This window comes from Euleptes europaea, chromosome 7, assembly GCF_029931775.1.
Source record: "Euleptes europaea isolate rEulEur1 chromosome 7, rEulEur1.hap1, whole genome shotgun sequence".
Taxonomy (NCBI): Eukaryota; Metazoa; Chordata; class Lepidosauria; order Squamata; family Sphaerodactylidae; genus Euleptes; species Euleptes europaea.
This window is the reverse complement of record NC_079318.1, coordinates 79,556,575-79,623,178: the sequence shown is the minus strand read 5'-3', so window position 1 is coordinate 79,623,178 and position 66,604 is coordinate 79,556,575. Positions and strand designations below refer to the sequence as shown.

General features: G+C 45.5%; 2 protein-coding genes across 2 annotated transcripts; both read left to right on the top strand.

The window, feature by feature from the left end:
• The first annotated feature begins 5,579 nt into the window (after positions 1–5,579).
• On the top strand, positions 5,580–17,080 carry LOC130480325 (solute carrier family 22 member 20-like). The gene is made up of 9 exons (XM_056852804.1): positions 5,580–5,978; positions 7,408–7,511; positions 9,308–9,462; positions 9,767–9,935; positions 11,203–11,326; positions 12,162–12,277; positions 12,807–13,021; positions 16,163–16,271; positions 16,873–17,080. Exons 1-9 carry the CDS (start codon positions 5,580–5,582, stop codon positions 17,078–17,080), a joined length of 1,599 nt encoding a protein of 532 aa, XP_056708782.1.
• A 3,853-nt stretch (positions 17,081–20,933) lies between these two features.
• POLA2 (DNA polymerase alpha 2, accessory subunit) lies at positions 20,934–65,182 on the top strand. The gene is made up of 18 exons (XM_056852859.1): positions 20,934–21,018; positions 24,234–24,358; positions 25,467–25,552; positions 26,736–26,793; positions 27,953–28,059; positions 30,008–30,201; positions 31,024–31,112; positions 31,920–32,075; positions 34,584–34,646; positions 35,113–35,155; positions 35,787–35,911; positions 36,364–36,402; positions 37,194–37,267; positions 40,403–40,511; positions 50,037–50,143; positions 60,485–60,544; positions 62,744–62,870; positions 65,021–65,182. Exons 1-18 carry the CDS (start codon positions 20,934–20,936, stop codon positions 65,165–65,167), a joined length of 1,794 nt encoding a protein of 597 aa, XP_056708837.1. The 3' UTR covers positions 65,168–65,182.
• The last annotated feature ends 1,422 nt before the right edge of the window (positions 65,183–66,604 follow it).

Below are 66,604 nucleotides of genomic sequence, written 5' to 3'. Positions count from 1 at the left end.
GAAAGGGTCAGATCATAGCCAAAGAAGTTTTATTTTTTAAATGTCCAATATGTTGGACCCTCAGACACATGTCTTAAAACCTGCCTCTGCCAAACTAGGCCACTAAAATACACCTCTCTTTGTCATTATAAAGATCGGTGCCAAATCTTCCACCGTGTTCCTAGATGCTTCCCTATACTTCCAGTTGGCAACCACAGCAATTTGTCTCATGCCAACCCTATAATTACAGCCATGCATGCTGGGAACGCTCTGCCCTCCATGGCTTTTTGCCATTCTTCTAGTATCTATCTTTATCCCACCCTCCTTTTGAAGAATTCAGGGCATTAGACAGGGTATTCCCTTCCCATTTTGCCATTACAACTACCATGTGAGGTAGAGTTAGGCTGAAAGAAAGGGACAGGCCTAAAGTCACCCGGGTCCTCGACATTATTCCACACTGGCTCCTCTTGCCTCTTAGGCTTCTGTACTGATTATTTTACTGTTTGCCAATGAAATGCCCACTACATTTTGAACCCTCACATCAGTGCCAAGGACTGTCTTCTTCCAGTGCCAGAGTCACTTTCTTTTCATCGTACACATTTAGTATATTCTAGTATATTGCCTGTTGACAAACACAGATTGTGGCCATTGGAGCCCTGGGGTCTGGCAAGGGAATCTTTTCTTAGGAACAGCCCTTCTGCAAGTGAGCCAGTCTTCTGTTCACGTGAGAAAGTCTGAGCCATGGTGTGTGCAGTGTGTTCTCTGCCACAATCCATTTTGGGGTCCTTTGGCACCCTTGATAATCTGCTCGTCACTCAAATGCCTCTGCAGATTCACTGAAGAGATAATCTGAAAGACTGGCTAAATCTTGACTAGACCTGTCTGTACCTCTCAAAGTTTGGCTTCTCATCACTGGCAAAAGAGTACTTTTTATATGTTCTTCCCCCACCCTCTCCCAGAGAGACCTATGTAGAATCCAATTTAGTCTTACAAGCAGTTCAAAGCACTTGTGGCCAGAGTGTTGTGGGATCACAGTTGGCAACAAGACCATAACTAGATCTTGCTGGATCACCACCAGTGGTCCATCTGTCCAGTTTCCTGTTTTACACACTGGCCAACCAGTTGCCCTGTAGGGTCAAACAAACAGGGAACTGAGGCCAAGGCCCTTCCCTGCTGCTCCCACCTAACCCTGGTATTCAGAAGATTGCTGCCTCTGTATATGGAGGCTCCCTTCAGTCACCAGGGCTAGTAGCCATAGTTCCTCCTCTCCTGGTTGTAGCAGCAAAGCGGGTTTTTGACTAGGTAGTATCCTTTACTTTTTCTTTCTTATTTTTGGCTGATGGGCCCAAGGAAGAGGCCACCAAAATTAATAGGTCAGGTGTAAAATGATCAGTGATCTAATTTTAACCCCTAGGAAAAAGCGAAAGACCACCTGTGGAACTTGGTTAGTCTTTAAGGTGCCACAAAGCTGTTTAGTCTTATGTCACTTCCTGTTTACCTTTCTGAAAGCTTCCGCAGGCATCCCAGCCCTTGATCATCCCTCGCTTGAGGCCCACCTTGGTGTCTTTGGCACCCTTTGGCAATTGCAGCTGAGCCCTCCTTGCCTGTTCCCGCACTTACTCTCAGATAGCTTCGAGGGGGCCTGGAAGCCCCTCTTTCCCCCTCTGAGGCTTGTTTCTGTCTTTCCGCAGTGTGCTGCAAAGGGGGATGCTGGTGGTGGGCTTGCTTCAGTAATGTTGCCAGGAGGGTTCCTATCAGGGATTGTGTTTTACGCATTTGTGATGTAACTGGGTACTACTGGTTTTGTTTTTTGTTTTTCCTTTTTATTTGTATTGTAGAAACCGATTGCCAAAATAATAAAAATGCTGTTATTAAAGTTTAGAGGTGTGGGTCCCTCTTGATTTTGGACATTCAGTCTTTCATCAAGCTTTGAGCTGGGGTCACCGGAATGCACAGCAACCCAAATGTGGAGGGGCCGTGACTCAGTGGTAGAGCCTCTGCTTAGCACACAGAAGGTCCCAGGTTCAATCCCTGGCAACTCCAGTTAAAGGGACTAGGCAGGTAGGTGATGTGAAATCGCCAGTTCTGTGTCAGTTTCCCATACCTCAGAAGCATCTGTGCCTCTGTAACACAGTCTCTGTACAACTGGAGATTTATGACTAGACAGGTTGTGAAGCATCAGATCTCCTCACTGGGCATCCATCAATTTATTTAATCTGTTGCACTTCTGCAAGGTAGACAACTTCTTGCAACCCTCAGAGGCCTGGTTGGTTACCCCTTGAGGTGGAATACTGGATTACGTGTTTCGTGTCACTGAACAATTATGGAAGGGCAGTCAGAAGGTATGAGATTAGTGGGAACAAATCTGAACACCAGTGATAGGGTATTGGACTAGTGCTTGGAAGAATGAGGTTCAGAGCATGACATTTGCTGGGTAACCTTGAAACAGTCACTATCTCAGCCTAAGGTAATTCACAGTGGGTATCCATGTTAGTCTGTCTGCAGTAGTAGAAAAGAGCAAGAGTCCAGTAGCACCTTAAAGACTAACAAAAATATTTTCTGGCAGGGTATGAGCTTTCGTGAGCCACAGCTCACAGCTGAAGAAGTGAGCTGTGGCTCACGAAAACTCATACCCTGCCAGAAAATATTTTTGTTAGTCTTTAAGGTGCTACTGGACTCAGCCCAAGGTGTAGCTCCAAAGTTAAAATTAAGGAGGAGGAGAATTATGTACACCACTCTGAGCTCCTTGGAGGAAGGGCAATGGAAAAATTGTGATTGATAAAGAAAGCAGGATTTGAGGTTACCAAACTTGAGCCATATGTAGAGGAGACACAACAGTGGAACAGATCTTAAGTTCAAGTATGGAACTATTTGGTACTGTTTTGGCGCACAGTCTCTGCTCTGAACCTGTCCTTTGAAGCCATGGTCCAGAGGCTGAGGGAATTTGTATCTGAATCCATACAAGATGGAAGTAATGCTATTTGGAAAAGTTAATGCTTTGGAAGGAGTGGATTCACTTGTCTCGGGTTGGTTCCCCCCCCCCCCAACAGCTGAGCCATAGCTCACGGGGGAACTGCTGCTCAGTTGTCAAAAGGGGAGGGGGAAAGCAAAAGGACCAGGAGGGCTGAGATTTCACACAGAGATTCAGCTTGCATCCAGTATGTTGTTTCCCCCTTTCTCAGTCTGAAAAGAGATAGCCCCAGAAGCCCCACGAGTCATGCTCAGAAAGAGCATGATGTCATGTGCGAGCTCCTCAGTAAAGTGGGAATGTGCTGTGTTCCACCTTATAACAATCGCCATGTAGATGGAATTGGCAAGGGTCCGATCTAAGAGTGGGTGATCAAAAGCAGATCTGGGGTTCACAGGAGGGTTCAGCCAAGGAGAGTGTGTGTGTGTGGGGGGGTGGTCCAGAAAGTGAACCACCTATAAGTGTGGGGAATTAGGCTTGGATCCAGAAAGCAAGCTATGAGATGCAAGGGATGCGGTCCAAAGTGGGAAGATTCAGCAATTTCAGCAAGTAGACCGACCATGAGGAAACCAGCTACAACATCGGAGGGAATAGAGTGCCTTTTATTGATTACACACCTCCAAACATATGTTCCTGGTGGTTAATCTTGGTGCTCATTGGAACATTTTTAATTTAGGGGAGTAACAGGTTAAAAAACAACAACTGGGAAATTCAACCTAGGGCAGAGGGATTAGGTTACCTGCCCAGAGTACCAGCTTCGCCTGATTTAAGGAAGGATTGAGCAGACACTTGATAGTTCCCTGGGGCTCTTGACTGAGTTGATTGTTGGGGAGTGGCAGACATATGGCCAAGCTGGGAGGCTTGCTTATTGCCCTGCACACCTGGGTCTTGGGGAGAGCTCCAGAGTCTGAATAGGGCTTTGATTAAAGTTTTTGTGGCGGTTTCAGTCAGGTAGACCTCTCCCAGCTGGGAGTGCCCTGGGGTAACCTCTGCCTAGATCCAGGAAAATCAGTTTGATATTAAACAGAATTTCTAATCCAAGCTTCTGTGAGCCATGTCAGGCTTCTGGGAAGGGCAAATATAGGGCCCCCTGCGGGGGAATCTGTTTGTTGGGTATGAACTGCAAGCAAAGTTCAAAAAGTGTGGAGATAGAAGCACCTTAGAAGCCAGTGTGGGTGTAGTGGTTAAGAGCGGTGGTTTGGAGCGGTAGACTCTAATCTGGAGAACCGGGTTTGATTTCCCCACTCCTACACATGAGCGATGGACGCTAATCTGGTGAACCGGTTGGTTTCCCCACTCCTACACATGAAGCCAGCTGGGTGACCTTGGGCTAGTCAAAGCTCTCTTCGAGCTCTCAGCCCCACCTCCCTCATAGGGTGTCTGTTGAGGGAAGGGGAAGGGAAGGTGATTGCAAACCAGTTTGAGTCTTCCTTAAGTGGCAGAGAAAGTTGGCATATAAAAACCAACTCTTTTTCTTCTTAATGCTGAACTAAGTGTTGGAGTAAAAGGCTGTTGTTTGAAGATGTAGTAACAGAATTGGTCCCTGCAGCATTGATAGGAAATAACTAAATCCTAATGGCCCAAATGGAGCAAACTCCTAAAGAACTGTAAAGATTCCCCCCATCCCATACACAAACAGTAATTCTAGCGAGCCTTCTTTAAAATCTTTCTCCGTGACCATAAACCGTTCTTATTCTATGCAAAATGCCTGAACCCTTTTAATTAATGGTTTCTATTCCAATAACAAGCAATCAAATAAAGGTTTCCCACGGTTAGTGAGCACCTGCCTCTTATGTAATTCCCTATAGTTCCTTTGGATAGCCTATGAAAAGACCGGAGAGCCAGCAGAAATTCGAGTACAGGGGTACAGAGAAACAGAGTCATCTGGACCCATGTGCACAGAACTCAGAGAGACAATCCAATGAGAAGGTTGTTCCGTAATCACAAGATTTCCAGGCCCTTGTCTGGGCCTGTCTGTCTTCTTTTTTGCTGGTTTATCACAATTTTGGCATTTTTTTCTGATTGCTCTGTTCTGTGCTTTTGAATATATTATCTTTTGTATTTTAAGACTTTGCAAGTGGATTTCTGTACTCAAGAAAACCTGTTCCATTCCAGTAACTTTTGTTCCTAATTGCATGGTTCAAGGTTTGCTTTTTTATAAACCCATACTATTAGATCGGGTCCTTCCTACCCTTCTTTCTTTTGCCCAGAAGTGCAACTGAGGACTTCTAGAAAGAAAGGGGTGTCTACAGTATAGATTTCAGGAAATTGCTATTTAGTAGTATTGTCTTCAAAATTAGGTTTTTATAGTTCTGGCTGAGATGTGAAAGCATTATCAGTATTTTTAATACTGAGGATTTTTTAAATTATTCTGATCGAATTAGATGCCATTTTTTATTATTCTGATCGAATTAGATGTCATTTTAAACAAAAATAGAAGCTTCGTTGATAGATCATTGAATCAGTAAATTGTTGTTTCTAAGCAGCTAGCAAAGGTTCTTGGATTTGGCTGGGTTTCAGTACTGAAGGTCTTTCAACTGAATGGGTCCAATGGAGGTAGAGGCTCAGAAGAGTGGGTGAGTTGGTCTACTATTTTCAGCTGAGCATTGTTCAGGAGTCCTTCTCTTCCAGGATGGCATTCAATGATGTCTTGGAGTCCATTGGGGGAGTCGGCCGTTTCCAAATCTCACAAGTCATCTTCCTGGTGATTCCAGTCTGCCTTATCGCTTGCCACAACTTCCTCCAGAACTTCTCTGCTGCCATTCCAGACCATCACTGCAAACCTTCGATTCGGGGCAACCAGACCTTTCTCTCTAACATTACTGCCAAAGAGGGAATCCTACTGAAGGCATTCATCCCCATGGGCCGAAATCAAAAGCCAGAGAAGTGTCTCCAGTTTGCCACAGCTCAGTGGCACCTTTTAAATCCAAATGCCACCGTCGCTGAGAATGTCACGGAGATGCATACCCAGCTCTGTACTGGTGGGTGGGTATACGATACTAGTATTTTTGAGTCGACCATTGTCTCGGAGGTAAGCTTTTCAGTTTTCAACGATAAATGAAAAGATGTATAACTGTGGGAACAACCTTAAGCAGGTCTATGCAGAAGTAAGCCCCATGTTATTCAATAGGGCTTTATTCTCAGGAAAGTGTATTTAGGATTGCAACCATTGTGTATTGGTTTTACCTTGTTGCTGGATTCCTATGACTTTTGATGTTTTATTAGCTGCCTTGAGTCTGCGGAGACAAGGCAAGGTACAAATATTAAAGCAAATAGATAAATGTGAAGACAATTTTAGATACTGAAAGGTGTAAAATTATTTGTGCTAATGAAAGAACTCCCCTTCAAAGCTCCCCTTTAAACCAGATTTCACTCAGTTTTCCTTGCAGATGGGAAGCCACTAGAAAGGCAAGTCAGGGCAAATAAACTTCACGTGATGTTCAGTCTTGTGTGCTTTTACTGTCCGATGTTTTCCTCTTTTGTGCTTTCCAAAAATGCAGTAATGGAGGTTGCAATCTGCAGCAGACAGCCCCATGCTGTCCATGTTTGTGCTTAACCCATTCCCTTATGTATTTTCTTTCTTCAAAAAAAATCCCCCTTGTGCTTTCCTTTCCCATGGGGCATATAACTGAATGCCGTGTGTAATTTGCTCCATTAGATATTCATGATGAAAAATCAATCTGTATAAAATCTATTTGAGGAAGAAAACTATCTTCTTTAGTTCGCTCCCCATGTCCCCCGCTAAATAATTTATTGTTTTGTACCTCCCCTTTCCTAAGTAGTAGGAAGTTTGGGAAACACCTTTTAGAAGATCAGCTCCACTGTAAAGAAAGAGTACGGAAGACAAATGATGGATTTGTAATACTGGTTTGTTTCCCAGTTCAGTAGTGAAGGGGGAGGGCAAGCAAGCATCCAGAAAGGCAATGCCAGCCTTTAAAATGAAGCCCCCCAATCAAACATCATATTGTTGGAAGTCCCCCCCCATCGCAGTTTCCTTCTGTTTTATGTGCCACACGTCCCTACTAAATATTGACTTTCTTTTAAGCACCCAACAGACATAACTGCATAGCATAAGTAACATGTTACAAAGATGATGGGAGCCCAGTAATTCAATCAATCAGTCAATCGACCTTTAGTGGCATATAGCCAGAAACATAGCATAAGCAGTGCACAAAATTCTCTGTCCCTGTATGGACAGTAATTCAAAGGACACATGGTTCCTTGTTAAAGGGGAGGCTGTACTCCCATTCCATTCTCATTGTTACTGCTCTCTCTGTAGAAAGCGTTGGCACCAGTACTGGACTGCTAAAACACATTTGATGAACGCTGTCTCCATCTTTAATGCCTCCTCAGTTGCCTTAGAGAAGGTGGTTTTGCCCAGCCTATATTGGGGGGAAGGGTTGCTGTGGAGATAAAATGCTCTAATTTTTTGACTCTTGTCTTTCACCTCTCCCTTCTAGTGGGATTTGGTGTGTGACCTGCAGACACTGAGAGATGTGGCTCAGTCCATCTATATGGCTGGAGTGCTAGCTGGAGCTATTGTGTTTGGAGCCTTAGCAGACAGGTAGGCTACAGACAGATGCTGTGAGGCAAGCGCCTGGTATTTTTCATTGTAGGCTTTGCGTGACAAGAGGTAGAGAGTCTGGCTCACATAGTTTTGCTGTTTCTTTTTGCCCCCTTATCGTGAGTGAAGGGGTATAATCTTTTCCAAGCTCTGCCCATCAACCATTTCTCCGAGAGCCATGGAAATCTACAAACCTCACCCACCACCCTTCGATTTTAGCCCCTTCCAGAGTTCCTCATAAACTGCACCCCTGGATTGGTTCCTGCTGGGGTGCTGTGCACATTGTTAATCCAGTATAAACATATTATGGACAACATTAGGAAGGCATTTGCCTGTTGCAATAACCCTCTTTCTCTTTGTTCTTACTATGCTTGTAAGAGGATAAAGAGCAAAATATCTTACAGTGCGGGGTTCACCCAGCAGAAACTCTACCAGGAGATAGCTGTGGGTCTGCATGGAAGAGCTGGATTCAAGTCCAGTAGCACCTTAGAGACTAACAAGTTTTTTGGGCACAAACCTTTGAGACTCAAAGCTCAGATAAGGGAGCTTTGAGTCTTGAAAGCTTATACCCCAAAAATTGTGTTGGTCTTAGGGCTGCCAGGTCCCTCTTCGCCACCAGCAGGAGGTTTTTGGGGTGGAGCCTGAGGAAGGTGGGGTTTGGAGAGGGGAGGGACTTCAATGCCATAGAGTCCAATTGCCAAAGCAGCTGTTTTCTCCAGGGGAACTGATTTCTGTTGCATGGAGATCAGTTGTAATAGCAGGAGATCTCCAGCCACCACCTGGAGGATGGCAACCCTATCTCTAAGATGCTACTGGACTCGAATCTAGCAGTCCCCCAGGAGAGGAGATACAGACTGCACAGGACAGCAGCAATGCCCAGTGGATTATCTCCATCCCAATCCAAGCTCCCCTTGGCACTGATTTCTCTCCATACTGATCTCTGCAGCAGTCTCCACACTATGGCAAAATAACACTTTTTACCTCCTATTGGGCATTAATTCATAGGGTGGCCATAAGTCAGAAGTGACTTGACAGCACATAACACACACCTATTGGGGGAAGGCCTTGTCCTCTAATCACTAAGTGAAGTCCCATTTTAACAATATCTCGCTCCAGTTGTAGGATCCCAAAATGAACAAAACTTTGTAGGTGACTGTGCAGGCCCACAGAAAAATTCCAGAAATAAAGGTTCTGTAATAATACCTTTTTTATTAGCATCAACCTAAATACCACAAAACGGTGTGCAAGATTCTTAAACTATCTTCTTCATCGGGTCAGATGTTTGGTATAAAAAATAAAACATGATTTGTAAACCACTTTGGGAACTGTTGATTGAGATTTGGGGTGAAAATGGTTTAAATAAAATCTTTGTCACTATGTTGGGGGCAAGGACATTGGGGATATTAGGTTTAATTCTGGATACCTCCACTTAAATCCTGACCTGGATGGCCCAGGCTATACCAATCTCATCGGATTTGGAAGCCAAGTAGGGTTGGCCCTGGTTAGTACTTGGATGGGAGGCCACCAAGGAAGTCCAGGGTCACTATGCAGAGGAAGGCAATGGCAAACCACCTCTCTTTGTCTCTTGCCTTGAAAACCTTCAGGGTCACCCTACGTCAGCTGCCACTTGACGGCACTTTCCACCACCACCTCTTCGTAAAGGATTTCAAGCAGCAGGCATTGGATCTGCGGATATTCAGAGTAGACAAGACCAAGCTAGAGGGACCAATGATCTGACTCACTATAAGGCAGTTTCATAGGTTTAACCCTCCCACTCCTCTTTCTTTGGGGCTCAGGTTTGGACGCCGCATCCCCTTGATCTCATCGTACCTGCAAATTGCCATTGCTGGCACCAGCACAGCATTCTTGCCCTCCTTCAGCAGCTACTGTGTGTTCCGCTTCATGGCTGGCATGACATTTTCAGGAATTGTACTAAATTCCTTCTCTTTGAGTGAGTATAAATTGGTCTGAGGCATCATTATGACCTACATAGCAATGCTCACGTTGATTGGCTGCAAGTTGTAATGGATTGATCAGCCTGTTGCGGGTTCCCTACTGGTGCATACATGGTGCAGTAGACTATGTGCATACTCATTGCGTGCTAACGGTGACAACACGTACCCTGCATGTGGTTCCCTGCCTGGATGCGTCCTTCTTGCAGGAAATTGCAGCTTGCAGAGTATGTCCCCCCCCGCCCCCCAGTCTGGTTTTGCTGCAAATATCTTTAACAGTTCTTTCTGTTGTTTCTCCCCTAGTCCTGGAATGGATGCCCACCAAAGGCCGGACAGTGGCAGGTGGCTGCTTGGGGTATTTCGTCACTTTCGGACAGATCATCCTGGCAGGGGTTGCGTACAAGACCAGGAACTGGCGCTGGCTTCAAATTGTTGTCTCAGTTCCCTTCTTCATTATCTTTTTATGTTCATGGTAAGTGAGAATAATCCTCAACAAATGCTACAGCAGAGCTATGTGGCCTGGTTTTGAGTATACACTGCTTTTCTCCCCAGTGAGGACCTAAGCTGCTTATAACATCATTCTCCCTTCTTCCATTTTATCCTCACAACAATCCTATGACTAGGCAGGATAGAAGAAGAGTTGGTTTTTATATGCTGACTTTCTCTACCCATCCTCGACCCATTTTCAATGCCCTGGCTGAGGGAAGGAGGTGCTCACCCAAGATTTGACGATACATGTTCCCGTCCAGTTAACCAGATTAGCCTCCGCCGCTCACGTGGAGGAGTGGGGAATCAAACCCCGTTCTCCAGATCAAAGCCCACCACTCCAAACCACTGCTCGTATTCACTACACCACGCTGGCTCTCTGATAGGCTGAGTATGTGTGACTGGCGGAAGATCACCCCGCTAGCTTCCCGGGCAGAGCAGGAATTCAAACCTGGGCCTTCAAGATTATGGCTTGGCACTAGGTTTACCAGCCTCCAGGTAGTAGCTGGAGATCTCCTGCTATTACAACTAATCTCCAGCCAATAGAAATCAGTTCACCTGGAGAAAATGGCAGCTTTGGCAATTGGACTCTATGGCACTGAAGTCCCTCCCCTCCCCAAACCCCGCCCTCCTCAGGCCCCACCCCAAAAACCTCCCACCGGTGGTGAAGATGGACCTGGCAACCCTACTTGGCACTCCAATCTAGGGCTTCCCAACCTTTTTGAGCCTGTGGGTACCACTGGAATTCTGACACAGGGTGGTGGGCGCAACCACAAAATGACCACTGTGTGAGGTGGAGCCAAACCCAAAATGGCTACTGCAGGAGGCACACACAAACACAGAGGAAGCCCAAAGGAAGCCCAACTGCAATGGATAAAAGGGGTAATATTAAAAATGCACTTGGAAAGAGGCGTGAAAAAGAGAATAAAACCACCAACCTGCACAACCAATCAGATCTCCGGTGGCCAATTACAAAACTTGCTTGGCAAGAGCTCCATCTGGCCCCGCCCACTTTCTAAAAACACTTGGTGGGTGCCAGGAAAGTTGTTGGCAGGCGCCATGGCGCCCATAGGCACCACATTGGGGACCCCCCTTGCTGTAACCACTACACTATGCTGGCTCTGTAGGTACAGACAGACTCACATGCAAATGATTGAGCCTTACTCACTATCACTCATAGTGATATCAGAATAGCCCAGGTAATTCCACAACAGATAAATAACCCTATACTCTCCTTTTTTCTTTTCTGTCAGGAAACTCCCAGAATCGCCACGCTGGCTCCTCCTTCACAACAAGTCTCACTTGGCTGTCAGGAACCTGAGGAAAGTAGCTGCGATAAATGGCAAAAAGAAGGAAGGTGAAAAAATCACCCAAGAGGTGTGCTTTGTTCCCCCCCCCCCACCGCTGTTTGAAAGAGGTTTAAATAACCATCCCTAGAGTATTAATGAGAGCCAGCGTGGTGTAGCGGTTAAGGTGTTGAATTAGGACCTGGGAAACCCAGGTTCACATCCCCACTCCCGCCATGGAAGCTTGCTGAGTGACCTTGGGCCAGTCTCACATTCTCAGCCCTGACCATGGCTAGTTTTTGGATGGGAGACCTCCAAGGAATACCAGGGTCCTGATGTGGAGGCAGTCGATGGCAAACCACCTACGAACGTCTCTTGCCTTGAAAACCCTATCGGGTCGCCATAAGTCAGCTGTGACTTGACGGCAACAACAAAAAAAGTTATGAAAGTGCTTTTAAATAGAGCCTAGTCCAAACCCTTTCCGCCTCCTCGTCATGCAATGATATCCATTCAGCAATTGTGAAAAAAGAACACGTCACTGAATTCCGGCCAGGCATTGACCCTGTATCCAGTAATTAGGTGAGATGACAAAAGCAATTTATTTTGTTCTCAATTTAGCCAGAGAACCCAAAGCCAGGTTTTCACTGCCCCAAGCTCACAGCAATCAATGTGCATCCGGCAGGGCATTCGTAGAGCTCTTCTCAATCTCCTAACAATAGTCACAGTGACAACCACTCACACCCTGTGTCAAATTTTAGACTGTAAACACCTCAAGGCATGGGCCCATCTTCTGTAAAACAATTCCATGCCCATTTGATGGTGATGTGTAAATCAAGCATAAACTGCCCCCAGCCACGAATCCTTCCTAGACCTGCTCTACATCCGTCGCGGACTTAACACTAATGTTTCCCTCCCTCTTTGGTCAGGTGTTGAAATCCCACATGCAACCGGAAACAACCAAGTTAAAATCCAGCCACACCGTCTTTGACCTCTTCCGCACCCCAGCCTTGCGGAGAGTCACTTGCTGCCTCATGGTCATCTGGTAAGGGCATCAATTCCTCCCTCACCCAAGTTCCCCTGATGATCTTAATTTGTCCACTTCCATCATAGACCTCTGGCTCCCAGAAGGGAATTCAGGGACTGCCAAGCAGTGCTTGAGGTCTTTGAAAAAGCAGTGAACTGTTACAACATTTGTCCCTGGCAGCATGCTCAGTTCAGGATGGTCAGACAATGGGCGCACCAAGCAAGAGAAGTGTGGAGAATGAGGACCAATGCAGTCTTTCAGCTTTGCTGCCTTTTATGTAAGGCGCTCTCTCTAGGAGACTTCAGTGACATCTTCTCCCTCCCGCTCCTCTTTTCTTTCAAAGCTCTCAAGTCTCTCATTTAATGAGATCTTTGCTTAGATCTGTAATCCCCAATCACAAGGGGCAGACTAGGAAGTTAAAATGGCAGCCCTAGAGCAAGCCAAGCTGAGTGGCCCTGTGGTGCTACGTCCATTGACTGAACAGTAATATTGGTGATAATAATGTATTCATGCACTTACATTCATATTTACTGCCTGCCTTTCCCAGGTTTGCCAGTTCCTTTTCCTATTATGGATTAGCAATGGATGTGCAAAAATTTGGCCTAAACATCTACGTTGTGCAGGTGATGTTTGGAGCCCTCGACCTTCCTGCTGTGCTGATCTCCACCTTCACCATGATCTTCATTGGCCGCCGCGTCACCATAGCCGGCTCCTTTACCATTGGCGGGATTATGGTGCTTGTCAACATGTTTGTGCCAGAAGGCGAGTCATTTTGGGAACCTGAGAGATGTGCCGTTGTGGTTGCTGCTGCTGGGCGAGGCACTTCAGTGGGTTTCTGCATGAATCTCATGCTCAGACAAACCCTGTCAGCTACAACACATCTGCGCTTTAAGGGTGAAAGTTTCTTGCTGCTCTAGGCAAATGGCAATTGATCTTCCATCTCCCCCATCTGTCATGTCTTGCTGCTGAGCAGCATACAATAGCCCATTACATTTTCAAGAGTTGACTACGGTAATAGGTTTCTCATGCTGACTTTTCCTATTATGGAGAGCCAGTGTGGTGTAGTGGTTAAGAGCAGTGGTTTGGAGTGGTGGATTCAGATCTGGAGAACCGGGTTTGGTTCCCAGCTTCTCCACATGAGCGGCGGAGGCTAATCTGGTGAACTGGATTTGTTGCCCCACTTCTACACACAAAGCCAGCTGGGTGACCTTGGGCTAGTCACACTCTCTCAGCCCAACCTACATCACAGGGTGTCTGTTGTAGGGAGGGGAAGGGAAGGTGATTGTGAGCCGGTTTGAGTCTCCCTTAAGTGGTAGAGAAAGTTGGCATATAAAAATCAACTCTTCTTCCTTTAATTTTCAGCGATGTTGTGCTTTTAAAATTCTATTTCCCAGGTTCCTGTGGTCACCATTGCTAACAAAGGCCTTAGAATCCCTACTTTGCCTGTAAGCATATGTTGAAGAAGTGCACTAAAGCACACAGAACAGCAGTCTTGAATTGGGCTCAAACAGACATGACAGGAACAAAGCTCAGTGTGTTTCTTTTGCTTGAAATGTCAAGTGCACCGGGGCTTGATTTTGATTAGGACTGTGGTACAAGGAGAGGGAAGGTTTAAGCTATACCACATACTGTTTTCCTGATTTCATACAGCCCTGAGAAGCTGTTATTTGTCCCACTGAAGAGACATATAGGTCATGTTTGAGCATGTGCCAAGCTGTTAGGATTCAGAGGTAGACTGCAGATGGGAGGTTGTAATTTTGTAAAAACTTTATTGCTGGATCAGATTCAGGGCCCATTTATACAGTGAGGGGGGGAAAGTATTTGATCCCCTGCTGAATTTGCCTGTTTGCCCTCTGACGAAGAAATGACCAGTCCATCATTTTAATGGTAGGTTTATTGTAGCTGTGAGAGACAGAATAACAACAGGAAAACCCCCAGAAACCCAGAAGACAAAAGTCAGAAGATTGATGTGCATTATAATGAGTGAAATAAGTATTTGATCCCTTTGCAAAAGATGACTTAGTACTTGGTGGCAAAACCCTTGTTGGCCATTACAGAGGTCAGACATTTCTTGTAGGTGGCCACCAGGTTTGCACACATCTCAGGAGGTATTTTGTCCCACTCCTTTTTGCAGATCCTCTCCAAGTCAGTAAGATTTTGAGGCTGATGTGAAGCTACTCAAACCTTCAGCTCCCTCCACAGATTTTCGATGGGATTAAGGTCTGGAGACTGGCTAGGCCTCTCCAGGACCTTAATGTGCTTCTTGAGCCACTCCTTTGTTGCCTTGGCCGTGTGTTTTGGGTCATTGTCATGCTAGAATACCCATCCTCGACCCATTTTCAATGCCCTGGCTGAGGGAAGGAGGTGCTCACCCAAGATTTGACGATACATGGTCCCGTCCATTGTTCCTTCGATGCGGTGAAGGTGTCCTGTCCCCTTAGCAGAAAGCATAATATGTCCCCCTCCATGTTTGACGGTGGGGATGGTGTTCTTGGGGTCGTAGGCAGCATTCCTCCTCCTCCAAACATGGCGAGTTGAGTTGATGCCAAAGAGCTCGATTTTGGTCTCATCTGACCACAACACTTTCACCCAGTTCTCCTCTGGGTCATTCAGATGTGCATTGACAAACTGCAGACGGGCCTGTACATGTGCTGTCTTGAGCAAGGGGACCTTGCGGCCTCTGCAAGATCTCAGTCCTTCACGGCGTAGTGTGTTACCAACTGTTTTCATGGTGACTATGGTACCAGCTGCCCTGAGATCATTGACATGTTCCCCCCGTGTAGTTCTGGGCTGCTTCATCACCATTCTCATGATCATTGCAACTCCACGAGATGAGATCTTGCATGGAGCCCCAGACTGAGGGAGGTTGACGGTTAGGGTTAGGGTTGTCACCTTCTCACCAAGCTGCTTGGCAATAGTCTTGTAGCCCAGTCCAGCCTTGTGCAGGTCTACAATCTTGTCCCTGACATCCTTGGACAGCTCTTTGGTCTTGGTCATGGTGGCTAGTTTGGAATCTGATGGATTGATTGCTTCTGTCGACAGCAGAACCCTAACCCTAACCCTAATCTGGTTGGTTGATAGGGGATCAAATACTTATTTCACTCATTATAATGCACATCAATCTCTGACTTTTGTCTTCTGGGTTTCCGGGGTTTTTCCTGTTGTTATTCTGTCTCTCACAGCTACAATAAACCTACCATTAAAATTATGGACTGGTCATTTCTCCGTCAGAGGGCAAACGGGCAAATTTAGCAGGGGATCAAATACTTTCCCCCCTCACTGTATTTATACTTATTTTTATTTACGTTAGTTATAGTCCACCTTTCTCACTTGGACCCAAGGCAGATTACACAGAGTGAGTCAATACAATCAACAGGATGAGATATTGAATAAACAGCACAATAGGATTAGAGTTATAGAATCAATCAGAAATCTAAAAACAAAACTGAAGCAAAGCATAAGTATTAACATGACACATTAAATTAAACAAAAATTACACAGCAGGATCCTAGTTTCAGCAAGTGAAACACTGTAGCAAAGACCATGATCCCTAGTGATTTATCCAAGAAACTTTGGGAATCATTTAGTACAGTGCAACTCTGTTGCCCATGTAGAAAAGTCCTCTTGAGGTATTCAATTTTGCATTTAGACCAGCACCCAGTTTCCATCAGTGGCCAGCTCTGAAGAAGCCCACAACTAAGGCATGAAGGGAATCACTATCTCCTGGTATTTGTCCTGAGTATCTGGCCCTGCCTACTGTAGACTACCTCTGAATATTCAGGTTCCATTCAGTTATCATAGGTAACATAGGCAAGTGGGGATTTGAATCTGGGCCTCCAAAGCAGCAACTATACTGCACAACTATTGGGTTTTAGACTATTTTTTTCTCTCTCCTTCTTCTAGAACTGCAAACCCTGCGGACAGCACAGGCGGCACTTGGGAAAGGGTGCCTGGCCAGTTCTTTTATTGGTGCATATCAGTACTCTGGAGAACTCTATCCTACAGAAATTAGGTAGGGAGCACTTAGTTCCTTGGTCTTCTGAAATTCTTACAATACAGGACCCAGCTGTGCATACAGGCAGGCAGGAGTCTGTCACTAAAAGGAGCCTTATTTTGTATATAAAATAAGATTAGAACATCCTGCAGGCTTACATGTAGTTTCCTTGATGTCATGGGATGTTCATAAACATTCTACCCGATGAAGAGTAAACTCAGCAATAGAATGTTTGCCAACCTGGCACCTTCATCAAGGGAAATTAAAATCCTGTTTACACAGACAGGGCCTATGTATAGGAATCCTATACATGGATAGGGCCTATGCCCTATCAATCAGCAAAAGGGTCTTCTTCTTCAAAGGACCTATTTAGAGGGGAGCGGCAACAATAACCAGAAAAAAATACTGAGGGTAAAGCCAGTACATTTATGGCAGTTAAATTGGTTAAAAAAATCACAAAATAAATCCCCCTGAAGACTGTGAAATTTATTGAAATTTTTAAAAATAATATTACTGAGGCATATCTGTTATGTCCTCAGTCTCCCTTCCACACTTTCTTATAGCATAATGTCTCTGAGATTCCATGACCCCCCCAAGCTTCAATATTTCTTCTCGGCAGGCAAACAGGCATGGGTTTTGTTTCAATGCAAGCCCGTATCGGTGCCATGGTAGCACCCATCGTCTACGTGCTTAGGGACTCCTTTCCCATCCTGCCATCGCTGATATTTGGAGCAACTCCCCTCCTCGCAGGAGTCGCCACCTGCTTCCTAACAGAAACGAGACACTCACCCCTCCTGGAAACCATTGCTGAGATGGAACACCGGTAGGTGCCTAACGAACCTTTTATCTTTCCAATGCACAACGGTGAGTACGCCATGCCAGCCCGAGAGTGGTTCTGAAGGCACATGGCATGCAGTTAGACTTCTGAAGCTAAGCTGGCCTACATCAGAATGGAAGATAAGCCAGAAGTCCTGGTTCTTCCATTCGGAGCTCCTTGAAGGGACAGGGTACAAATGGTGATAAACCAATTAATTGGGGCTTTAATTAATATCTTTAATGTATACATTGGACAACTTATGTATAAGCATCCCAGCAAAAACAAGCAGGAGTTTTGCGGCACCTTCCTTTAAAGGTCCCAGGGTATGTCCTAGGCCCAGTAGAATTGTGAAGGTTTTCTAGTAGGTCTCCAGAATGCCTGCATCTAGTATGGGTCTAGGACAGGGGTCAGCAAACTCATTAGTCAAAAGAGCCAAATATCAACAGTACAACGATTGAGATTTCTTTTGAGAGCCAAATTTCTTAAACTTAAACTATATAGGTAGGTACACTGTTTATTAACTTAATAAACTTTAATTAAAGTTTTAAGTCTTAATTAAACTATAGGTACACTGAATAAAACTTGATATCATACTTAATAGTGATCTTATTTATTGATAAAAATTAAATTGTAAGTCCCTGCCATTTCCCCGTCTGGAGTCCTCGTCTGGAGGCCTGGTCTACCGCCATAAAAGCCTTTTGGTAGACCTGGCCTCCGGCTGAGTCCCATTAGGAGGCCAGGTCTACCCATTGGCTTTCTTGGCAGTAGACCTGGCCTCCGGAGGCCCATAGAAGCCAATTGGTAGACCTGGCCTCTGAAGGGGGACTTTTTCCCCTCCTCGGAGTCCAGATCTACCACCAAGAAAGCCAATGGGTAGACATGGCCTCCCAATAGGACTCAGCCGGAAGCCAGGTCTACCAAAGGAAGCCCGCCCCGCCCAACAGCTGATAGGCGGGGGGGGGGTGCAGGAACCGCCGAGCCGCCCGCCCAGCAATCGCACGGCTAGAGGGGAGGGGAGGCTTTAGCCTCCCAACCATTGAGGGCAAGGGAAAGGGGGACCCGGCCATTCTCCACGGCGGGGGGGGGGGGAAGGGGAGAGACAGCATGCCCGCTCTCAGGCGCGCTGGCTCCGCAGCCCGGCTGCCGGCGCGAGCGGGTGCAAGAGCAGGGGCTCCGAACCAAGTTTGGAGAGCAGCACTCAACACTCCAAAGAGCCGCATGCGGCTCTGGAGCCGCAGTTTTGAGACCCCTGGTCTAGGAGTGTAGCATGACAACCCTGATCTCACAAGTGGAATATCTGGGAGTGCCTGCCACATATTGTACTGGTTATGAAGCTCTGTCATGGCCCCTTTCTCTTACAAATGTCTTTCAATAGAAAGCCTGTGATCTGGTGCTGGACATGGAGACAGAATACCTGAGTTCAAGTCCTATCTCCAGGGGCATAAGATAGCCTTGAAAGACTCAGCCACTCGGTCTCAGTTCACCATCTGTAAAATGGGTATTACATTGACCTTAATTATCATAGAGTACTAAATCAAGGGAAGATATGCCACTTATTTTTGTATGTGTGCTTTTCTATTTAGTGCAAGAAAAGTACAACCGGTGAAAGAAGAAGAAATTACTCTCCAGCAGCAAGCAACAGCTCATTCGAAAGAGTCTGTTTAGTTTTATCTGTACTGCTTCTTAGCTAAGGGTGAAATTATTCTGTTTACGTTAGAGAAAAAGGGTGTATGTCCTACCAACCCCTCTCCCCCTTGCCCCTTTACATGTGTGTAATCAGTATGCACTAATCCAGGGGTCCCCAACCCTTTTCAGCCTGCAGGCACCTTTGGGATTCTGATATTAGCTGTAGGCGCAGCCACAAAATGGCTACCGCAGGAGGCAGAGCCAGCCAGCCACTGGCTGCCATAGCTTACCTTCACTCACACAGTGAAGATTTTTGAGCTGTGGTGGCAGCTGAAGCCAAACCAACATTTTAAAAAATCTGCACAGCCAAGCAAATGCCCCATCAGAAGCCATGCTGGGCAAAAGCCCCACCTGGCTCCACTCACTTTATAAAAACACTTGGTGCCAGGAAAGGTATCCGCGGGCACCATGGCACCCAAGCGCACCACATTGGAGACCCCTGCGCTAATCTTTGCAGTTGGACAGCAAGATTTTGCCTGATAAGTCTTTAATTCCATCTGTTTGTCTTTAAAAAGTGAGATTTCAGAAGCAACCTGCACCTTTCTTGTCTTTCCCCCAGCTGTTGGAAACCCCAGCAATTTGTGCTTCAATTACAGGAAAGGTTGCAATTACAGCAAAAGATGCTGAGAGGTGTCTCAAGCGACATGAGCAGCTACCCAGTTATTATGATCCATTCATACCAAGTGGATGGAGCATCGCTGAAGTTTCCCCATGATCCACTGCCTCATGCACCTTTCTGGTTTTAAGAAGCAAGACCTAAAAAGCTCAGAATTGTATCTTTATACTGCCTCTCATCTATTTTAATTATTGCTTTGTTTTGCTTACTGCTTTCACAGTGAAGGAAATGTGCTGGAGAACAGGCACCTTATAGCCCTTCCCTACATTTTAATTTCCTCCAATAAAATTTGCTGCTGCTTTTTTGGGTTTTCGTGCTTGGAATTGTGATTTTGGGCTGTATCAACAGAAGCATAGTGTCCAGATCACGCGAAGTGATGGTATCGCTTTACTCCGCTCTGGTGAGATCTCACCTGAGTACTGTGTTCAGTTATGGGCACCGCAATTTAAGGATGTAGACAAGCTGGAACATGTCCAGAGGAGGGCAACAAAGATGGTCTGGAGACCAAGTCCTATGAGGAAAGGTTGAAGGAGCTCGGTATGTTTACCCTGGAGAGATGACTGAGAGGTGATATGATAACCAAGTACTTGGAGGACCGTCAAATAGAGGATGGTGTGGAGTTGTTTTGTTGCCGCAGAAGATTGGACTAGAACCAATGGGTTGAAATTAAATCAAAAGAGTTTTCAGCTAAACATTAGGAAAAACTTCCTGACAGTGGAACAGTTTTCCTTGGGAGGTGGTGGGCTCTCCTTCTTTGGAGCTTTTAAAGCAGAGGCTTGAGGGCCACCTAACAGCAATGCTGATTCTGTGAATTTAGGCAGGTGGTGAGAGAGAGGGCAGGAAGGGTTGCGTCAGCGCTTGGCTCTTGTGGCCCTCTCTTACATGCCCAGAGAAATGCTGATTGCCACTTTGGTCAGGAATCGTGGAGGGCTTTATTTATTTATTTTTTTATTTTTGCCATCCTCTGGGCATGGAGTAGGAGTCTCTGGGGTTTTGGAGGGGGGGTAGTTGTGAATTTCCTGCATTGTGCAGGGGGTTGGACTAGATGACCCTGGAGGTCCCATCCAACTCTGCGATCCCATGACGTTCTAGCTGAGCTCCCACCTAAACACCACCCTCCGCGCACCGGCTTCAAACGTCAGGCATTCCCCCAAGTCAAGGTTGGCAATTCTACCCAGAAATGAGACGAACCATTGTTAACGCCAGGAGGCCGAGGGCAAAGTTATGCGGAGGACCCTCCGCAAAAGCAAAACGACACGTAGCAGGATTCGAACCGGCCGCCCCTTCCCGTGGGCGGAGACAGAGGACGCGCGGGAGAGGCGCTCCGGCAGCCTTCCTGGCCACGCCCCTTCCCACTTCCCGCCTCACCCATTGGCCTAGGACCTAGAGCGCGGCGCCACGCCACGCCTTCCCCTGTCTTCCCGCTCGGAGGTGCGGCTGTCCTTCGGCGACCGTTCATTGGTCCCTGTAAGGCCCGCCCTCACTGCGCTGCGGGCGGAGGAGGAAGGCGGCTGCGCGCGCGTTTTGTATTTTGCGCTAGTTGCGGGCAGCGAGGCCGGCGATGGCGGACGAAGCGGTGTTGGAGGAGGTGAAGGTCTTCGGGTTGGCGCCGCAAGAAGACGAGGCGGCAGCTGTGGCCGAGAAAGGTGAGCTGCAAAAGAGAGGGGGGGCGGAGAATGCGGGGGAGGGGAGTAGACCATATTACGGCCACTAGGGTCCTTTCAAGGTAGACCTCTCCCCCCCCCGCATGTTTGCTTCCAGCTCACAGCATCGTCCGTCCACAGATAGACTGCCCCTGCACGTGGGTGTTCTACATACCTGTTTCGTTTTACAAATAGGGAGATGAATCTTTAATGCTACAGTCCTACATCTTCTTTGAGAGTATGCATCCCTTGACTTGGTCAGATTTCCTTCTGAGTAATAATGCACTAATAATGAAAACAAAAGTGATGACTACAGGAGAATTGCACAGCTTTAAGGTTGACCATGAGGAAATTGAAATTGTTCAGGGCTTTCCATTCCTTGGCTCCGCCATCAACCGAAAGGGAGACTGCAGCCAAGAAATCAGAAGGCGATTGAGACCGGGAAGGGCAGCCATGAAGGAGCTAAGAAAGATTTTGAAGCGTAAGGATGTGTCACTGGCCACCGAGACTAGATTAATTCATGCCATCGTATTCCCTATTACTATGTATGGGTGTGAAAGCTGGACAGTGAAGAAAGCTGATAGGAAGAAAATAGATCCTTTGAAATGTGGTGTTGGAGGAAAGGGTTACGGATACCGTGGACTGCCAAAAAAACAAATCAGTGGGTAATAGATCAAATCAAGCCTGAACTGACCCTAGAAGCTAAAATGACTAAACTGAGGCTATTGTATTTTGGTCACGTCATGAGACGACAAGAGTCACTGGAAAAGACAGTCATGCTAGGAAAAGTTGAGGGCAGCAGGAAAAGAGGAAGACCCAACAAGAGATGGATTGACTCAATAAAGGAAGCCACAGCCTTCAATTTGCAAGATCTGAGCAAGGCTGTCAAAGTTAGGACATTTTGGAGAACTTTCATTCATAGGGTCGCCATGAGTCGGAAGCGACTTGACGGCACTTAACACACACAATAATGTACAGGATGAAGTTGTAAGTGTAGGAATTGCCTTACTGGGTTAGATCTGATCAAGTGCTCATCTGTATCTTTTTTTTATCACTTTGGCCAGACAGGTGCCTTCAGGAAGCGCACAGGTAGGGCACAAAAATGATATCCGTCCTCTATTTATTCCCACCATTTAGTATTTAAAGGTAGATTGTCTCTAAATGCGGGGGTTCTATTTTTTTTAATCATTGGTGACCCTTTGGTTGACCTCTCCTTTTCAATTATTTGTTTAATTTTATTTATATCCTGCACTTTCTTGACCAAAGTCAGGCTCAGGGTGGCTCACAGCCAAAAATAAAACAGGTTAAAATAATATACAATAACATATAAATTATGCTTAAAATCCTTATTAGTGTTAAAATTCCAGATGGTGCCCTTAAACATTAATAACAGTGACTGGGGTAAACAATCATGCAGGGAGGAGGAAAGGAAAAGAAATAAAGGGAAGGTGCCAAGAAAAACCTGAGGGGGTGAGGATAGGGGTAGGAAGGCTAGCTAGAATGGAACCATCGGTGTCCTCGACCATAGCCCTAGCAGAGCATCTCAGTCTTCCAGGCCCTATGGAATTGAGCCAGGTCCCAGAACTCAGTTGAAAGACAGTTCCACCAGGCTGGGGCCAGAGCTGAGAAGGCTCTGTCTCTGGTTGAGGACAGCCAGATGCTTCTTGGGCCAGGAACTACCAGTAAGTTGTTATCAGCTGAGTGTAGTGCTCTTTGGGGAGTGTATTGGGAGAGGCGGTCGTGCAGGTACGATGGCCTTAGGCTTATAGTTTGCCTTTATGATTCCACACTAATTGTGTGGTTGTATTTTGGAAAGTTCAGAATAGTTTGCATAATGTTATTGCAATCATCCTTACTGCAATCCTGCAAGGTAAGCCTGTGTTATCCCCATACTACTCATGGGAAAGAGAGACAAGTTCTGAATAAGTGTCCCAATCAACACCACCTGGTCAAGAATTCATAATAGCGGTGAGGCTTGTCTTGGAGGCTTTCCTGCTCTGTCATATGCTATGCTGGTTTTTAAAAAATGCAGTCTAGATTATGAAGCAATTGGAAGGCTGTAGAGAGGAAGGCAGTTAGGATGCAGATAAGTAAGTGTGGCTAGGGAATTCTGAAGATAAAGTGTTAATTATTTGAGGAACAGCAGCAATTTGGGGACATCTAAGGAGTGCTCAGTGGTATAAGAATGGGGCTGAATGAAATCCCAACCCTCTCAGCAATCCCAAATATAAAAGGGTTGCATCTGAGGATTCAGGGATGATGGGGAGGCACTTAACATATCCTTCCCTCCACTGTATGTCTTGATTACTGTGAAACACAGTGGTTCCAGAAGTCAGTGACACCAAGTAGAAGAAGAGTTGGCTTTTATATGCTGACTTTCTCTACCGCTTAAGGGAGACTCAAACCAGCTTACAATCACATTCCGCTTCCCACAACAGACACCCTGTGAGGTAGGTGGGGCTGAGAGAGCTCTAAGAGAACTGACTAGCCCAAGGTCACCGAGCTGGCTTCATGTGTGTTGGTTGGGATAATTATTGTTTTGGAGGCCACGGTTCCTCTTCTCTTATTTGAGGGTGTCATTAAGAAGTCTGTGAACGTATACAGAACATCTTTTTCTCTCTCTCAACCTTTATGTGACCATAGCCTTCTCCGCATACATTTGGATTAGGGCTTCCTTGTCAGGAGGTCTGGTTTTCAGGCCGCTTCATTTTATTCTTTGAAGTTACATCATAATATGGCTTCTGGAGGCCAAAAACAAAATAGCTGGTGCCACTAAGTTTTGGGGGAGGTGTGCAGGATAGTGGTGGCTGTGAGTATAGGTAATAAATACCACTTGGATAAGGCATTGGGGATAGATCATGATGGGTAGCCGTGTTAGTCTGTCACTAGCAGTAGAAAACAGCTAGAGTCCAGTAGCACCTGAAAGACTTAACAAAATTTCTGGCAGGGTATGAGCTTTTGTGGGCCACAGCTCTCTTCTTCAGATATAGCTAGAATGTATCTGAAGAAGAGAGCTGTGGCTCACAAAAGCTCATACCCTGCCAGAAATTTTGTTAGTCTTTCAGGTGCTACTGGACTCTTGCTCTTTTCTAAGGCATTGGGGAGGGGGTGAAGCTGCCAAAATAAACAAATAAAAAAAGCATTTGCACTGGCGGGAGTACCGGCAGGCTCTGCTTTCAGTTTCTGGTTAATGAATTCATGCTCTGTCTTCTTGGTAGTGGTGGAACTCTGCGTGTTGCATGGGCTGAAAGAGAATGAACTGGCTGATGAACTGGTTGCCTATGCAGCTGGGAAGCAAGTTTTCCTCCTGACAGTGGACTTCCTGAACACCTTTGAGCATGAAGTAAGGAGGCTCTGGGAAGGGCTGATGGCTACGAGGCCTTGGGCTCGGCAATTCGTTATTATCGAACAAGCAGCAAGTCAAGTTTAAAAAAGGGTTTGCTATTTTAGGCCAGGTTTAAAAATGGACTAAATCCAGTTTTAGGCCAGCGTTGCATATTGTCAAGGGGATAACAGTACTAAGGCCAGGAAAAGTGACAGAGCTGTGTAATCCAGTCCCCATGGCTGCTACTTGGTATTTCTAGCTGTGGCATGGAGGCCTTGCTATGTATAAACAATTTTTGACGCAAACAATTTTTTTTGCCATCAAGTCACAGCTGACCTATGGCGACCCCATGTGGGTTTCAAGGCAAGAGATGTTCAGAGGTGGTTTGCTGTTGCCAGCCTCTGCGTTGCAATTCTGGGGCTCCTTGGTGGTCTCCCATCCAAATACTAACCAGAGCTGACCCTGCTTAGCTTCCTAGATCTGATGAGATTGGACTTGTCTGGACCATCCAGGTAAGGGCAGAGCAAACCATACCATGCCCAGAAAATCCAGACCAGCCTGAGGCTGTGGCATAGCTTTGTAAACAGCTGCTGAGTGGGTTGTTTGCCCACCACCCTTCAATGACTTCAAGCTGCATCTGCAAATATACTGTGCTGTCATTGCTGTCTTTGGGCTATAGCATTCATTCATAACTGGATTTCCCTGGGTAGACCGAACAGTACAGTTGCAGATTATTGTTATAGGGCACTTTCCCATGATGCATAGATGCGGCCGTAGTCTGACACCTATCGCTGCACCATGCTGGCGCCACCTAAGGAAGAGAAATGACTAATTACTTAAATACATTCTAGTGCGGTAACAGTGTTAGTCAGTTGCATTAAAAATACAAGTCCTGTAAGCGCCTTAAAGTCGACCACATTTATTGTGGCATAAGCTTTTTGTGGGCATATGCCTTTACGGAGCCAGAGAACACAGCTGTAGCAGCTTGAGTTCGACTAGAAAAAATATGGGGGTGCGTGTGCCCTTTTGGCCTACAGAACCAACGTTTAAAATTTATTTAATTCAGAGCTTGGTTTTTGGGCCACTAATGTCCTTGGGTTTTGATGGTTTGCTATCTTTTTTTCAGGCACTTAATAAGAGACCTGCAAAATCTCACAAGAGGAAGGAGAATCGCTATTCTGGGATCAAAGACATTAACACAATTCAGGAACTGTATCCTTCATAAAGTCGCACGTGGTACACTGCAGATTCCGTTAAGCTGTTGCAGCAGAACTGACCACTGGTAAAACTTTTTTGGGAATAAGTTGTACAAATAAATGCACTGTTTTTCAAACAGTGTGTCTAGGCTTAGGTAATAAAAGGGAGGTGAAATAGGGGAGGTCAGTTTGTGGTGATTGCAAACAATATCCGCAAGTTTTGAACAATGGTTCGGAATATGTGCAGGAGTGCTGAAGAAAAGGTCTCTAAACATGGGCAGAGTACATTTCGTATCAGATTACATAATGTGATTCTGGGTCAGAAGGATTTCCAGGCTGGATTTCCAGGCTGGTTTGAGCCCTAGCAACTAAAGACATTGACCATATGAACTGCTTTTGAGTTCAGATCATTGATCCAACTAGTCCAGAACTGTTGGCATTGAATGGCAGCATCATTTCAAGGACAGGCTGAGAATTTCCCAGCCCTGCTTCCCAAAATCCTTTGAATGGAAGCTGAACCTGGAACTTTTGCACGCAGCCCTGCTAAAATGTTTCTGGTTATGAAGCGGCCTCCTGCCAGTTCAGATCAATGGTCCAACCAGTGCACTATGACTTGCAGTGCTTGTCAGTGTTTCAGGCAGAGAGAAATCTTACTCAGCACTGCTTCGTGAGATCCCTTAAACAGAGCAGAACTTGGAACCTGCAAACAACAGGTAAGTTATCAGTGCCGGTCCAGTTTCCTGTATGCTGCTAATTTTTAAAAAATAAAATCCACCTTTCTCCCAAGTAACTCCAGTACATGGCGTCTGCTTAAACTTCATGCCAAAGAGATCTGATGACAGGGTCTGCCTGCCTTTTGATTCATGTCTAGGACCTGCGCTTGGTTTCTGTTTTTAACCTTTCTGTGTTTTCTTTCATTGTTATATTTATTACTTGCCTGGGCAGTTGTTTTTGTTATATTGTTATGGCCTTTGGCCTAACTCAATAAATTTTACCTGCCTACTGCAGTTGCTTATGAGACTGCCATCCTGCTGCTTAATGAGGCAACCCCTTTTCCCTTTTGCTGCATGTGGATGATTTTCCAAGGAATGAATATTCAGGTGAATGATGGAGCTGAGACTTGAACTCGTCTGTGAGATGAGTCTAGACTCTCTAATCATGGTAGCTCTATATGTGTTTTGAGCCTTAACCCTTTTCAGTCTTGATGTCGAGGAGGAGGAAGAGAATCTTCTTGATGCCTATGCAACACCATCAAAAGTAAGTATGCGGAGTTCTGAGATTTTTCTTTGGACAAAAGAATCAGCCCTATCCTGCATCACAGAGTTGTTATGATCAACACATTTGGGGGAGTACACACAATGCACACTGTCCAGGACTCTGAAAGAAGGATGGGATCAAGACATTGTTAAACAGATGTGTATTTATCAGGGTTGGAGCGAGAGGACAAATGCTTTCTACCCTCTTGGCCGCCATGCCCCTGTGATGGAGTGAGGCTCAGCCTGGGCAAGTCAGGTGTCATGCCCTACTTTGCTGTGGCACCGCTGCTGGGCTGACTTGGTGGGTGAGCAAGACTGGGCTGGGTGACGGCTGTGCCCCTTGACCAGGTAGTTGCAGGACTTGCTTGGGCCATGATAGCCTGATAGCTTCCCTCCATCCAGTGGCAGCTCATGCTCCCCATAGCTGGCCTCTTCTCTCCCCTGGCTGGCTGGGACTGGTCTGGGGGTGGGGGAACAGGAGAGACAGGAACCCCCTCCAGGCCACTGGCCCACTGAGACTTTCCCCAGTGGCTGTAATGGTCAATCCGCCCCTGGTATGTTTGCTGTGCTGTTTCTACCTGCTTTATGGATGACACAAACTAAAGAAGTGAGCTGTGGCTCACAAAAGCTCATACCCTGCCAGAAATTTTGTGCCTTCCATGGAGATAGGTCACGATGGGTAGCTGTGTTAGTCTGTCACTAGCAGTAGAAAAGAGCAAGAGCCCAGTAGCACCTTAAAGGCTAACAAAATTACAAAAATAAAGACTAACACCTTAAAGACTAACAAAAAGACTACCAAAAATTCCCTTCAGGTATCTGAAGAAGTGAGCTGTGGCTCACGAAAGCTCATACCCTGCCAGAAATTTTGTTAGTCTTTAAGGTGCTACTCTTTTCTACTGCTTTGTGGATGTTGATCTTACCTGTAATGTAGGCTAGTATTAACCCTGTGTTGCTGATGAGGCTGAGGCAAAGGCTTATCTAAGGCCACTCTAGTTTCACTTGTCTTCTCCCCCCTGCCCAATTCTCTAATGGGCTCAGTGCATGTGGGGGATTGTCCAACATTATCCATGTTTATCATAGCTGCGGATTTCATGTTTTGCCTGCCCAGCCCTTGGTGCTGCTTGATGCATTTGGCTGATTTATTCTGGATTGTGTTTCAGGGCTCTCAGAAACGGGCTATAACCACACCGGAGAACCCCCGTCCCAAGAGGACCGTTTCCACTCGCAGCCCCCACCTGTTGTTCTCTCCTAGCAGCTTTTCACCCAGGTAGGCCTTCACTGGGCGACCAGCAGGTTTCTGATCCCTTATTTTTTTTTATCAGATTGCTTTCCTGATGAGCATCTCTTCACATGTTACGGAGCGCAGTTTGTCCGGAGTCCCCACCCTGTGTCACATGTGACTTGCAGGTTCTCCTGGATTCCTGTGTGTGGTTTGCCCAATTTGGATTGTGACTGCAGTGCGTGAGAAGGGGCGTCAGCCATTTTCCTGACCTGAGCATAGTATATCTCAGTGCAGAGAGAGAGAATGTGAGTGTTATGCATTCGTGGGAACTAAGGAGAAACCTGCAAGTCATGTGTGACTGCTACGCAGGATACAGAATGTGACAAGACTGCTGATAACCGCATCTGATACTTGGAGGCTGAAACCCCAGAATGATTCTCATGACCAGATTCATGTGCAGGAATGGTGTTTGAGTGGTTTCAGGAAACAATACATAGTGAAGGTATTCACTGTATTAAATGTATTTGAATGCAGCATGAATTTCGAATTGGTCCACCACACACTCAAATCTCCAGACCACTTTGCCGAGTGCTAAATTTGCCTGAGATCTTCTTGGTTGTGTGAATTGGGCTTAGCTTTTAGCTATTGCATTTATTAGAATACAGTCATAAATAAGAGATATGTTATAAAATGTACTTGAAGTTCAAATTTAGTATTTTATGTGGAAGAGGCTGTTTATGCCATGGACGATGGCCATTGCCTCTCTTTGGGGAATCCTGGGAACTGTAGTTATAGAGGTAGAGGAGGCTAGACATTTCCTATGAAGTGTTCTCAGCAACCTTATAGTTTCCAGGAATCCTGGCAGAGAGGGGGACATCAATGACAGTTAAACCAGTATAAAATATAAACATGTGGGATTCTTAACCTTACACTCCTTTGGTTTTTAGTTATGGCTGTCAAAACAGTTGAAAACATTTAACCACTTAATACTTGTCTTTTAACCAATTAATTAAAGACATAAATTTGCATACTCCTGAAACCTTGAGAAATGAGATATTATGGGGTGATATGAGAGCTGGCATTTTAATAAAAACTTACCACTTACTAGCTTGGTTCAATAAGGTACCAGACCACCAGTTCCCTTGACTGTAGCTTAGAACTCAAACCATGGTTTAAACTTCTAATGGTGCAGTCAACCCATGTTTTAGAGGTTCTTGTCTGCTTTCATTGTCTCTTCGCTTGTCATTTCAGTTTTTAGGAACAGTGGCTTCCGGAGGCAGAGTGGTGGCTATAACTGCAGTTGGTCTGTTCAGACATTGTGACCATCCATAGTCAATCAACACAAACTGCAAATCTGTTTCAAGCCACTGTTTCTATTCCAGTTAGCCAGCATATCGTAAACCATGGCTTCCTAAGTCAAGCATCACAGCCAACTATAGTTAAGCGTCCTTTACTGGAGTTTGGCGTGATATTTGAATTGAACCGCTATTTGAAGGAAAGGCTTTCTAGTTTTATTTTTTCCGGTGACGTATTGAGATAGGGCTCTGACCTGGATGGCCCAGACTAGCCCGATCTCGTCAAAGATCAGAAGAAGAAGAGTTGGTTTTTATAGTCTGACTTTCTCTACCATAAATTTGCTGTGACTTGACAGCAGCAAAAAAAGTGAAGCAGATCCTACTCACCGTGTACCGGTATTTGTTGTTTGTTTGGATTGTTTAAATTTAAAAATATATAATCTGGTCTGGAAACTTCTGTAACCTGCTTTTGGGTCCTTTGGGATAATAGTTGTAAACACAAATGCCTTATTTAAATAAACGAGAGCTGTCATTGATTAATCTGATGATTAAACCTTAACATTTGCAGCCCTATTCGTAATAGCATAGTTTTAATAAAGACTGAGCCAATGCTGTAAAGAATACAAAAAGCAAGAAGAGACAAGATTTCAATCCTCCCCCCCACCGCCCAAATTAATCTCTTCTTTCCACCTGGCCAGTGCTACCCCTTCTCAGAAGTACAGCTCTCGGGGCAACCGTGGAGAAGTTGTTACGTCCTTTGGCTCTGTGCAAGGCACTTCTTGGAGTGGAGACGGAGGCTCAACCGCCAGTGTAAAGTTGTTCGGTTCTGCTGAAGATGCTCTCACCAAGCGGTACAAATTCATGTTTCAAAAGCTCCTGGATATCCGGGAAGGTAACTTAAAAAAAAATGTATTGTGAAGGGGGGGAATAATTTGGGGCATGAGCCAGTGGGAATTTTCCCCACATGAACTCCACTTGCCATGAAGAAAGGGAGCTACTAGCTATGGCTGTCCATTCATTTTGGTGGGGCTCTTATATTGCATCGGCCTTGTCTTATCTCTAATGACTTGTCTTACCTCTAATTTCCTAAGGGGGTGCTGTTGCCTAACATTGCCTGGAAGATTCTGACTACAAGTCTTACTCTTCAAACATCGGCTAGATTTGATTGCTATCCCATATTGGCAGGAGAAAGGGACTTTGTATAAGCTCAGAGGTCTCATTTTTACTAATTCATATATCCCAGGACTCAGTCGGGACACCTGAGAACATTAACCTGCCTTGGGTTCTGAGATGGTCAGGGGAAAATGGGTGCGTAAATATTTTAAATAAATAAAATATATTTGAATCTGATTCCCAAGATGAACTAAGCCCTGTGGAAAGGCACGGTGTTGCTGAGGGATGGAGGCAAAGTTTATTATTATTAACTACATTTCTATCCCACCTTTCTCACTGGGACTTAAGGCAGATCACAAAGTATGAAAAGCAATTCAAGCAGGCAGCCAAGACCAACAATAAACAAAACAGTGCAGTAAAACTAGGACTACACAACTGGAAAACAATACTAAGGCATGAACAGGAATTACAGTTTACATGACTTTGCAATAAAAAAGGGGAGGTGTTTGCGGAATTTGATGTAATGATTAAAGGTTCCGGTTGTCACGATCCCCAAGTTTCCTTTCATGTTTTTTTTAAAATATTTTTAATAATACTATAGTACTCTCCTGCAAGATTGAAGAACTCGGTGAAGCACTGAAGGAACATTACCAAATAGAAGAGTTCTCCCCTTTGATTGTCCCGACGCAGGTAATCTTTCCTATTTTAAAGGTATGATCTGTAACTCTAGAGCATCATTGTTTTGAAGAGATGCGGTTCTGGCCTGTCTAGAAGCAGAGCCCCTACATTCCAGGTATGATTTCATACGCCTCAGTGGTTGGTCTCATGGTTTTGAACTCGTGTTTTCTCCCTGGCCAGGCCTACCCACCATCTCACTCTAGATCAGTGCTTCCCAAAGTGGGTGGTACCACCCCCTGGGGGGCAGTGGGTTACCTAGGGAGGCACTAAGAGGCAAGGGGGCAGCAGGGGGCGCGCTAGAGGTGGGCCCCTTCAACTATGTTGTTCACTAATTTACAATAGATCAAGCTGTGGCACCATGCTGGCAAATTTGGTGGAAACTATCAGAATTTTTTTCCAGACTTTGAAGAGCTGGTACTGCTGGATCAAGTTCATCAGTTTTCTTGAATAAATTTCAACTAAAAAGTTTTAATTTGATTTTGAATAGATGTGCAATTAATTGTTTGTTTTGAAATTTTATTCTTATCTTCTTTAGCGAGTCATGCAAACGCCTATTTTGAATAATGCTTTTTATAGGATAGAGTAGGGGGCGTTGGGGTTGAGTTTGTGGAACCAAGGGGGCGGTGGCCTGAAAAGTTTGGGAACCCCTTCTCTAGATTAATGAGGCCCATTGATGTTTGCTGTTCTTCCCATATCTTAGTTTAGCCTTCTGTTCTAGGTTTAAGAATGAAGCCACTTGATAATATCAAAACATGTTTTGTTTAAGCGTCCAATTAGGCTAAAGTCCTCTCTCCCTTTTTTTTTAATGATGCTGGAAAGGAACCAGTGACTGTTCTGGGCCAAATTGGTTGTGATTCCAACGGGAAACTGAATGCCAGGTCGGTCATCTTGGAAGGAGATCAAGAACACTCTTCGGGAGGACAAGTTGCTGTGGATGTATCAGAGCTTGCAGAATACTCTCTTTTCCCGGGACAGGTGAAGCATGCGGGTTATTCACTTATGATTTATATAGCAAATGTTCCTGCTGCCTCACCAGGGAACCTGCATGAGGCGGCTTACATAATAAAAACAAGACATTAAAAGTCATTAAAATCCAGCGTTGCAACCATAGTCACAGCACAAAAGTACCACTGAGCAGCTTAAAATAACAGTTTTGGACTAAAAGCACACTAAAATGGTGTTGAGGCCCTTTAATTAAAAAACTGGGTGGACAGAAATGTTCAGCTTGGTGCCTAAAAGAGAGCAGTGTAGGCAACTGGTGAGCCTTAATGGGGAAGGGCATTGATAAGTGAAGCGCTGCTACTGAAAAAGCCCTGCCTTTGATCGCCATTCGCCTCTGCCTCAAAAGCAGGGCTTTTGAGGTAGATCTGAACTGGTGGGTTGGACTGGATGGGGCGAGATCCAAATCACATAACATCCAGATCACAAGATGTCATCGTTACACTGTACACAGCATTGGTCAGGCCACACCTGGAGTATTGTGTGCAGTTCTGGAGGCCTCATTTCAAAAGAGAGCTTTGACTAGCCCAAGATCACCCAGCTGGCTTCGTGTGTAGGAGTGGGGAAACAAATCCAGTTCACCAGATTAGCCTCCGCTGCTCTTTAAGCAGAGGCTGGATGAACACTTGTCAGGGATGCTCTAGACTGATCCTGCATTGAGCAGGGGGTTGGACTACATGGCCCCTTCCAACTCTATGATTCTATGAGATGGTCCTTCAGGTACCCTGGCCTCAAGCCATTTAGGGCTTTAGAGATAAAAACTGGTATTGTGAATTTTTCCTGGAAAGAAATGGGCAACCAGTGCAGATCTTTCAGCACTGGATTGATAGGATCTCTGCACTCCACCTCTGACAGTAGCCTGGCTGCCACATTTTGGACTAGCTGTGGTTTCTGGATTGTTCTCAAGGGCAGCCCCACATACAGTACATTACAGTAATCTAACATGGATATAATCAGAGGGTGGATCACCATGGCCAGATCATGGTTAGGGAAACTTCAGAGCATCTTTGTCTTTCCATTGCCAAATGCTTCCATTTCTGGGATGGATTTTGGGCATTTGGGGCTGAGCTGGTTTCAGCAGAGGTTTTAAAAGTTTATTTAATCCACTTTCATCTTGCTTTTCCTCTGTCATAGGCCCTGACTTAACAATCAAATTTAACACATTTATAATAAAAGCAGTTAAACTAGAAAAGGAAAACTGTCACCAAGGAATTGATACCTGTAGCGAAAGGTAAAAAGCTGCTGAAAATCAGAAACTGCCAAAGGTGACTAAATGAAAAGGTCTTGACTGGATTCTAAAGAGTTAGCAGAGGGGAGGCACCTAGCAGTTGTGCCAGGAAAAGGCATTCCGCCATCGGAGTACCACAACCAAAAACACCCAGTTCTGTGGTAGCCAAATTGCTCAATTCTGAAGGAGGAGACATCTGGAGCAGGGCTTCAGTGGATGATCTTAAAACACAGGCGGCCTCCAGTAGAAGCAAGTGGTTCTTGAGATTATCTGGGCTTTGGAGTCAAAACTAGCACTTAGAATCATAGAGTTGGAAGGGACCACCAGGGTCATCTAGTCCAACCCCCTGCACAATGCAGGAAATTCACAACTACCTCCCCTTACACTCCCAGTGACTCCACGTCCAGAAGATGGCCAAGATGCCCTCCCTCTCATGATCTGCCTATGGTCATAGAATCAGCATTGCTGACAGATGGCCATCTAGCCTCTGCTTATTTAATCCAGAAGGAAATAGTGAATGCTAATTCACTTCAATAGTGAATGCTAATCAGAGTTGCACCCTTGAATCCACTGACTTTGATGGGCTTAGAAGGATGTGCCTCTGCTTAGTGTTGCACTTTCAAATGAATGGGTAGCCTGTGAAGCTAAATCATTGCCGGCGATACCTTTGGCGGTGATTGGCTGAGCTGCTGTCATGTCACGGGGCAGAACAGCCAGAGCTATTGATCCAGGGAAATAGATCAAGACTGGGCAGATTACAACCTGACTCAGAGAAATTACGGAAAGGGGCTTTTACACAGTTGTAGAGCAAAGGCACTGAGTGCAGCAGTTCAAGCCCTGGTATCCCAGTTAAAGGATCTTGGGTAGCAGGTACTGGGAAAGACCTTTCTCTGCCTGCGATTCTTGAGTCAGGGTTTGCTAGTTATAGGAGAGAATGTTAGACTGCTAGGTGGAACAGAGGCAGCTTAATATAAATGCAGTGTCTGTTTGTACATTTCAGTTCGTCTTTGTCCCAGTGCAGAAGTTGAATGGGAACCAAGACTTTCTTCTTCCCGGTTCTGATTAAGTCATAAGCCCAACTGTCTTCTCTCCTCTGCCTTTTACGATAAGAGGAGCCAGTGTAGCTACAGGTGATGCAAGGTAGTGTTTTCCCAAGTACTGTTTTAGCAGCAGAGAAGCAGGTGGAGAAAATGATGAAGAAATAAAATAGTGATGCTTTGATTTTTGCATCTCTCTCTTTTTCCCCCCTCCTCCAGGTTGTGGTTTTGGAAGGCACAAACAGTACCTGTGAACAACTGGTTGCATCCAAGTTGTATGAGGTGATGAAATCCACTTTCAACCGCTTTGGTTTTAATTGCTTTGTCTATGATTCTTGGCCTAAAGGCACATGGCAATCTTTTATTCTATGTATTAACCTTGTGGGAAGAGGCTAAAGCAAATAGAGAAGTCTGCTTCCAGAGAAAGCTTCTTGGGTAAAGAATGGGGATTTTGATGATAGGATTTTGGGTTTGGATACCTTGGGTCTGTTTTGCTAGCTGCAGCATTTTTCCCTATGAAAGGGCCTTTCCCCTTCTGCATTGGTTGGGGGTGGGTGGGGAGACTCTTACTAACACAGCACTTTCTGGAGCAAGGAGTTTCTCCCCCCCCCCCCAAAAAAGAAATGCAAGATGGAAAAAGGTCCTTGCATAGGGAAAAATGCTGCTGCTGTTAGCAAAACAGATCCACAGGATCCAACCTATACTGTCTTTTTTAAAAGATGTGAAATCATAGTTTTCTTTTCTTCAGGGGGTGCCGCTTCCCTTCTACAAGCCTACAAGTCCAACTGAAGGTGAGCTAGGTGCCATGCTTAATTTCTAGAGGGAGAGGTTGTGGGCTCTTTGTGGTCTGGAATGAGGGCGGGCACAGTCTGAGCAGAATGGGAGACACATGGACCGCAATAAATTATTGTGGAATTATGAATTATGGAATCTGCAAGTCATGACTCACTGACCTGGGAATCTTGAACCCCAATAGCCACTTCATCACAATTCCTGCAAAGGAAACTCTAGGACTAACAGAGGGATGGCTTCCCCCTTCCCATAACACGTCGTTCCCTTCGCTTTTGAGACCCTGCAGCCATCCATCCCTCTGTTAGTCCTAGAGTTTCCTTTGCAGGAATTGCGATGAAGTGGCTATTGGGGTTCAAGATTCCCAGGCCAGTGAAACAGCGGTAGGTATGCTGTGATTTCAGTTCAGGACATGTTCTTTATAATGTACTGATGTTGATAATAAGAATGATACCATCATTCATTAATTCTGCTAATAAACAGTGTTTTCTTTAGTCGGCCTTTCTCTGTGCTTGCCCCCAAGCCCTTTCTTTTGGTGCTCTCTGAGTATGTATCCTTGGCTATGGCCCCAGTGTCCATTAGAGGGGTGTGGAGAGTCAGTCATGAAAGCTGAGAGTTTCTTAACCCTTTCAGGACCAGAGCAGCAGATGGTCTTGGTGGCCTGCGGCCCTTACACCACTTCCGACAGCATTACCTATGACCCCTTGGCGGATCTGATTGAAGTAATCAATAAAGGCAGGCCGGACGTTTGCATTCTGGTAAGGGTGTCACTTCCCGTGATTTCCATATCCTGTGCTAAACGTCTAGCTGGTTGTGTGGGGCGGGGGGTGGGCGTGGTGTCACAATTTTCAAATACTGTTTTGACTGCTGAAGGGAAGGGGTTAGGCTTGGAGTTCTGAGGAATCAGTGATGACCGAGAAGTGGCTGTTTGGTTTGGCTAAAAGAAAACGAACATGTTGGGTCAGGCAGAAGCTGGGATGTACTTAAAGCAGAGGACATTGCCGGAACTTTGCTCTGTGACTCATTTATTGCATCTGGGTTTTTGCGGGATTTCCTGTGCTTTTTGCCTTGGACTGGAAAAAAAATGCATCCTTTCCCCCGTAACTTTTGCCACTGGTTGGGCTCTTAAAGAACCTTGATTAGCTTTTAGAAATTATGCTGCTGGTTAATTAGGGCATTATATGACCTCTGTTTCCTTCCATTGTTGCAGCTGGGACCTTTCCTTGATGCGAAACACACCCAAGTTGAGGTAAGTCAGAAGCACAAGAGATTTCCACAGATCAGAACATTCTAAGCTGCTGCCAATATGTGGGCTTGGCGGCACTTGCCCTTGGGCGGGGAGTTTATTGGCTTGTGCAACATTTTATGGGTTACGACACTAACACACACACACGTGTGTGTGTGTGTGTGTAAAGTGCTGCCAAGTCGCTGCCAACTTATGGCGACCCCTTTTGGGGTTTTCATGGCAAGAGACTAACAGAGGTGGTTTGCCAGTGCCTTCCTCTGCACAGCAACCCTGGTATGCCTTGGTGGTCTCCCATCCAAATACTAACCAGGGCTGACCCTGCTTAGCTTCTGAGGTCTGACGAGATCAGGCTAGCCTGGGCCATCCAGGTCAGTGTGTGTGTGTGTGTGTGTGTGTGTATGTATATATATATATATGTGTGTGTGTGTGTGTGTATAAATATATATATATATATATATATATATAAATAAATAAAATTTGGACTGTTCCCACCTGTCTCCGGAGGCAGTTATTTCCACACAACCTTTTTAATAGTAGGTCAGTTTGATTAAGAAGGTTATATTCCAAATTTGATGTTACCGCTCAAATGATCAGCAGTCTCGTATGCTTCCACTTAGCCGGGGCACACATGCTAGTTAGCCACACTGAGTCTAGGGGGAGAAGGCAGGATATAAATATTTTTAAATTATCATGCATGCACCCATTTCCCTTGGCACCAGCAGCCCACCAACCTGAACTGACTTTGCTTTGCCCCAACTGGAAATCGTAGGGCTTTTTTGCTTTGTTTCTTTTAGAAGTGTCAGCTCACGGCCTCGTTTGAAGATGTCTTCAAGCTGTGTATGAAGTCAGTAATAGAGAACACAAGGAGGTAAGAATGTAATTTGTCTTCTGGTGCTCTCTGGATATCTTTTTCAGAGGCCTGTTCCCTTGTTATGATCTTTGTGCTTGAATTTCTTAAAGTATAGGTCCAGGTCTTGAGGCTGCAATGGCACCATCTACCAACCTGAAAACCCTTCCCCATAATCCTGAGTTTCTAGGCAAGTTGGCCACAGCTGACTGAAAAGAGAAGAACATCAACAAAGCCCTGCTGGACCAGACCAAGGGTACATGTACCCTAGCCACAGTGGCCAGCCACAGGACTGTGGAAAGCACATGAAGAGATCATATATTATTTATTCCTGAATTTATTTATTAATACCCCTGCTGTTCTTCCCAGTGGAGACACTGTTATCCTGAGCAGGCAGTCTCCTTGAGAGTTGGGGGGAATTAATTTGGAGACTTGAGTGAGAGACTGTGTGAGAGGGGTAACCGAGATGGACAGCGTGGCAAATGCACATAAATGCATGCAAGCGCTAACTAAGGTAATAAGGAAGAGTGGGAATAGTTTTAGGAGATGGGGTGATATTTGCCAGTCCTGAAGAAGACGTCGACAAAAGCAGAGAGGAGTGGGAAACCAACCCAGTTCACCAGATTAGCGTCCGCTGCTCATGTGGAGGAGGGTGGGGGAATCAAACCCGGTTCTCCAGATTAAAGTCCACTGCTCCAAACCACCACTCTTAACCGCTACACCATGCTGGCTGGGGTGATGAGTTCTGGACTCATCCCTGCCCCCCTCCCTTCTCAAAAACAGCCACACTAACCTTCCTGCAGTCCCTGTAGTAGTGAATCTGGTAATGAGTCTTTTTTGCGTGACATTGTCCCAGCTGTGTGAGCTGAGCTGCATTAGGTGGCCCAACAGTTGGTTCTTTGCAGGTGCAGATCCTTTCTGCCCCCCACATTGACTTTACACAGATGCCCCCACCAATCTTCTATACTAACCACCGCTGCCCTTCCACCCCACAAGAGAGCAGGGCTTAGGCAACATAAGGTGGTGGATTTCAGGCTCTGTTAAAGGCATCAGCGGCAGTGATGGGTCAGACCCAGTCTGCTCTTGCATAGCTCCCATTGCTTGCAGTGGTAATCTGTGCATAAGAACATAAGAAAGGCCATGCTGGATCAGACCAAGGTCCATCAAGTCCAGCAGTCTGTTCACACAGTGGCCAAGCAGGTGCCTCTAGGAAGCCCACAAACAAAATGACTGCAGCAGCACCATCCTGCCTGTGTTCCACAGCACCTAACAGAATAGGCATGCTCCTCTGATCCTGGAGAGAATAGGTATGCATCATGACTAGTAGCCATTTTTACTAGTAGCCGTGAATAGCCGTCTCCTCCTTGAACATGTCCCCTCTTAAAGCCTTCCAAGTGGGCAGCCATCACCACATCTTGGGGCAGGGAGTTCCATAATTTAACTATGCATTGTGTAAAGGAATACTTCCTTTTATCTGTTTTGAATCTCTCACCCTCCTGCTTCAGCAGATGACCCCGCGTTCTAGTATGAGAGAGGGAGAAGAGCTTCTCCCTGCCACTCTCTCCATACCATGCATAATTTTATAGACCTCTATCATATCTCCCCTTAACCGCCCACTTTCCAAGCTAAACAACCCTAAGCATTTCAACCGCTCCTCGTAGGGCAGGAGAACTTCTCACTACATTGGGCCATAGACTAATCGGTGTGTGGAAGGGATTTTCTGCCTAAGGCACCAAAGCATCTAGGACACCACTGTACTTCTCAAAAGCATGAGAAAGCAGAGTAGGGACCTCACGGCGGCCCTGGCTGTTGCCGCCTTCTTGCTGTTTTGCTGCCAGGAACAAAGAACAAACTACTCCTCCCCCCCCCCCCGCCTTCCATGGGTTGAGTGCAAAGCGTCCCCATTCCTTTTCATCTCACGCCAGCCTCTGCTGTCCGCTAGTGTCAGGTCAGCGTCTGTCGGGCTTTTTTTCATTAACGAAGACACAATGAAGATTGTGCTAGTGCATCTGAGCGATCATTGACGTGATTCTCCTCCTGAGGGTGATTTATCATCAAAGGCAGCTCTGCAAACATTTTCAATTGGGACCAAAAAAAAAGAGCCCACATTAAAAAGAACAGAAGATACTGTTTTCTGAACAGAAGTGACGACTGTTTGTGCGAGGGAGAAATATAGCTCTGTTCCTCAGTGGTTCTCAAAATATTGGGACAGTCCTCCTTTAGGTAATATGAGGCAGGAAGGGAAATGTGAGGTTCTGGGGATGGAGAGGATTCTGAGTGAGGTGATATATAATGGCTAAGAGACTGAGTTTTGCATGATACAAAGCTGCCTGATACTGGGGTGGATCCAGCTGCTGTGCTCAGCAAAGTTGGAGGAAGACTTCTTAGGCTAGAGGAAGGCTTCAACCTTCGCTGAGCAGAGTGGTTGGATCAGTCTCAACGAATGACTCTTAGAATCATAGAGTTGGAAGGGGCCATACAGGCCATCTAGTCCAACCCCCTGCTCAATGCAGGATCAGCCTAGGGCACCCCTGATAAGTGCTTGTCCAGCCTCTGCTTAAAAACTGCCAGTGAGGGGGAGCTCACCACCTCCCTAGGAAGCTGATTCCACTGTCGAACAACTCTTACTTTAAAAAACCCTTTTCCTAATATCCAGCTCTTCTATCCCTGTACTTTCTATTCTTGGTAGGCAGCCACTCTCCTGGGTCTCAGATCTTTCCTGACGGTTGCTGTCCAAGATCCTCTTACTGGAGGTACCCAGGATTGAACTTGTGACCTGCATGCAGAGAAAGTGCTCTACCACTGAGCCGCATCCTTTCCTTGAAGCTGCCTTTATATTGAGTCAGGCCTGAGGTCCATCCAGCTCTGTGTTCGTTAGTCAGATTGGCAATATCTCATCAGGCACAGCTGTTCCTCCTGAGCATTAGAACATCTCTGGTTCAAGTCTTGCCTCTACCATGAACTTGGTCATTAAGCCTCTCCCTCTCTCCCCCTCTCCCTTCCTCTTGCACATATCTTTGCAACTTAGGGTGGGGATGTTCCATTGACTGAAATAACGGGGCTGTTGTAAAGACCGCAGTTCTCCTGGAGCATTCCATTCCCATGTCAAATTCAGTGCTAGCAAATGTCTTTTCTCTCCCACCTGTCCCCCAATAGTGCCGGCTCACGCCTTGTCTTCGTCCCTTCCCTGAGAGACGTGCACCATGACTGCATCTACCCACAGCCGCCTTTCAGCTGTTGCGAGCTGTCGAAAGAGGACAAGCAGGTATTTCCCATCGTTGAAGGAATCTGGCCTAGTATGTTATAGGTAGGAGGAGCCCCCCCCATGGGGAGTCTTTAGTTGCACTCCTGCCAAGTCAGTGGCTTTCAAGCTGAGCTTCCTTGGGACTCTGGGATTCCTGAGATACTTATCAGGGGGTTCCTCACTGAAGGTGTGGAATGGCAGACAAGCTCTCTGGTGATCACCGTGTGTGGTATTCCGCTTCGTGCCTTGCAGCTGTGGTGAAGCGTTTGGGTGTGTCTTGTGGGGAGGCAGCAAGGCCAAACAGGCCCAGCTAGTTCTCTGTGTGATTAGAGTGTGGCACCCAAGGACGTACTTCCCCATCCCACAATCCTTTGCAAAACGCAAAGGGTTCCGCAGTGTGCAAATGAGATTCTCAATACTGGAATCTATACGTATAGGGTCACTGAGCGTTAAAATAAGTGCCATCCTACGCAGAGTTGCACCCTTCTAAGTACACTGAAGTAAATGGGTTAGAAGAGAGTAATTCTTCTTAGAGATCGTACTATCTTGAGCATTTTGGCTGGGTCATGACCGGGGGGTGGAATTCAGGGCGGGCCTGGGCAGGCCCGGCCTACGTAGTTGTTATCATCTTGAGATCCCATTTACCCTTGTGTTTTGGCTTCTCGGTATTTAACCTTTTGCTTGTGTTCAGTTAACATAAAATAACTGAAGTACTTAAAACGTTTTTCAAACTTTTACTTTATTTTAAATTGTATACACACTATTATACAATGTGGTGTAGTAGTTAAGAGCGGTGGTTTGGAGCAGTGGACTCTGGTCTGGAGAACCGGGTTTGGTTCCCCACTCCTCCACATGAGCGACAGAGGTTAATCTGGTAAACTGTTTCCCCACTCCTACATATGAAGCCAGCTGGGTGACCTTGGGCTAGTCACTGCTCTCAGCCTTACCTACTTCACAGGGTGTCTGTTGTAGGGAGCGGAAGGTGATTGTAAGCCAATCTGAGTCTTCCTTAAGTGATAAAGAAAGTCGGCATACAAAAATCAACTCTTTTTCTTCTAAATAGACTGCAGTGTTCCTGGCTCTGTGCAAAGTTTTAGTTTGGGTTTATTTTATGCTTGTGGTGCATCGTACCAAACTGTATCATCATAGACAGAGAGTGGTAGGCTCAATATCATCTGTGGGGGCTTACCACCAGCTTCTCCCTGTTCCTTATGATCCTATGAGTGACATCTCTCCTGGTTCAAGGCCAGAAATAAATCTTGCCTGGCTTAAAAATGACTCTGGGCAACTGTGGCCATTGATATACTCATCCCTGACTGAAGGAAAGTTTGTTTGCTTTATTTATAATCCACCTTCTCACTGAGACTCAAGACAGATCACGCAATTAAAGACAATACAGTAAGAACAGTGTAATAGTATAGCCAACCATGCAATAAAACTGGATTACAAAATGAGAGAACAGAACACCAAAAACACAGTCTGTTACAGTCAATAAAGCAGGACTATAAAACCAAAGAACAATGTCAGTCATGCTTCTTTGGGGAGAATTTCAGAGAACCAAGGGTGAAGTCACATCAGTGAGCCATGTCTCTCCCCCTTCCCAGCGAGGAATCATATTTGGCCTTTTTGAGGCTCCCTCTCACTTCCTTTGCTTGTGTAGCACCCAGTTCATACATTTTTCAAGCAAGGGATTTCTTAGGCCTCACTTGTGACATTGTTCATAATGCACTAGATTTAATTGAACACCATTAAGGAGCATTACTGCCTTGGAGTGCCAGCAGGAGCAGCCACTGGTTTGTATGTTGTCTGATAACAGGAAGGTCAGCTGTGCTTTGCGCTGTAATAGGCCCAGCGTATGTGTAAAGAACTGTCAAGTCACAGCCGACAGATGGCAGCTCAGTAGGATTTTCAAAGCAAGAGGCTAACAGAGGTGGTTTGCCATTGCCTTCCTCTGCATAGCGACCCTGGTATTCCTTGGTGGTCTCCCATCCAAGTGCTGACCCTGCTTAGCTTCTGAGATTTGACGAGACCAGGCTAGCCTGGGCCATTCAGGCAGCAGGGGCTTTCCTATTATTTCTGGTGGGAATTTGAGGCACTGTAATAAAAAAATCTTCCTAGCTTTGAGTGCCCAGTCAACACCATGGTTGAGCTATCTTTTCCCACAGGCAGCGGGGAGTCTGTAGAATCATAGAGTTGGAAGGAGCCATACAGGCCATCTAGTTCAACCTCCTGCTTAATGCAGGATCAGCTAGAGCAAAGCTTCATAAACTGTGGGTCGCGACCCCATATGGGGTCACGTAACTGAATGTGGGGGTCGCGAAAAATTTGGCAACAGTAAAAGGTTTCTTTATGATTTATTATTAGTAAATGTTTGATTTGTATGCCTATTTTATATACCTATATACCCAGGGTCGCATAAAAATTTCTTGGGCGGAAAGGGGTTGCAAGTGGAAAAAGTTTAAGAAGCCCTAGCCTGGAGCATCCCTGACAAATGCTTGTCCAGCCTCTGCCTAAAGGCTGCCAGTGAGGGGAGCTCACCACCTCCCTAGGTAGCTAATTCCACTGTCGAACAACCCTTACGGTAAAAAAAAGTTTTTCCTAATATCCAGCCAGTAGATTCCTTTGAAATGTGGTGTTGGAAGAGAGTGTTACGGATACCCTGGCCCGCCAAAAAACAAACAAATCAGCAGTGGGTTTTAGATCAAATCAAGCCTGAACTGACCCTAGAAGCTAAAATGACTAAACTGAGGCTGTCGTACTTTGGACATATTATGAGATGATGAGTCACTGGAAAAGACAATCATGCTAGGAAAAGTTGAAGGCAGCAGGAAAAGAGGAAAACCCAACAAGAGATGGATTGACTCTATAAAGGAAGCCACTGCCCTCAATTTACAAGATCTGAGCAAAATCTGTTAAGGATGGAACACTTTGGAGGACATTGATTCATAGGGTCGCCATGAGTCGGAAACAACTTGACGGCATTTAACACACACACCTTTCTTCCCGCAATTTAAACCTATTATTGCGAGTCCTATCTGCTGCCAACAGGAACAGCTCCCTGCCCTCCTCTGTCTGGCACCAGTTCAGACTGATGGACTTTGTTTAGTGAGCAAGGAGCTCTTCAAAGTGTTTTGCAACCAAAGCACACCTTGGAGAATAACAGAATTTGCCTGACAGGTACACCAAAGCACGGTGGGGCACAGATTGTGGGTCCTGGTTTGGTGTGCTCTATTTCTTTCTTTAAAGCATTTATACTCTGCCAGTCTCCAAATGTTTTCAAGACGTTCTTGAGCAAGGGTGCCAAAACCAGCACCCATAAAATCCAAACAGCGTGCAGAGTAAATTTTTCCACCCATAAAACACTAATATGATTAAAAACACGCACCAGGCATTGCAAATTCAAGCCATTTATGAGTCCTCCAGGAGCCAGGGGTTAGTAACCTTTTATAATGAAACTAACTAGCCAAGCTGTGTCAAAATCCAGAACAAAAGATCAGCCGGTGTAAGAGACCCTATTTGCATAACTGAAAATGTACAACTTCACATTACTTGACAGTGCTTCTGCAGCCCAAAATCTGGTTGTTGCAAGTCCTTTATTAAGAAGAGGTTCACATGAGGTCTCACAATAAGTAATAAATCTACTCAGGAGCGCCCTGAGCAATTGTTTCAGGACGTTGCGGATGGTTGACACTTGGACTAGTGGCGGCTGTTTCTCCTCTCTCATTTCTCTTTCTATAAAGTGTTTCCAAGGAGCCCTTTGATCCCATAAAGATCTTTTGCCTGCCATTTACTTCACATAAAGAGACATATTTATTTGATTCCATACAGAGCCACATTTAGCTGTAGGTTGCAGATCCTTGTCATAGAGGGTAAAAGGGAGTAACATACCTCCCTTGGAAAACCAACCGCCTTCTCTCCTCCCCACAACAACCCATTCCGTAAAGCTGGCCCCACTACTGAGAAGGCCTGGGTCCTGCTGGCAACCCTCAGAGCAAGTTGTTTAGCCTGGAGAGGAGACGACTAAGAGGGGATATGATAACCATCTTCAAGTATTTGGAGGACTGTCATATAGAGGATGGTGCTGAGTGGCTTTCTGTTGCCTCAGAAGGCCGGACCAGAACCAGCGGATTGAAATTAAATCAAAAGAGTTTCTGGCTAACATTAGGAAGAACTTTCTAACAGAGCAGTTCCTCAGTGGAACAGGCTTCCTCGGGAGGTGGTGGGCTCTCCTTCACTAGAGGTTTTTAAGCAGAGGCTAGGTGGCCATCTGTCAGCAATGCTGATTTTACGACCTTAGGCAGATCACGAGAGGGAGGGCAGGGAGGTTTGCAACAGTGTTTGGCTCTTGGGGTCCTTTCTTGCATGCCCAGGGTAGTGCTGATTGCCACTTTTGGGTCAGGAAGCAGTTTTCCTCCAGGCCATATTGGCCAGAGATCCTAAAGGTGGATGTTGTTGTTTTTTTGCCATCTTTTGGGCGTGGAGTAGGGGGTCACTGGGGGTGTGGTGGGGGGAGGTAGTTGTGCGTTTCCTGCACTGTGCAGGGGGTTAGACTATATGACCGTGGTGGTCCCTTCCAACTCTATGTTCAGGTAAATGTAGTTGGTATGTAGCATGTAGAAATTAAGTACATGAAGCTGTGTTATACTGAATCACACCATCGGTCCCATCAAGGTCAGTATTGTTTACTCAGACTGGCCTCAGTTCTCTTTATTTCATTTCAGTAAAAAATGCAAACAAGAATACAAAATAGAAAATGAAAAAATACATAGAAAAATGGAAAACAATAACATACATATACCTGTGAAAAAAACAAGAAAATAAGATCTGCATGACCATATAGAAATTTGTTAACTGCAATAATTTTCCTTAATAATAAACTATTCTAGCATCTTAATTATAGGTGCTCTTGATTTTACTTGCTCCAACCATATTAAGTTATATTTATGCAATATTTTATGAAACATCCAACTATTCTGGTTTCTTGATAATATATAGTCTTAATTTTTGCTTGCTCATGAATTCACTATAATATTGATGCTTTTGCAGTTACATAATAAAGCTTGCCATCACTGAATATTCAACTAATCTTAACACTGCTGCTACCTTATTATTATTTTTTGAATTAATTTCTATTGTTTACTTCCCTAATCTGGACTAAGATCCAACCATATTCAATTTTATTTATACAGCATTTTATGAAACATATGAGCAATACAATTTCCAGGTCTTTTGGAACTCTTCATTGGGTCTTTTATTCATTTGATTTGTCAACTTTGCCATCACTGCATATTCTGCCAATTTATCTTTCCATTGTTCTCAGACTGGCCATGGTTCTCCAGGGCCTGTCTTTCATATCACCTGCTGCCTTGGTCTTTTTAATTGGAGATTCTGGGGGTTTTTGAACCTGGGACTTTGTGCATGCTCAACAGAGGCTCTTCCACTGAGCCACAGCCCCACCACATTCCCGTAAGGAGCGATGGCCCTTCAGAGCTTGCTGGATTCTCAGGCGGGCAGTCATTTTTGCCGTGGCATCTGTTGGCTTTGCTAGTAGCTGTATATACTTGTCAGCTGGCCTCAACTGGTCAAACAGACAGATACTTGGTGACCAGATGCGATTCCTCAGTGCTCTTTCCTTCCTAAAGGAGAGGTCTCCCCACCCACCCCCTCTCTCACCCCACTATACTTTAGTTGCCTATCATTTGGGAGAAAGGAAAGTGAAACGGTGTGGCTAGAGAAGAAGGCGAGGCAGTAAATAAGGCTAGGTAATCTTTTTAAATCCTCCTCTGAGGCAGGAATAAACAAGGTGACTCAGGTTTTGCCTTTCTGTCTCATATTTTTGCTAAAGAATTATTGGGAAACCAGACCTCATTTCCTGTCAGACCCTCTTGCTGGGAAGTTTGTGTCACTTACTCTCCACCATGAGAAACGAACCAGGGACTTCCCTGGGACGGCTTAAGAGGCAGCAGAGCACCAAGTCTAAGCCTCTTACGCAACCCCAACTATCTTGCTTTGTCTGGGGAAATCCCTTGACATAACCCAGCGATCAGTTCCTTCACAATTTTGCATGCTGCTTCTCCCTCATCCCAAGTTTCCCAGCAGATACAAAATCTTATCTGCGGCATTCCTTGCTGCCTGTTTTTCCCTAGCAGCTTGTTACGTGGTGGATCCAGTAGAGCCAGGATGCTGTAATTGACAGGGGTGAAATTGGTGGGGGAATGCCTGGGTTCAAATCCCTGCTCAACCTTGTCGTTCACTGGGAAGCCAGATTTTCATTTTACCCTTGTTGTGAGCATGAACTGGGGTATCTATTTCTGCCACCATGGAGAGAGGGTGGCAGCCCTGGGTATTATCCTAGTTCTGGGATCCTCAACTTTGTTGAGCCAGGGGGCACTAATGCAATTTTGGGAGAGGGTAGTTGGCCCGACCACAAAATGGCTGCCGTGTGAGGTAGGACTTGTCACAAAATGGCTGCCGTAGTAGGCAATTACAAAATCTTGGGGAATTCCAAACAAAACATTCTCATATGACAGGAGCAGTTATTTTGGCATAGGCAGTCCTTGCAGACCCGATGGGGATGTTCCTTGGAGTCTTCTGAAGTCCCTCATACTCTTAACAAAGTTGAGGATAGCCAGGGTTGGTTCGTTGCTTTGGGGAATAAGCAAGTGGGTGTTAGGAGACACATTGATGGGTGCCGTATTGGGCATCACTGCCTTATCTAATCCTTACAATAAACTTGACAAGTAACTTAAGCCAAGAGAATGGCTTGTCTCAGTATTTGTCATTCAAATATAGGTGAGGAAAAATGAAAACAACTAGTAGTAACTGGGGAGTGTGTTTCTGAGAATGCTCACCACAAGCTGTGAGGCAGGATTGGTGTTGCTCCCTTCGCACAGATGGGGAGGTCAGGATTGGAGACAAGGAAGGAGCTAGTAGCCCAAAGCTCTCCAGAAAACATAAAGCTTCACTAGGGTTTCCCAGCCCACTGAACAGCACTCAGAGTTTGATTCAAGCAGAAGAGAGAGAGGGGTGCTTGTTTCAAATCACCCCATGCCTTTGGATGCTGCTTTTTGTTTATTGAGTTATCTGGGGATCTACATGCTCCTGCTCAAGGAAACAACAAATACAAAATCAGCCAATAAAACAATTAGTTCACAAATTTCAGCATCAACACTACGTCAGAACATGTGTGTGTGGGTTAAGTGCCGTCAAGTCGCTTCTGACTCATGGCGTCCCTATGAATGAAAGTCCTCCAAAATGTCCTATCTTTGACAGCCTTGCTCAGATCTTGCAAATTGAAGGCTGTGGCTTCCTTTATTGAGTCAATCCACCTCTTGTTGGGTCTTCCTCTTTTCCTGCTGCCCTCAACTTTTCCTAGCATGACTGTCTTTTCCAGTGACTCTTGTCGTCTCATGACGTGACCAAAATACGATAGCCTCAGTTTAGTCATTTTAGCTTCTAGGATCAGTTGAGGCTTGATTTGATCTATAACCCACTGATTTTTTTTTTTGGCAGTCCACGGAATCCGTAACACTCTCCTCCAACACCACATTTCAAAGGAATCTATTTTCTTCCTATCAGCTTTCTTCCCTGCTCAGCTTTCACACCCATACATAGTAATAGGAAATACGATGGCATGAATTAATCTAGTCTTGGTGGCCAGTGACACATCCTTACACTTCAAAATATTCTCTAGCTCCTTCATGGCTGCCCTTCCCAGTCTCAATCTCCTTCTGATTTCTTGGCTGCTGTCTCCCTTTTGGTTGATGGTGGAGCCAAGGAATAGAAAGTCTTGAACAATTTCAATTTCCTCATTTCTGTCAGAACATGCAACGATATATTTCTTGGTTACATAATTTTGTACCACCCATCCTCTAAATCATAGGAGCTCTAGGTGGCAGAACTAGTTCTCACCCTCCATTATATTCTTGGAGCCATCCTCTTAAGATGAGAGTTTGTGGCTGGCCCAAGGACATCCATTGAGCTTCGTGGGTTAGTTTGAACTTGAACCCACATCTCCCCAGACACAGGGACTGTGGCTCCTTGGAAGCGCCTCTGCTTTGCATGCAGAAGGTCTCCAATTCAATCCCTGGCATCTCCAGTTTAAAAGACCAGGCTGTAGGTATTGTGAAGGACCTCTGTCTGAGATCCCAGAGACCCACTGTTGCACTGAGTAGACAATACTGACCTTGATGAACCTAGGATATGATTCACTATGTGGCAGCTTCATATATATGTGAGTGCGTAAAGGATTTATTTATTTGTTTGTTTTATATAAATTTTATTCATATACATTCATACACATTTCAAAATTAGAAATTTCTTACATTCTTAATTCATAGAATCATAGAGTTGGAAGGGACCACCAGGGTCACCTAGTCGAACCCCCTGCACAATGCAGGAAATTCCAAACTACCTTCCCCCCACACCCCTAATGGCCCTTGCTCTGTGCCCAGAAGATGGCCAAGATGCCCTCCCTCTCATGATCTGCCTAAGGTCCTAGAATCAGCATGGCTGACAGATGGCCATCTAGCCTCTGCTTAAAAACCTCCAGGGAAGGAGAGCTTACCACCTCCCAAGGAAGCCTGTTCTACTGAGGAACAGCTCTAACTGTTAGAACTGTTCTCCAACTTTTAACTGAATGTGTTCCATACCTTTAAACCACTCAGACCTTAGTAAATCAAAGTTCTCCTTCCTTTGGAGAGATGTAAGTTTTAGCATAAGAAAAACTTCCTTCACTTTATTGAGCCATTTACTAACCGCAGGCATCTTGTTTGATTCCCAATAACGTCCAAAAGTTAACCACGGTGTAGTAATTCAATACAAAGCTATATCTTGTAACCTAATCGGAACTCTTGGTACATAATTCAATAACAGACATTCTGGATTATGTTCTATGGTCCTTTCCAAACCAACACTCACCAAAAAAAAAGCAGCCTTCTTTCAAAAAGAAACAGCTCTTGGGCAAAACCACCACATACGAACAAAATCAGCTGATTATACATTACAGTACCAGCAAAACCCAGAACATGAGTTATACACGTTGGCAATTGTTTGGAGGGTTAACTGATGAATCATTTTCCATAGAATAAAATCTTATAAGCCTGTAACTTCCCTCATATGCTGGAGGGCACACCAGAAAAAACCAGCAAGGTTAAATTACTGGTTAAATAAAAATACTTTAACCAGGTGCCAGAAACAAAGTTTAGGTTCTAGGCAAGTAGCTGAGTGGAACATAACATAATGGACACTGTGGACATAACATGATGGACACTGCAGAAAAAACCCTTTTCTGTAGCCGTCTACCACACTTTCACAGTGGAGTCAGAGAAGGGCTTCAGCAAACTGATATGATTTGTGGGGAACATGGGAATAAGTGATCCTTTAAGTTTCTTACTCCCAGTCCATTTAGGGTTTTAAAGGTCTCTGTACTCAGTTTAGTTTTGATAAAGACAATCTTCTGCAGCATTTGACGGCTCTGCTTGGGCCGCTTCATTGACCAGGTGTACAGCTCTTTATAACCTTGCACAATTCCTTTCCTAATTTCAGAGGGTGCTGTTTGTCTCTGACCCCTGCACTCTGGAAATCAATGGTGTAGTCTTTGGCCTGACTTCCACCGATCTGCTCTTTCATATGGGTGCGGAAGAGATCAGCAGGTAAGTTCAGAGTGTTGCTAAGTTCTTAAACTCTGTAACATTCAATTGCTCAAAATAAGCTGAAAGACACCCACCCAATGCTTATATCAGGTTTCTGGTTGATATGGTTCCTTGAGGCACGATGCTGGATGTGTTCCATACAGTTTGTATTGCTTTCTATCTCTTCTGCTAATCTCCAGGCAGCTGTTAGCATGAGAATAAGGGGATCTGCTCGCTTAAAAAGGTAAAGGTCCCCTGTGCAAGCACCGGGTCATTCCTGACCCATGGGGTAATGTCACATCCCAACATTTACTAGGCAGACTTTGTTTGCGGGGTGGTTTGCCAGTGCCTTCCCCAGTCATCTTCCCTTTACCACCAGCCAGCTGGGTACTCATTTCACCGACCTCGGAAGGATGGAAGGCTGAGTCAGCCTTGGGCCGGCTACCTGAAACCAATTTCCGTCGGGATCGAACTCAGGTTGTGAGCAGAGCTTGGACTGCAGTACTGCAGCTTACCACTCTGTGCCACGGGGCTCCCTGCCTCTGCTCACTTAATGAGGAAGAAATTTGGTGGGGTGGGTGGTTGAATGGGGGAGCCATAAATCAGCCATGAGTGTAGCAGTGTTGTGGAATTGCTTATTGATCTCACAGGACAAGATGGTCCCTGATTTTTAAGTAATGTTTTTGAAGCAGTTTCCCTTTTATACCGCTTAACAGTAGCATGGACTCCGGTACCAAGGCCTGCAACAAAACAAGGTGCCAACTTTGCTCTCATATCCTAGCAACACCATCACTGGGCCCAGCAACATCAGCCATAGTACCTCAGGTTCATACTCCTGTTCACCGTTTTACGTGATTTATGCCATCACGTGCCAGCAATGCCCTTCCACCCTCTACATTGGACAAACAGGCCAGTCTCTGTGACAAAGATTAAATGGACATAAGTCTGACATCAGAAACCACAACATTCAGAAACCAATGGGGGAACATTTTAACCTTCCAGAAGATTCAGTTGCTGATTTAAGAGTAGCAGTTCTTTTACAAAGGGATTTCAACGGGAGATTAGAAAGAGAGACTGCTGAATTACAACTAATAATGAAGCTCAAGACTATGCATTCTCCTGGATTGAATAGATATCTGGGATTCCTGTCTCATTACCATGGTAATTTCTCCACTCCTACTACCCCTCTAGGGAGCCCCATGGCACAGAGTGGTAAGCTGCAGTACTGCAGTCCAAGCAGTCACGACCTGAGTTTGATCCTGACAGAAGTCTGTTTCAGGTAGCTGGCTCAAGGTTGACTCAGCCTTCCATCCTTCCGAGGTCGGTAAAATAAGTACCCAGCTGGCTGGCGGTAAAGGGAAGATGACTGGGGAAGGCACTGGCAAACCACCCCGTAAACAAAGTCTGCCTAGTAAACGTCAGGATGTGACGTCACCCCATGGGTCAGGAATGACCTGGTGCTTGCACAGGGGACCTTTACTACCCTTCTGCATATCACACCTAATCCAATCACACCTGCTAATGTCATTTACTTGCTGTTGACATTTACACTGCCATTGTCTGTTTGATTCACTCTTCTCTACTTGAGGATAGATGGACTCACATTCTAGCTGTATCTGAAGAAGTGAGCTGTGGGTCACGAAACCCTGCCAGAAATTGTGTTCGTCTTTAAGGTGCTACTGGACTCTTTGCTGTTTTCTATCCTTTTTATACTGTAAGCTTCTAGGAGCAGAGATCTGTCTTTTAAGATTGATGCTGTTGTGTGCAGGGTTGTGTGCACTATGCTGAACAAGAGCCTCTGTTTTTGTAATGGAAAGCTGTGTCTTATATAAAGCTTGCAAATTAGGCACATGTGCTTATTTTGTTTTGCATCATTTATTCCGCTGTTGTCGCAGTTTGTGTTGGAGATAAGAAACAAAGCAGGGGCGATAAAATCCCAGCCTGCTAACCCTTGGCAATATACTATTCAGCAGTTCCACCAGGCATAAGCTGTTAAGCGTATGTTCCAAAGCAACAAGGACTAGTGACTTGATATTTTGTGAATGAAAAATGGAAATCTCAGCAACTGAATCACGCTGTTAGCACATGTGGTCCCTTCATGTGTATTAATTCTAACTTGGGTTTGGGACACTCTCTCAGAACCAGTTTGGGGAAATTATGCTCAGTGTCGAAGGGCCTGGCTAGCTGGGAAAACTGACTCACTCGCCAATTAACAGGAAGCAGATCGTGTGTTTTAGGGATCTTGACCTGGGTAGTGGGCAAGCAAGCTCAAAGTGCCTCCAATAGGCTGCTAGTCCTGAAGCGTCTCACCGGAAACCTGAAGCCCTGGGCTGCCAGTAACCATGAAACAACCAGATCTTTTCCAAAGCAAGGTTTAGAATTTATTGAGGGAAATGTAGGGGTGCAGGAGTTGAAAAGATCCTCAAGCATAAGAACAGTGCAATTGTTGTGTTCAGAAGGATGTGCTTATGAAGAGTTGCATGAGAGGAGAGGAAGTGACAAAGAGCCTAGCCTCTGGCTGAGTGGGAATTCTGCACCAGGGAATGGCCACCAGCAGAAGTGAGAGAGGGATTTAAAGGGGGGAGAAGTGCTTTTAAGAAAAAAGGAGTGAACAGAGAAAGCATTTATGTATCCTCAGTCTGCTGAGCAGGGTGGAGTACATTGTCTGTAGAAAGTCCAGATGTAGAAAATCCAGAGATTCAGTGTAGGGGACTTGAGCCCCAAGGATACAGTAAGAAGTTTTGCTGGTTCCAGATTAGGGTCCACCGCTCATGTGGAGGAGTGGGGAATCAAACCCTGTTCTCCAGATCAGATTCCACCGCTCTTAACTACACCACACTGGCTGAGGAGAGCCTTGGCCTCCCCTTCTTCAAAGCATGCCACTGCAAGCTCCTAAAATGGCTACCAATTTAACCAAGATGGAGTCAGAGCAGACAGCACACATCTGGGAAGGGTATCCCTGGTTACAACAGCATATATGCAACTCTGGCTATAAAAACTAGTAAAATGAAATAAAAGTGTTGTCTGTTCTCAGATACCTTGATAGCTATTGTGGATGGTTGCGGTGCCCAGCAACACTGTGAAGTACCTGCCTGCTCAGTCTAACTATCCTGTCCCTATAAAATGGGCCTTTAATTTCTGAACATTCCCGTCTAATAGAACAGGCATTCCTAGCCTCGTGATGGGATTATGTTGCCCAGTAGTCAGTACAAGTAGCCATTGCCAGCAGCGGAATAACGTGGACTCTGGGTTAGTCAGGGAAATCCTTCAAGGGGGAAATGAAGTCCCCACTTTTGAATAACAGCAACCAAGAACTGGAACGGTTGTATTCTCTTCCCCTCCCCACCTCTCCCAGTTCCCCTGATTGGTCCTGTTGTCTCATTTTCTTTATTTTATCAATTTGTTTGTATGGCTCAGAGGGGGCGGGGAAGGGGAGTACAATTCCTACCCAAGTCCCAGAGAAAGCCATTTCTCCTTATGCCTACATGATCGGAAGGAGAGAGAGAATCCGAATTAAATCATGGAGTGTTACGAAAGACTGGTTCTCAGTCTCCCAAAGATAACTCCAAGCTCTGTAAAGAGCCCAGTGCTTTCCATCCAAGTATCCTTCACCTCATTTCTATAGAAAGGTTGGGGTTGCCCTTTTGTGAGCTTAAAGCTCCTCCCTGGAGCTTAATGAAGTAGTTGGATTCAGCTTGGTGTCTCTGAGCATGCGCAAAACGCTTCCAGTGAATAACCACGTACAGCTTGCGGCGGAAGAGGGATGGTGGCCGAGGGAACAATTTCCAGATCAGCTTGGCTCCGGTGCCCGCCTTTTCTTTCTATCTTTCTTTATAACAGAGCAGGCAGAACTCCTTCAAGGTATGCAGTCCCTCAGCGTAAAAGGGCCTAGGGGGTTGAGAGGCGTGCCTTGGAGTGGGGCCAGCGATGCTCGCTTAGTGTTAGTGTTAGCGGGCCCTGCAAGCCTTCTCATTAAGTCAAGAAAACTGCTGTCACCGTCTGCCTTAAAGGCGTGTGTCACATCCTTTTCTTCCCCTCACCCCACACCTCTCTCTTGTTTGCTTCCTTCCTCCAAGTAGGTCACTCCTTATTTCCCAGTGATTACTTCACATTCCCCCCCACACACGCACACCCCCCCTGAGATTTCCACCCTCTGGATCTTCACAGTGCCTGTCTATGTATCACCGTCTGGAACGGTTTCAGTTCTCCTTCTCCTTGTACGTCGGTTCGTCCTAGGCCTTCTCACAGTTGCTATGGCCCTTTTCAAGTTTCTTCTTCTGCGGCGCTGTCATTATTTTTCTTTTTAAGGCAGGCCAGGATTCGGACTTGCCTATAATCCTCACATCCTGTGTAGAGGTCATTGCCCCCCACCCCAATCCGAAAACATGAACTAGTGCTTGAGGTTTGTTTTGTGCATCTTTGCTCAGCTTATCCCCCAGTTCTGTCTGCCCCACCTCGAAACAAAAGGATATCCAAGAGCTGGAAAAGGCGACGGAAAATCTAAGAAGCTTCTGGCTTTTCAGTCATAGAAAAAAGACCACAGCGGGAGACATGGTAGAGGTTTATAAAATTGTGCATGTTGAGGAGAATGTGGAAGGAGAACTTCTTGCCCCTGTCCCGTAATCCTAGAATTTGGGGGTCACCCAAAGAAATTGAGATGTAGATTCAGGACAAGGTTGCTTTCCTACTAGTCGTTTTCTTTGGAAAAGACACTCCCTCAGTTATCACAAAGAGTTCAGTCAATGTTTGTGTGCTTTAAAGGGAGGGAAGGAAGAACCAGACTTGAACTACAATACGCAGGCGTTCAAATAAATTTTTTAAAGGCAAATGTTCAAATACTTTTTGCCCAAGGTGGCTTTGGAGGGCCCTTCAGTTGGAGGAACAGGTACTGCCGAATTAGAAGCATGAACCACAGTGACAATTCGGCTTCCAGCTGTTTGCAGAACAGCAGTGCTAAAGGACGCCGGGGTGAAAGGGGCCAGAAGCAGTTACTGCTTCACACAATGCATAGTGAAATTACAGTAATTCTCTGCCACAAGATGTTGGCAATGGCCACCGGCTTAAATAGCTTTTCAGGGGGATCAGCTACCCTAATGTCAGGCACACTTCAACAGCCATTAGCTATGACGATGGAGCTTTCACATTTAGAGGCAAGAATATTGGTGGTGGGGGAGGGGACAGGAGACCTGTTGTCTTCATGCCATGCTTGGGGGAGGGCTTCCCAGAAGCAACTCTCCGGCTGCTGGGGGGCGGGGGGAAGAGTCTGGGCCAAAAAGGCCCCCCTATTGGTCTGATCCAGCACATTTGCTTGTATTTATCCAATCATTGGGTCCCAACAGTGGCCATTAATTTTTTGCTAATTAATGTTTGATCCACAAATAATGGATTTGATGACCACTTTGGGCATATTCTTTAGTTTGTCTGTGTGGGAGAGGTCCAAAATTTGGGGTGGGGGGAGATGAAAACGCTTGGGCCCAGGCTGAAACTTGAGGCCTTTAATCTGGCACCCAGTGGCTTCATGCTGGATAGTATTGTAAATGATGGTTTCGGAGCCCTTGCTGTAGATAGTACTTAACATAAACAGCCGCCAAACAGACTTGTTCCTGCCTCCACCTTTCCGGATGAATGTCATTTGTACAGCAAATGTGCAGTTGTTTTAAATGTGCCTGATTCAGGTCACTTCCTCCTGCCAGAAGCACTTAAGGGAAATCTCCCTGGAAATTGCAAGATTTTATCACAGGGCGAAAATGTGGTTCTCTTCTGCTTAGAAAGACAGTGGGTGTTGTGAGGGTTGTTTGGAATTTGGCTGCAGCGCTATGGCGAGCGCTTCCTTTCAGGTGTGTCTATTAAATGGCCATCATTTCGCTTATCTGGCAAAGTGGGCCCGCTGCCAGAAAAGCTTCTGCCACAAAAAACGTGTCAGTCCCTTTCAGAAGTGTCATTGTAGCAGATTAACAAGGATTACACTTCTGGAATTTCCCCCCTTCATTTGGTATTTCACTTCAGGGGATGTGGTGTGGTATGGTGTAGTAGGAGGGGCCGTGGCTCAGTGGTAGAGCATCTGCTTGGCATGCAGAAGGCCCCAGGTTCAATCCCCAGCATCTCCAGTTAAAGGGACCAGGCATGTTGGTGATGTGAGAGACCCCTGCCTGAGACCCTGGAGAGCCGCTGCGGGTCTGAGTAGACAATACTGACTTTGATGGACGGAGGGTCTGATTCAATATAAGGGAGCTTCATGTGTTCGTGTGATCTCGTCAGATCTTGGAAGCTAAGAAGGGTCAGTACTTGAAGGGGAGATGGCCAAGGAAGGCTGTGCAGAGGAAGACAGTGGCAAACTACCTCTGCTTCTTGCGTGCCTTGAAAGCCCCTTGCTGGGGTCGCCATAAATTGGTTGCATGTACATACATGTTTCACTTCAATACCTTCTGATTTCACTGGTAACCAGGTCTGCAAATCAGGGTGCAGCGTTTTGTTCCAACTGTGTGTGGTTTGCCTTTTTTCTTTTCTTTTTGACAACATTTATCTTGGGGCCCTCTGTTTTCTTGCTGGGTAAAATTGTTCAGGGGAGGAATTAGAAAAAGGGATAATTTCAGGCAGGCTTACAAAACTAAATCTAGTTCTAAAAACATACTCTAGACCATATTGGCAGCACAGAACTTACTTGTCACACATTTCTTTGGGTCTGGCCAGCTGGACTGCGCATGTGGGATGTTGACTTTTAGCATTCAACATAAGCCAATAAGTCAATGTCCCACAAGGGGAGAATTAGGAGAAGCAGTTAGGATGCATCTTAAGCTCTTTGAGGTCTGCAACCTGTAGTAAATCTGTCCTTTTAGAGTGGCACTCAGTGAATTGGTTGTTCGATATCGCTGTAAACAAACAGGTTTTTTAACTGCAGAACACGGCATGTCTCCAGCATTGTCCCACCTCCGAAGGAAATTAATGCTGTGACAACTGCCTTCCCATCACTTAGGGCAGAAGAGCCAATTTCCTGTCACTTGAGGCAGAGGGGCCAAAAATCATGCCAAATCTTAATTGAATAGGACTTGGGAGCCTCAGGTATCCTGCTTCTCTTCCTCTACTCTCCAAAACAGGAAACACATTTCCCAAACTTGTCCTGATATATCAGAAAACAAGTCACTAGTCCTCATTGTGCTGTGTCTTCAGGGACTTTGTTCTGCGGGAGAGGTTTGTTTAATCATGGCTTTACAAGGCAGGAAATGTGGAGCAAGTCAGGCTTGTTCTAGATTGGTTCTAATGTATACATTACCGATCCCTGGCATTTGAGATGGAGACGGGCTGAAAATCCATATAAAGAAATTGGCACTGAGTTCTTAGTGCAGCAGCAGCCTTTGTCCCACTGATGTGGCTTTTGTGTTTTCCATTTGTACTGAAATATACGTGGTTCTTTATGTTGCTGTTGGGGTTGCCCGGTTGCCATTATGTCTGTTCAAAAACTCTGGTGGTATCCCCGTGACTAGCTCCTGCTCTCATTTCCCTCTTTAGCATCAGTAGACTTAGAATTTGTGATTTGGTGCCCTCTCAAGTGTGCCTCCAGAAAATAGAAAAATGCATATTTATCAGCATAAATTGAGGCTTGGATTAGGAGAGATTGGGAAAAGGGGTATTCAAACGATGCATTAGCAGGGGATGGTGAACAGAGACTTCCAAAAAGCCTGCTGGCTATATTTGCATGTTGTGATAGACAGGCAGAGTGCCAATTCTGGCATAATGTATAGACACATGCCTCTTTCTTCCTCTTCTACCTGCTCCCAAGTCCTCAACACACAAGCCCAGCTTGGATAACTTTGTAAACAAGTCAGTAGCTCTCAGCCTAAACTATCCTAAAGGGTTGTTGTGAGGATAAATGGAGGAAATTACCCATCTATAGGACACCTTGAGCTCTTTGGAGGAAAGCAGAGGTGCAAATGTAATTAAATTAAGTGATTCAGCATCTTTAAAAAAATGCATCGGTGCTTCTGTGAAAATGATGTGGGGTTCTGTCATTGTTCTTTCGTAAGAATTTAACCTTTCTACCCTTTATGCCTGCAAAGATAGCACTGAGAGTGAGTGAGCAGAGCTTTTTGAAATCTCTGAATCAAGAAAAGGAGTTGTCGTGGGAAGAGTTCTGTGCCCACATCTAAAGGAAGCATACTGAACAATTAAAAACAAGCCTAATTTCTGTGCTCTGTAGAAACTGCCTTTCCTGGGTCAGACTTGAGTTTCCCACATCTTGAAATTCCTTCCCCTACATAATGTGTATATTTTTGTCTCGGACAGTTTCAGAGGGTAGCTGTGTTGATCAGTAGAACAGCTAGATTTGAGTCCAGTAACACTTTAGAAACCAACAAGATTTTCAGGGTATAAACTTTCTAGTGTCAAAGCTCTGATGAAGGGAGCTTTGGCTCTCGAAAGAAGAGCTGGTTTGTAGAAGCCGACTTTCTCTACCACTTAAGGAAGAATCAAACCGGCTTACAATCACCTTTCCTTCCCCTCCCCACAACAGACACCTTGTGAGGTAGGTGAGGCAGAGAGAGCGTGACTATCCCAAGATCATCCAGCTGGCTTCATGTGTAGGAGTGGGGAAACAAATCCAATTCACCAGATTAGTGTCCTCCGCTGCTCATGTGGAAGAGTGGGGAACCAAACCCGGTTCGCCAGATCACCGCTCCAAGCCACCGGTGTTAACCACTGCACCATGCTGGCTCTCCTTATACCTCGAAAGCTTATACCTTGAAAATCTTGTTGGTCTCTAAGGTGCTACTGAAATCAAATCTAGTTTGCCCCTAATGCCACTTAAAATTCTGGTTCCTTTTTGGTTTCTCTGTTTTGGGACCACAACCCTTAAGCATTCTGAGTTTTGTTCCTCAGTGAAAGGAAGTGGAAGGAGACAGGGCCCAGGGAATGTTTGAGAGTGACTGAGGCTGCCCCATGTAAGGGTGGATGCTGTGTGTTGTATTTTAACGTCCCCCCCTTCCATCTCTCAAGGAGCTTTGTGTGTGTGAAGTGCCGTCAAGTTGCAGCCGACTTATGGCGACCCCTTTTTGGGGGGTTTTCATGGCAAGAGACTAACAAAGGTGGTTTGCCAGTGCCTTCCTCTGCACAGCAACCCTGGTATTCCTTGGTGGTCTCCCATCCAAATACTAACCAGGGCTGACCCTGCTTAGCTTCTGAGATCTGACGAGATCAGGCTAGCCTGGGCCATCCAGGTCAGGGCAAGGAGCTTTAGCTGGTGTTTAAATGCTCCTCTGAATATATGGTGGGCCCAACCTGATGGTTCCCATTGGGCCCAATTGGACACTGTAACATTCTTCAGTACTTTACCTTCACTGCACCGTTCCAAGAGGGGAGGGGTGGGAACATTTTTGAACTAAACCCATCTCACAGAAGTTATACCCTGGAAAATTTAGTTGGTGCTACTGGACTTAAATTTTGTTCCACTAAGGGGGTTACCGCACTTTGTATTCCCAGCGATGTATTAAGAGTTTGAAAATGTTATTTAAAACATCGCTTTAAAAGGGTTTTTGGATACCACGCCTTATAAATGGTTGGAAGACGTCTTCACAGCTAAAGGGGCCAAACAAAGTGTGAACAGTATTTTTTATAACGTTTTCAGACTCTTAATACATCGCTGGGAATACATCGAAAGTGCGAACAGTATTCTTTATAACATTTTCAAACTCTTAATACATCGCTGGGAATACAAGTGCAATAACAGGGTAAGACTAGCAGCCTAAAAGCTCAGCCTGGCCCTCCCTTGTCAGAGCTTGGAAGCTAAGCAGGGTTGGCCACGGTTAGTACTTGGATGGGAGATCATCAAGGAAGACTGGGGTTATTATGCCAATGATGGCAATGGCAAACCATGTCTCTTGTCTCTTACCTTGAAAACCCCATGGTCTGGGCTTGCCATGAGTCGGTTGCGACTGGACAGTACACAGTTATTACAACATTGCTCCTCTTATGAAACTAAAACAACCCTGATTACCAACAAAAGGCCGCCTAAGTTTTGAAACACTTGGGTTACCCGGATTGTTCTTTGTGTTTGAAGGTGGAATGACTGTGGTTAATGAGCAGTGTGACATTTATTCAGGCCTTATAAGGATAAATGGCAGTACAAGTTAGAAAGGTCTGTGTTTCAAACTTTAATCTGCTGAGGGAATTTTCACTGCAAACTTAACCCTGTTATTATCAGCTGATCAGTTTTAAGTCTTGCCTCTAGCTAAGACTTCATTGTTAATGTTAAGCGGAGGAACTGGGGGTAGGTTGGGGAGGCTACTCATTGGTTCAGTTTTGAATGTACGATTTTTCAAAGTCTCTTTCACATTTCAGTGCCTCTTGTTTTCTTCCATTTTTCCTACCCAGTTCTTCCAGCGTCTTGGACCGTTTTTCCCGAATTCTCAAGCACATTCTGACTCAGCGGAGGTGAAATATCTTCTCTCTCCCCCTTCTCAATACCTTACCAAATATATTTTGTGATGATGCCAGATCAGTTTTCAACCTAGGCATTAAGAGGCAGCAAAATAGCTGTATTCCCTGTCACCTGGTTTTGTGGGGATTTGTTTTTGGGTTTTCTGTCAAGAAAAGCAGCATTGCTCAAATTGTGGATTAGGCTGACCTGTGGTTGTTTTTAAAAAATGCAAGAGTAAATTTAGGAAAGTCAGGCTGCAGTCTTAGGAACACGCTCCTGGGAATAAGCCCCACTGAATAAAATGAGAAGTACATTTGAGTATACCTGCTTAGGATTTCCCCCTTAATATTGATCTTCCTACAAAAATATATAACTCAAGGTGGGTTTATGGTATAAGGATTACAGTGGAGAAGGATTTAAATTGTTGTTACACACAGGTAATTGAAAACCAGGTGCCCTATGGCTTGACTACATGAGATGTTAGGAGTACCATAAATGGAACACCCAATTTGTTTTTCCCACTGAAAAAAATCAGATGCACAGGAGTGCAATTCCAGCTGGGACCATAGCACAAAAGGATGGTGGGTGTAAACCTCCCCTCCCTGCACTGTTTTCCCCAATCTGAAATAGCCTGGGGAGTCCAGTAGTGATGCAGGCACCCATGTTTGCCCAAGTGGGGCAAACAGCAGCTCCCTAGATAGGGAGCACAGTGCGGAGGGAAGTCTGCACCCTCTCTTCCCTTTGCACTAAAATCCCAGTCATCATCAGGCTCTTGTGCACACCTGATTTTTTGTAGGGTGGAGAAACTGCTGGGAGCTCCAACCATGGGGTTCTCTGCATCTCATATAGTTGAGCCCTTATACACACCGAACCATCGTAAATCAGAAATAAACAACAGTCAGTCCAATATAAGGATACTGCAGAGCTTGAGAAGGTGCAGAAAAGAGCAACCAAAATGTTCAGGGGGCTAGAGCAACTGCCCTATGAGGAGCTGTTAAAGCACTTAGGGCTGTTTAGCTTGGAAAGGTGGTTAAGGGGAGACATAATAGAGATCTGTAAAATTATGCATGATATGGAGAGAGTGGACAGGGAGAAGCTTTTCTTCCTCCCTCATAATATCAGAACAAAAGAACATAAGAAAGGCCCTGCTGGATCAGACCAAGGCCCATCAGGTCCAGCAGTCTGTTCACACAGGGGCCAACCAGGTGCCTCTAGGAAGCCACAAACAAGACGACTGCAGCAGCACCATCCTGCCTGTGTTCCACCGCACCCACAATAATAGGCATGCTCCTCTGGTACTAGAGAGAATAGGTATGCAGCATGACCAGTATCCATTCTAACTAATAACCATGAATACCCCTCTCCTCCACGAATATGTCCACTCCCCTCTTAAAGCCCTCCAAGCTGGCAGCCATCACCACATCCTGGGGCAGGGAGTTCCACAATTTAACTATGCGTTGTGTGAAAAAATATTTCCTTTTATCTGTTTTGCATCTCTCGCTCTCCAGCTTTAGCAGATGATCCCTTGTTCTGAGAGCGGACAGGGAGAAGTTTTTCTCCCTTTCTCCTTCTCCCTCTCCCACTAGAACACGGGGTCATCTGCTAAAGCTGGAGAGCGAGAGATTCAAAACAGATAAAAGGAAATATTTTTTCACACAACGCATAGTTAAATTGTGGAACTCCCTGCCCCAGGATGTGGTGATGGCTGCCAACTTGGAAGGCTTTAAGAGGGGAGTGGACATGTTCATGGAGGATAGGGCTATCCATGGCTACTAGTCAGTGAATACTAGTTATGATGCATACCTATTCTCTCCAGTATCAGAGGAGCATGCCTATTATATTAGGTGCTGTGGAACACAGGCAGGATGGGCTTCGTAGAGGCACCCAGTTGGCCACTATGTGAACAGACTGCTAGACTTGATGGACTTTGGTCTGATCCAGCGTGGCTTTTCTTAGTTTCTCAGTAAATCCTAGCAGTAGAGACAGAAATAAAATTGATTTTTTTTGGATACTGAATTCACAGACTGCAGAATTCCCATAGGGGCCTGCAGTAATTAGTGTCAGTGTTGAAAGGACAGATGGGCAGCCTGCTGGGGCTAAGACAGAAAGGAACAGGTGCTGGACATGCTTTAATTTGGGAGTGAGGAGAGAAGTTGCTGAATTGTGGGTGACCAGAGTCTTCTTTTTTTTGCCCCCACCCCAATCCTGAGCAGTTACTACCCACTCTACCCTCCTGCGGAAGAGATAAACATTGATTATGAGAAGTTCTATCACTATGCGCAGCTGCCTGTCACACCAGACGTGTTGATCACGCCATCGGACCTGAGATACTTCATTAAGGTTGGAAATGAAGCTGGCAGGGGTGGGTACGGGAGTGGGGGTTGGCCCCAGGACTGGGTGAGGATGCTGGATCCCCCCCCCCCCGCCTTAAGAAAGCGACAAAAGAAAACTGGGCCAGATAAGATAACAAAGCCCCCAAAAGGTTTGCTGCTAAATTAATTTACCTGTTTTGTAGTCAAAAGCATATATTACAAATCTCCAGTGTTTTTTGGTAATCTTCAAAATACATAACTCTGGGAAGAGTGTGTGTGACCTCAGTTTCCTGGAGGAGGATTATTGAGATGTGTCATGGAGTTGTATTATATGTGTTTGACTGCAAGCAGGAATTATGGTGTTTTTTTTCTTTTAAATACTTTATCTGTCCTACCCTATTTGACTTTGGCTGTGGTCTTACCCACAAGAAGAGTCAGTCCACAGGACTCCGTTATGTGTGCCAAGATATAGGATGGTTCAGCTCAAAGTGGATTCCTTTGCTGTCCATCCCAGGATTCCTGCTCCTCCCAGCAGCTGTACTTGCATGATCCAAAGGTTACTCACCCTGCATTTTCTGCCTTATTGCCAAGGATCTTGGGGCATGTCTCTCAGCTGGTAATGTTACTTCATTGGCACCTTAAAAATATTATAACCACTTGTGTCTCTTGTGCATTTGGGGCCAGCTTGGGGGGAAGGGGTGGCTTGTTTAATGGTAGAGCACATGCTTTGCATGCAGAAGTTCCAGGTTGAATTTCTGGCTAAAAGGATCTTGGGTATTAGTTTTGGGATTTCCATCTCTTTCACCCCATCTCCCTGGATAGCTGCTGCTAGCCATAGTAGACAATACTATGCTATAGGGGCTAAGGGTCTGACTCCGTAAAAACACACATACACACACCAGCTTTGTTATGTTCATGTGACCCCCAGCTTTCTACTGAGGCTTCAGTTTGGGTGCAGCATGGCCTCTAGCTGTTTAATGACACAGAACTTTTTAGCAATCCACACACCATACACACAATGAAGACTCTGGCAGACCTCCACCCTTTGACATTTGGTAACTCAGTCTGTCTCATGGCTATGCAGTAGGTCAGGAGTTCAATCTTGCTGAGCCTATGGGAACTTTTGGAATTCTGAGAAGTGGGAGGCACAAAATGGCTGCCATGGGGTGCCGGTGCCATTCACAAAACATTGGCCTAGGTTTCAAGCCAAGCATCCTATGAGGAAGGCAACTGTTTCTGAATGGGTGTTCCCTGCAGACAGAATTGTAATACCTCCTAGGTTCTTCTGAGGGAAGAGGGAAAGCCAGGATTGGCTATTTGCTTTGGGTAAGAAGAAATGGGTGCCAGGAAACTCATCAGCATGCACAGTGGAGATCACTAGAGTAGATTATCAAACCCTACTGCTTTAGTTCCAGAGTTGAGGGAAATCAGTGTAGATACAACAATGGGATAAAATTAAATATTTCATTAGTAAATATTGAAAGAAGATGAAATTACCTCTTAACAGTTTTCAGAAGGGCCAACAGTGCCCCAGGGAGCAGCTCCCTATAACCCAGGGCTTCCTGCATTAGTACACAATCATGGGGCGGCTGTTTAATATGAGAAAAGGGAATTAAGTTATTTTTGTCCATTCTTAGTAGTGTATTTTTGTTTGCTTGTTTTCAAAGAAGCAGCCAAAAAGTGCATCTTGCATTCTAACACCAATTCGTGGAATATAAATTAATCAGCTGCTCCTGAATTAAATTAGGCCTCCTCATTCAGAGCGGCAGTGGAGGAAGGAAATAGCCATGCCCTACACAGGCATCTGGCCGGCCACAACTGGTAATGGAATGCTAGACCTAGGGACAGATCCAGCAGGCCTTTTGAATCCTTGAACACACACACACATGAAGCTGCCTTCTATTGAGTCAGATCTTTGGTCCATCAAGGTCAAGTATTGTCTATTCAGACTGGCAGTGGCTCTCCAGGGTCTCAGGCAGAAGTCTTTCACATCATCTACTATCTGGAGATGTCAGTAATTGACCCTGGCACTTTCTGTGTGCTAAGCACTACCACTGAGCCATGGCCCCTTCTGGTGCTTGTTATCAGAGTTAGGAAAATCTGCATGTGTTGGTGGTGTTGAGTGACCTATTCACAATGAATACCGTGTTCTTCCCCTGGTTTTCTGCTCCTCTCCAGGACATCCTTGGGTGCATCTGCATGAACCCAGGCCGGCTAACGAAAGGCCAGGTGGGGGGCACTTACGGCCGTCTGTATGTCCAGCAGCAGGTCCACAGAGAGGAGCGGAAGAGCCCATGCATCGCTGCTCAGGTTGTCAAAATCTAGCCTGGGTACCCACCGCTAAGCCAGGACCAAACAGCAGAGGCCCTTTGGAGCTTCGGTACAAACTGGATCAAAAGACACTTAGCGCTGAGGCGAACAGTTGGAGGGGAGAGTCCTTCCCTGCCAGCAGGACTTGGGGATATCTCTCAGGATTGCAGATGCTTGGAATCTTGCCTTTGCAGCCAAAGCAGCTAAATGTCCCAAAAAGTCGGACAGGAAGGAATGGTTTCTGTTGCAGATGTCCTATTGATTCACACTTTCTGCTTAGGTTTTTAAAAGTTCTGTCTTGCTTGTATCTTTTTTTTTTTTTTTGAGGGACCCTCTAACTCTGCTCTAATGTTTATGGTCTCAGTAGCCTTCTGAGTGTTTTGAACAATGTTTCCTATACTTCAAAGCATCTAAGAAAATCATTCTTTGACTTACTTGGATATCTGAAGTTTCATGTCTTGTGTGGGATCAACTGAGGTCACTAGAAGTTCGACCCTATAAAATCTGGGTCTCCTCCCACTTCTGTATTTGGAGCAAAAGGGCAGGTGCAGAGAAGTAGCTGAGCTCTCCCAGGTGCAGATCCAACCTTGAGCAAGCCTTTTTCTCTAAGCATCTCCTTCTGCAGTATTAGATGGAACATGAGGAACCCCCAAGGACTTGCAGGGGGCACCTCATTCCCCCCGTATACCCTTCCCCATACTATTTCCTCTTTTCCTCCTCCTGGCATCCCCCATATCTCCCCCCCCCACGCTGTTACACCTAAATAGCATTTTGGTCATTTGGACCTTCCCCCCCCACCGGTTAAGTTTTGTGTGATCTAGACATGTTAGGTAGTGGTGAAGCTTTCTTGCACTCATTGTCAGGATGGTGGCCAAATTTCAGAGTAAGGAAGGAGTTTTTCTTCTGGCTCAGCTTGGATAGGGCTACTCTTTAAGAGTAGCCAGCGTGGTGTAGTGGTTAAGAGTGGTGGAGCACTCTAATCTGGAGCACTCCCAACATGATTCCCCATTCTTCCCCATGAGCGGAGGACTCTAATCTGGTGAACTGGGTTGGTTTCCCCAATCCTACACATAAAGCCAGCTGGGTGACCTTGGGCTAGTCACAGGTCTCTGAATTGTCTCAGCCCCACCTACCTCACAAGGTAGTAGTGCCATGAGAAATGGATGTGTTAAAATACTGAAAAGTTCCTGTGAGTTCAAAGCTGCCCTCTACAGAAGGGGCTGCCTCTGATTTATTGTCTTTGTTTTGATTAGCTTCCACAGCAGACTGGTAATTCTGCCTTATTGTGTTGGGTGCAGTTGGAGAATTCAGTCGCTTCCAGACTTGTAACAGAATTGCTTTTTCAGGGTAGGGCTATGGCTCAGTGGGGGAGCACCTGAAGATACTGGGTTCTGTCCTTGGCATGTCCAGTTAAAATGATCAAGTAGTAAGCAATGTGAAAAAGCTCTTCCT

What these genes read in the sequence shown, in the direction of transcription:
- LOC130480325 (XM_056852804.1), top strand. Translation starts at nt 5,580, where the DNA reads ATGGCATTCAATGATGTCTTGGAGTCCATTGGGGGAGTCGGCCGTTTC. An exon ending in ATTATCTTTTTATGTTCATG is followed by an intron (nt 9,936 to 11,202) that starts GTAAGTGAGAAT and finishes CTTTTCTGTCAG; the next exon opens with GAAACTCCCAGAATCGCCAC. An exon ending in CAACATGTTTGTGCCAGAAG is followed by an intron (nt 13,022 to 16,162) that starts GCGAGTCATTTT and finishes TCCTTCTTCTAG; the next exon opens with AACTGCAAACCCTGCGGACA.
- POLA2 (XM_056852859.1), top strand. Translation starts at nt 20,934, where the DNA reads ATGGCGGACGAAGCGGTGTTGGAGGAGGTGAAGGTCTTCGGGTTGGCG. An exon ending in GGTGCGGAAGAGATCAGCAG is followed by an intron (nt 50,144 to 60,484) that starts GTAAGTTCAGAG and finishes TTTCCTACCCAG; the next exon opens with TTCTTCCAGCGTCTTGGACC. An exon ending in ACCTGAGATACTTCATTAAG is followed by an intron (nt 62,871 to 65,020) that starts GTTGGAAATGAA and finishes GCTCCTCTCCAG; the next exon opens with GACATCCTTGGGTGCATCTG.